Genomic DNA, 72,089 nt, shown 5'->3' on the forward strand with positions numbered 1-72,089 from the left:
TGTTGGCCACCATGACAGCGGAACTCCAAAAGTCCTATGAGGACTTCTACCCTTTTGAAATGCACCAAGATCTGATGGAAAGATACCATCAAAGTGCACGACAAGAGAGGTATGCAATCATATGCTCTATCATAACAACCATGATGAAGGACGGGGAATCCGTCACGAGCCACATGCAGAAAATGCAAAGGTATGTGGATCGGTTGCTGAAGCTTAATGTGAACTTCCCTGAGGAGCTTGCAATAGATATCATTTTGCACTCCTTACCATCGTGCTATGATCAATTCTGCATGACATATCACATGAATAAGGAAGAGGTCACACTCAGCAAACTTCAGGGACTCCTCAAGACCGCAGAAACAGGTCTTAAGGGTAAGTCGGTTGTTAACACTCCTACTCCAAACTCCGCCCCGGTTTTGGCAATCGGGAAAGGTAGAGGGAAGAAGAGGAAGAGCTCTTCGAAGGGTACCAAGGCTAGGACCCTTGATGGCTCTTCTTCAAGTGGAACCAAGAAAAGTTTTGTCACTCCTTCTTCTGACCCTAAAGAGGCTGAATGCTTCTATTGCCATGAAAAGTCACATTGGAAGCGGAACTGCCCAAAGTACCAGCAAGATGTGAAGGATGGGAAAGTTAAACCCAACCATGCAGGTATTTACACTATCTTATCTAATAACTCACCCCATTCTAACTCTTGGGGTCCTTGATACCGGTTGTGGTATTCATATCTGTTCTGATTTGTAGGGACTAAGAAGAAGTGAGAATGTGGAGCATGGAAGAATAAACTTAATCATGGGGAATAGGAAAGCTTTACCTGTCACCAAGATTGGAGTTTATACTTTATTGCTAAGTAGTGGGTTTAGTTTAGATTTGAATAAGTGTTGTTATTCGCCAGAAATGGCAAGAAACATTATTTCCTTTCATGCATTGTATAAACAAGGTTTCACCTTTTCATTTGATAATGAAGTTGGTTCGATTAATGCTTTCTTTAATAATGTTCTTTATTTTAAAGCATTACCTTGTGATGGCGTGTATGAAACTGTATCTGTGGTTGATAACTTAGGAAATAATGTATTGTGTATTGATTCTGTTAATAATAATAACTTGGATAAAGCATCATTATGGCATTGTCGTCTTGGACATATAAGCATGAAACGCATAGGCCAACTCCAAAAGGATGGAGTATTGGAGTCATTTGACCTAAAGTCAGATGATAGTTGCGAATCATGCTTACTTGGAAAAATGACAAAGTCACCCTTCACAGGTTCTTGTGAGAGGGGTGAAGGTTTGTTGGATCTTATACACACAGATGTGTGTGGGCCCTTCAATCATGCCACAAGGGATGCTAATCGTTATTATTTGACTTTTACTGATGATTACAATAGATATGGATATGTCTACTTAATCAAGCATAAGTCAGAGACTTTTGAGAGGTTTAAAGAGTTTAAACAGGAAGTTGAGAATCAATTGGGCAGGAACATTAAGATGCTTCGATCCGATCGAGGTGGTGAGTATCTTAGTTCAGAGTTCCTCGACTATCTTAGGGAATGTGGGATTGTCTCATAATTGACACCTCCCAGGACACCGCAGTTGAATGGTGTAGCTGAGAGGCGTAATCGAACCGTGTTGGATATGGTTCGTTCCATGATGAGTCGAGCTTCGCTACCAATCTCATTTTGGGGGTATGCCTTAGAGACTGCCGCCCATATCCTTAATCTAGTTCCCACAAAGAAAGTTGCCAAAACTCCTCATGAGATGTGGACTGGTAAAGTACCCAAACTAGACCACATTAAGATTTGGGGTTGCGAGGCTTTCGTGAGACGCGAGACTCATGATAAGCTCGAACCTCGAAGTGAGAGGTGTATTTTCATCGGCTACCCACAAAAATCCTTTGGTTACCTCTTCTACAGACCTAGTGAGAGTGTGGTCTTTGTAGCTAGGAGGGCGTTCTTTCGAGAGAGAGAGAGTTCATAAGCCAAGGAGACAGTGGGAGGCAAGTTGACCTTGAAGAAATTCAAGAGTCAAGTGGTGAAGGAACTTCAAACCCTAGCACTTAACTTGAGGAGGAAACTTCTGTTGAGCCAATTGACAAGTGTGTACCTCTGAGGCGTTCCACAACGGTTAGGAATGCACCTGAGCATTACTATGGATTCCATATTACTGCGGAAGGTGATACACTTATCAGTGATGAGACACTGATAGGTCTGGATGAACCTAACAGTTACGCGGAAGCCATGGCAGGCCCTGAGTCAGCCAAGTGGAAAGAGGCAATGGACAGCGAGATACAGTCCATGTATGACAATCAAGTTTGGAACTTGGTTGAGAATGTACCAGGTCGTAAGACTGTAGGGTGCAAATGGATCTTCAAGAAGAAGACCGACATGGATGGTAATGTACACACTTATAAGGCACGACTGGTTGCAAAGGGTTTCTCACAAACTCCAGGAGTTGATTATGATGAGACCTTTTCTCCAATGGCCAAGATTAAGTCTATTAGGGTTCTGTTAGCCATAGCCGCATTTCATGACTATGAAATATGGCAAATGGATGTCAAAACCGCTTTCCTTAATGGAAAGTTGGCTGAGGATGTTTACATGAGTCAGCCAGAGGGTTTTGTCAACACAGAGTACCCTAATAGAGTGTGCAAGCTTGAGAAATCCATTTATGGGTTAAAGCAAGCACCTCGCAGATGGAATCTTTGCTTTGATGAGAAAGTCAAGGAATTTGGCTTTTCTAGGAGTGAAGATGAATCTTGTGTATATGTCAAGGCTAGTGGGAGTATAGTTAGCTTTTTGGTATTGTATGTGGATGTCATACTACTCATAGGAAATGACATCCCAACTCTGCAGGAAGTTAAGTCCTGGCTTGGGAAGTGTTTCTCTATGAAGGACCTAGGAGAAGCTGCCTATATTCTAGGGATAAGGATCTTGAGAGACTGGAGTAAAAGACTAATTGGACTTAGTCAGAGTACCTACTTGGATAAGGTGCTGAAGAGATTCGGCATGCAGGACTCCAAGAAAGGAGAGTTACCCATCCAGAGTAACGCCAGATTGAGTAAGACACAAAGCCCTAGTACTGAGGCTGAGATAGCAGAAATGAGTCGAATACCTTATGCTTCGGCTGTAGGATCGATCATGTATGTTATGACGTGTACTCGACCTGATGTAGCCTTTTCTTTGAGCATGGTTAGTAGGTATCAGGGGAACCCTGGCAAGGCACACTGGACTGCGGTAAAGAATATCCTCAAGTACCTACGGAGGACTAAGGACTGGGTCCTTACCCTCGGTGGGAGTGAAGACTTGAGAGTTGTAGGGTATAGTGATGCTAGCTTTCAGACTGATAGGGATAATTTCCGCTCTCAGTCAGGCTGGGTCTTTACCTTAAATGGAGGAGCAATTTCTTGGAAGAGTTCCAAGCAAGAGACAGTGGCTGATTCAACTTGCGAATCAGAGTATATAGCAGCTAGCGAGGCAGCAAAGGAGGCGATATGGCTGAAGAACTTCATTGGAGACCTTGGAGTTGTACCAGCTATTAAAGAGCCAATGGAAATTTTCTGTGATAGTGAAAGTGCAGTTGCCTTAGCCAAGGAACCAAGGGATCACGGGAGATCCAGACACATCGACAGAAAATACCATTTCATCAGACATCGAATAGAAGAAGGACTCCTCGTGGCAAAGAGGGTATCATCGGATGAGAATCCAGCAGATCCCCTCACGAAGGGACTGACTCGGGTTAAGCATCTCCAGCATGCTCGGAGCATAGGGCTGAAGGATGATATTAGATTTAGTAGTTAGATAACCTTGAAATTTGTAAAGTGTAATTGACATTAGATGATGAATAAAAGGTGTTTTATTTATGAGTAAAGTGTTGCTATCTCTTGTCGATCGTTTACTATATTTCTTTTGCATGTTTTGACTTCCAGAATAATTATGTTTGGTATATCATATTATTTGAACCTCCACAGTCGGTCATATGTCGGAAGTAGGTATGAATCAAGACTGTCATGATTGGTTGCAGAGGTCTAAGTTGTTGGACATGGCTACAACACTCATGAGTGCTCATAAGTTCTGAGCATTGGACTCAACCCACGCTCACTGGAATCACTTCATGGAATTTATCTCGAGTGATCGTGAGACGGTAATATCATATAAGTCTTCAAACCTAGAGATATGATTTGTTACTTATGAGTTGGTTATGCATTGATTGTACGTTAACGCATTGGTAACTCGATGTTATAAAACGTGCTTTTGTGTATAATTCAATGAGTGGTAGAACAAACATATGAGTCGAAGTTTATCTGTTCCTTCTTGGATTAGAAGCTGATATCTGGGCCCCTCGATGATTTTGTTTTGACCTATGTACCGGGCCCTATCAGAACTAAGTTGATGTGTTCAATTAAGTTCTTTGTCAAACAAATCGGAAATCGGGAAACAAACTGCTGGACACAAAGTAAGACACTGTTCCATGTATTTGTCCGGCTGATATCTAGAACATAGGATTATATGATCACTTATCTTAAATGGCGTATCATCATCTTCTCAGTTCCGAGAGACCTTGAAAGAGCTACGATTGCCGATCGGTTCCTGAAGTATTGCAGTTATAGTTATTAGACTTATCCAAGTGGGAGACTGTTGGATAAGGTGTCTAAGTCCATAACTATTTCTGGTATGTACTTGACCCGACCCGGCATGGTCCATTTGGGTTGCATGGCACCATGCAATTGGATAAACTAAAATGAGAGAAATAACACTTATGGTTTATTAATATATTATAAGTTCTAATATATTAATAATATTACTTAATTAGTTTGATCAAGAATTAATTTAGAATTAATTAAGTGATCAAAAGATAACTAATTAAATATATGGGTAGATTATGTAAATCTTCCATATCTTATATAGTGGGCTAAGACGCTCCATGGATTATCAAGTTGGGTTCCACCCATAGGATGCTCCATGGATGCTCCATGGGAGTTACAAACCCATGGGTCATGGAAATGAAGAGTCATGACACATTAGGGTTTACATGGTGTAACCCTAGATGTGTCAACACTATATAAGAAACCCATTCTCCACCAAAATAGGCTACACAATAAGAAACAAGAGGGCTAGAGCCGATTTTGCAAGTGTAAGATTCTCTCAAAGTTTACTCCTTTGCATTTGGTGTTGTGTGAAGCATTTGAGGCATCACACTTGGGGTGCTAGGCTCACAAGGTTTCAAGGATCATAATCAACAACAAGGTAAGTTATTCTATCTTTCATTCAAGTTAAAAATGTTCCCCATGTATGCTAGATAGGAATATAACCTTGGAATTCAACTTTCCATGATTATTAGACAAACATAGATCCAAGGTTATTAGGGTTGCATGTACACTTAGGAAGTGTTAGAATGCTCAAAACCCATCATGTACTAGCTGTATTGTATGTTCTCTCTATCTAGTATGTATGTATGTTCTGTTTGTTTCTCATCATAGTATGTTCTCTTGTATAATGTATAGTATGTACTAGTTGTATTATATGTTCTCTCTGTCTAGTATGTATGTATGTTCTGTTTGTTTCTCATCGTAGTATGTTTTGACTCATGTATGAACTGACTCTTTGTATGCTTCATTGTACTAGAAGTAATGAATAGTATCTTCCTAAACTATACCTATTATAGTTTACTAACGTTTTACTTGAACTGTTATTGAAAAGACTCATTATACTACTAAGTTATGCTTGTACTTTAAAAAAGGAGTCAACTATAAAGTAACGTAACTTTAAAAGAGTTTTTGAAATGTTTTGATCACTTATAAAAGACATAAGCAACATTTTGGAAGATGTTTATAACAAACAATTACACAATTATAATTGTGTTCAACTTGTATTCCCCCCCCCCCCCCCCCCTTAAAAGCATTTAAAACAGTTAAAAGATTCATTACGGGGTATGAAGTCACCTGATGTGGGTGATTCAACGAATATGCATGTAAGGATGAGAAGTTCCACGAATGAAGTCCCGAGACACAATAAGTCCTAAATCACATATATTGGCATGAATATAGTGTTTATAAGCAACTATATGAAAGAAAACACCTTCCGGGACTAGGAAACACTTTGACCAAGTGTTGGAATCACATGTGATTCATCGAAGGAAAGTGGAATGGTAATACCATGAGTTTACTACCATAGGTTTACGGCCAAAGGGAGTTTACGGTCGTAAACTCATGGGCAAACATGCATAAGTGTTTGTTTGAAGGCTAGGGAAGCTTGAGGGACCTTTGCTCTACACAAGGATGAGAAAGACCAACTCAATGGAGGCTTTTGATGAGTTTACGGCCCAAAGGAGTTTACAGCCGTAAACTCATGGTCATTATGCATTTGAGAGTAGTTTAAGGTCCTATTCTCATCAATGAAGGGTTCTAGGTCACAAGCTTTGCATCTAGGAGGGTTTATGGCCAAAATGGCACCCTTAAAGGGGTTTACGGCCATGGGAGATGGCTTGGCCATAAACTCCTTTTGTTCTTGTGTTCTTGATGTTTTCAAGGCTCTAAGCATGAGTCGTAACTGGATATCAAGTGTAGGGAAGAGTACTTACGATATAGAGGCTTGAAATGGTTGATTTTGGCCAAGAACACTAGTGTGTGTTCTTGGTGTTCTTGGTGTTTCTTGAAGATCTAAGAAAAGATGATTTCTATGGATGAAATCAATGGATGAAACTAGATTAAGAGATGTATCAACTAATCAAGGAAGAACACTTACAACTTTTGAAGATCTTTAATGAAAACTAGGATGATAGTTGAGAGAGAAATGCAGTGTTCTTGAGTTGGAAATGAGAGAATGAAGAAAGTTGAAGGATATGAGCCTATATGAGGGGAGTTTACGGCCCACCTTGAGTTTACGGCCGTAAACTCAAGTGTTGTGGCCGTGAACTCTAAATGAAAAGGGTAAGGCTTGATTTGTTGAACAGTGTCTCTAGCAGGTACATTATAACACTCATTCCTTAAGTGTACTAGGCTTAAAGCTCCTTAGAATGACCTTTAACCAGGCTAGAACTCATTATCAATGAGTCTGATACTTAGGTGAGTTGACTGACTGAGCTTTTCAAAACAAAAATTTTTCGGGTTGTCACAGTAAAGTGGGTAGAATAGCCTTTGTCGCAGATTTGAGAGACACTCAATAAACTATGCTTCAGTTCGGGAGCAAAGTTGACGTTCTCAAAGCTTAGCACTCCATTGGTGACAATTCCTCTCTGTGTGATCTTCCCGCCTTTACCTCCGGCGAAGGAAACATAGCCCCCATTAAATGTCTGAATGGCGTGCAGTTGGGAGATGACTCCGGTCATGTGCCTGGAACAACCGTTGTCGACGTACCAAGGTCTGACTACATTCCCCCGCAGCTGTTCCTGCACAATGCGCAGGATTAATGAGATTTAGGAACGCATGTCATAACAACACTGGGTTTTCCCTTGACATTAACAACAAATTTTTCTTTTTTAATTTTTGATTTTAATTCGCTACCAGAAGCACCATTTGAAGATTAAGATGATTGGATATTTTGATTTTTGGGCACCTATTGGTATTTAGGTTTTGAAATATTCACAGGTGATTTTGAAATGTTTTTCTTTTATTTTAAGTGTTTGGATTTCTGTCTAGGATTAGTCGAGGATCCAGATGCTGTCTTTGACGATATCGATCTTGGCTTGGCCGCATTCGATTTCGTCAAAGCACCTGTGGCTGTTTTATTGAAAACCTGTTTATCCTTTTTAAGTTTAGCCTTTTTTCTATCCTTATGAACATTTCAATCATCATCACGAAGACGATATCTCGAGGACTTTCTCGTGAGAGACCTTCCTCGTGACTCATTTTCTCTTCTTCGTGCAGAAAAATGAACAAATTCTCGATTAGGACAATTGCGAGCTATATGACCAGCGGTTCCACAGTTAAAACATGTTTGCTTTTTATCGTAAAAACTGATACCGATCTTTTCTGGTTTATTTTTCTTATCAACTCCCTTACTCTTTCCACATGTGCAAGTGCATGATTCAGGTTGTGTGACAGGTGTAGGTGTAGTGTGTGTGCTAGTAACAGAAACATCAGAATTATTAGACACATCACCACAAGCAACATCTGAAGCATCAGAATTAGACATAGACTCATCACCAATCAAATCATCAGTTTTAGAAACAAGAACAATATTGTCTGAAACCGAAACATCATTTTTCAAAACATAATTATTCTTAGCACTACTCTCTCCAGACTCCTGCTTTTCTTGACTTAGAGATAAATCTGCATGGGAATTTGAAATGTTAGTATCTTTTTCGCTAGCACAACTCTCCAACACGGGTATAGGAGGTTTGCCATACACAAGAAATGGTTCTCTGTCTATCTCCTCATGGGTCAAAGGTAAAGCTATATAATTGTGATTAAAAGGAGGAAGGTCACACTCATCTCCTAGACCTACTTGTTTTTGGTCGTTCCATTTCATTTGTTTTTCTATTATAGTTTCAACCTTTTCACTTGACACATCGAATTTCTTGAAGTTAAAATCAGCATTTTAAAAACAGATCTTCAATGTGTCAAGTTATTCAGTTACAGCAGCAAGTTGTTTCTTAATGTAATTATAGTTCTCACACTTGTTACTGTACTCCTCCTGCAATTTCCTAAAGTCCTTAGTCTTGGCCTCTAGTTGTTCTTTTAATGGTTTCTGGCCTTTCCTAAGGTTGTACCCCTCATATTTAAGGTCCTCGTTCTCCCTTTTTATCAATTTAATTTGCTCATGTAAAAATTTAACAGTCTTAATGCAAGTTTGAGAACAAGAGATTTCACTGACCTCCTTTTCAGACTCTGGGGTAGTCTGTACCATAAAGGCAAATTGCAGCTCCATTTCAGCTTTTTCTTCTGGGACATCATTGATCTGGGCAAGGTGAGCAAGAGATTTCACTTCTTCTGGGTCCACTTCAGCTTTTTCTTCTGGGACATCATTGATCTGGGCAAGGTGAGCATTTTCAGGTCCTGAGATGTTCAGTGCCTGAATCTGATCTTCCCAGTCAAATGACTGAGCCACCACTGCCAGATTCGCTGTTTGGTTGTTGGTGGTAGCTCCCCTGATGCTTCCGACTAGCACCATTGTTCGTTCACTATTTTCCCTCCTGTCTGGCTTTGGGCAGTCTCTGGCAAAGTGACCAGGTTCATGGCAGTTAAAGCATCTTAATTTTCCCTTGTTGAAGCCGACCTTCTTCTCCGCGTTTATTCCCCAGTTTTTTTTGCCGGATTTCTTGGAGAAGTGCTTGGCCCTGAACACAGCCATAGCAAAATGCCATGTGATGTCCATCTCCTCAACATCCTTTGGATGTATTTGATCAAGATCAACAAAAGAAAGCTGAGGAGGTAGCTCGCCAGCCACAAAGGCATTGTAACAGTTCACAAGTCCGGTTGCTTAATCCATGTTCTCATCAGTTTCTTTGGGAGCAAGAGTGGGAATAGGTGCTTTCGAGGAGGATGCTGCTTGTTGATAAGGCAAGGATGGTTGAATGTTATGCATCGGTGGATCAACATGAAATTGTGGTTATGGAGCAACAAAGGTTTGAGGTTGTGGAGTGGTGAATGATGAGAAGACACTGTTGGATGAGATCCCAAGGTTAGCAGTGGAATATGAATTTACATGATTGATCTGTTGGATTAATGTCTAAGTCCATAACTATAATTGGTAAGACTTGACCCGACCCGTCATGGTCCATTTGGGTTGCATGGCATCATGCATTTGGATAAACTATAATGAGAGAAATAACACTTAAGGTTGGTTAATATATTATAAGTTCTAATATATTAATAAGGTTATTTAATTAGTATTGATCAAGAATTAATTTGGAATTAATTAAGTGATCAAAATGAGACTAATTAAATATATGGGTTGATTGTGTAAATCATTCATTCTTATATATGTGGGCTTGTGATCCAAGATTCCTTATGTTGGACTAAGTCCATGGGGTGACCCATGGATACTCCATGGAGGTTAAAATCCATGGAGCATAAGGAATGGGTAAAGTTATGAGTTACATGGTGTAACCCTAATAGCCACCATATAAAAGAATCTCATGGCTCAAGAAATCATGCACTAATGTGTGAATATGAGGGCTAGATGATTTCAAGGAGTGTTCCATTTCTCTCAAGTCATTCCATGTGCATTTGGTGTTGTGTGAACCATTTGAGGTGTCACACTTGGGGCACTAGGCACTCAAGCTTCATGGAGACAAGCTACATCAAACAAAGGTATGTATTCTATCCATTTGATTACCCAAGTATCAAGTATTGTATGCTAGATAGGGTAATACCTTGGAAAGTTCATAATTGCATGTATAATAGAGAAAACATAGATCCAAGGTATATAGGGTTGCATGTACACTTAGGAGTGTTAGAATGCGCAAAACCCATCAGTGGTATCAGAGCCAAGGCTTGTTTTCTTGTTATACTTGCAAAATTAGCTGAAAAATCGAATTGTATTAGTTTAAAAGTTATGCTAATTACTTGGAAAAAAATTTTGATGTGAATTATCTTTGTTCATATGAGTTTATTAGATTAATAGAAAAGTTAATTGATTATGTGTTTTCAATCCATTTTAATCTAAGAGTTGATTCTAAAATGTGTTTTTGTAATTTGTCCTCAAGTTATATGAAAAGTCACATTTAAGTTTCATAAAAGTCATAAAAAGTTGTCCTCATTAAATGGTTTTATGACTCCATAACTTGTCCTCAACTTATGGAGGTTCAAGAGTCACTTCATTAAATGATAAAATGTGTAACCTTAATTAGTTCCATAAGTTACAAAAATAAAGAAAAGTTACATTCTTTTATTAGTTTAAAGTCTTCCATAACTTGTCCTCAAGTTATGGAACTTGAAGAGTTTTTTTTAATTAAAACTACTTTAAACACATAAGTTATGGAATTAATTAGTTTTGAATATTTTCAAAACTTGCCTTTAAGTTTTGGAATTTGTAAAGTTTTCCCCATGAATACTTTAATTCCAAGTTAGCCCTTAGAATTTTAAAAGTTAAAATTCAACCCTTATACTTTATAGTATTATAAGTTAATAATAAATATATGTATAAGAGCAAGTCAGTCTTACCGTTAGTAGGCCTCATTCACGAAGCCGGTCTATAAGGGGGGTATAAGGTTACTGCCTATAAAATGGCAGTTTAATGGGTGTCCACTCTCACCCACCGCTTCCTTCACTGGTGGAGGGTCGTTAGTCGAACGGGTAGGACAAGGACTATAATTCTCCCTTCATTAAAAGTATTAATGATAAATACTAAGTAACTAAACTTTTTATAAATACCCAATCTTAGTTACTTAGGAAAATGTGAATAAGGTGCTAATCCATGAAATTACACTTTGCACTTTGTTTAAACCGTTAGTGGAGCGTGTGTGGTTAACCGGCACACTAACCTGGATTTAACAAAGTAGGCAAAGGGTAACTTAATATTTATCATAGTATCGGTGGAGCTCGTGTGGTTAACCGGCACATCGATTGAGGGGTAAATATTAAGGGTACCAAGTATATTTGCATGGTTACTTCACACCTTGTTTTGTGATCCTCGGCATCCCAGTCACAAAACCTGAAGGGCACACTCGAGATTGAAACATGCCATTGAAAAGTTCAATGAATCTCAAAAGATCTAGGAGTTTCAAATCCAATTAAAAACCTAATTACATTATTTCGTTTTTCATGGTGGAAATTGGTAAATTGTCATTTACCTACCTTCAACTATTTTATAACTCGGATTACGGCATCCCTCTTCCAATTATAAATAGGTTGTTGGATCCTAGCCTTAATATTTCATATTGGGTGTTATATTAAGGACTTTAGATCAACTATCTTGAATATCTCCCAAAAGATGTCTAGTTCAGACATCTATGATCTTCCCAAATCTCTTGGAACTTTACTTCCTCCACCTCCTCCAATTATTCTCCCTAACCCACAAGTTCAAGGTCACTCAAGCCCTAATGGCAAGCAAGGTCTATGTGTGATCACATCTTAGAGATGAAGTCACATATTGACAAGCTGGGAGAGTTGGGTATCAAAGTCTTGAGAAAGTTGGATGTTCAATCACTTTCTAAGTCACATAGTGAGTTCCTTTGGGACTACTATGAAACAGACTATGACATGAACCTTAATGATCATATCTATTTGCTTGGTGCTGCTGAATCAACAATGATTTGGAACGATAGTAAAGCAAATTTGATTAGAAGATCAACTTCCCAAAAACTTTATGGACAGTGATAATGGTGACACTGGAAATCCAGAAAAAGCATTCTCTTCCCAATGGAAAGGGATTGGCCATAGTCAACCCGGTTGACCAAATGGTAAGGAGAAAGGCTAAGTCTGAGATAGTCCCATTACCAAAGGGTCCATATGTTTATTTTGCCAAAGGAAGGGGCGTTGATTGGAAAGCTGCCAAGTTTACCTAAGGATGTTAAAGTCAATAAGTCTGACTCTACTTCAGGTAGAGCCCATTATCTAACTCTGTTAAGTTTCTATTCTAAGATCCTCATTACATGATGTGACTGGGTCACATGTTGATGTTTTAAGAATCAAAGAATAGAGAGAAAGCTTAAAGGAAGTATATGCTGATTCTGATCGCGTAGGTGGATTTCGATCGCATCAGAATTTTGAAGCTGTTACTTAGAAGTTATGATATATTGCTTAGGAATAGATAACAACAAGTTTTTCCGTATGCATTTGCACTATAAGGATAAGTTTTTTCCGCAAAGTTTTGAAATAAGATAAAAGTTTTTAATTTTATATTTATTTTAAATATCCTTACAAGTGGCATTTGTGAAAAATGGTTGTTTATATGATTCCATTGATAGCAATATTTGAAAAAAAAATGGACTTGATTCTTTCGTTTGTGGTAGTGTCATAATTTACCAAATAAGGAAAGATTCTCATTCCCAAGGCTTCAGTTGGATAGAAACTTGGAATCATGCAAGTTGAATAGTATGATGAATGAGAACTTTCAAGCATTGGAAAATTAAGACTTGTTCACATGGATGTGTGAGTCAAGTTAAGGACTAAAGGGATCGAGTACACATTCTTGTGCACTGGTCAAGTCCACCACAAAGCTCGTTAAGACTATTCGTCATGATTTACTAAATTTTAGTAAATATGGTTATACTTACAAGTTTAAGTATAATTCTGAAACATTGGAAAAGTCTCAATGTATGGCAGAACGAATGGGAAGAATCAAATTAGGCAGACAGATAAAAGTTTCTCAAATTTGAAAAGATGGGAGAGTACTTTAGTATCATGTTTTGTGATCATCTTAATGATTAAAGAACCACATCACAATTGGTCTTCTAAGGACATCTTAGTGCATTCTTATGACTAAGAAGAGGAGTCATGAATTGTTGAAATGGTTAAATCAAGAAGATGAGTCATACTTCGTTTCAAAACAAGTCTTAGAGTCATACTCCAAGACTATAAGTTGAGTGACATATCTTAAAGAAAGGTTTATAACACTTGTCAAATGTAAGAGTAAAAGTGTCCTACTCTTGTACATTTGAAGTTGGTAAGTTGTGATGTTTTGGATTAAACAAAGACCAACTAAGGCCAATTGTGTGAAGTGTTTGTCTTGATAAAGAATCCGCACTATCTCTTGAATATTTGGCAAGATAGTCTTATATGTCAAGAGGACAGTGCGAGTCTTAAAGATCCTAAAAAGAATTTCAAGAACTAATCAAGAATAAAACCTGAGGTTCTTCACTAGCACACGACTTGAGGTTTATAACCTATCATGTTGACATATTCTGTGCCCATTCCAGTTAAAGTTGGCTTTGCATAGGAGTTCTGAAAGTTCTCAATTGGTTGCATAACAACTTGGAAGCAATGGCAGGCCCTGTACTGCCAGGTGGCAAGAAGTTAAGATTGCATAAGTTCAGTCCATATGAGTTGGGATTTGTCATTATCCTTGTCTTGTGACTATGGTTTTGACGATTCACATGGATAAGAACACATACACCATAAAATCTAAGGGTCATAAGGTTTCTCTCCGATTCATGAAAATGATGGTGAGGAAACACTTCCACCAAGTAGATTTGAAGTAGATGGCAAAAGGTCTAAACAATTGAGACTATGATTACGGCATCCCTTTTCATAGTTATGAAATTGTTTAGACACACATGCATGCTATCTAAGGAAAGGTGTATGATTTTGATAAAGTTTTATCAAAGCATCTCGTATCAGAAATCTGAACTTTGGTAAGGAAGTCAATAAAGTATTGATTTCTAGAAGTCCATCTGATTTCTGAGTACATGTCAAAGCTAGTGGGAGCATAAGTGTTATGCTAATAATCATCATGTTAGTGGGAGCATGATAATTGTTGTTAGTGTTGCAAGTTAGCAATGTTAATTATAGAAAACAAAAGTTTCAATTCGTGAGGCTGCAGGGATTGAAAAAGTTGTTTTGCTATAATTAAGGGAGATGATAAACTTCATTTCAGTTCTAAAGGCTTAGATTGAGACCTTAATCATCTTTAGTCAAGAATATATATATGAATTTCATGTTGGATTGGTTCAACTTAAGGAAATTCTATATATTGCGTTCTCAAAATTTGATTATGATTACGGCATCCCTCTTCACAGTCAAATTTTGAAAACATCGCAAATAAAAATATTGTAGCAAAAGACTGGTCTAGAATCATGTCTTTATGTGAGACATCATGAATCGTGTACCATTTGCTTTGGGTACAGGATCGATTGCATGTGCTATAATATTTGTCATTTCTAAATATTTCCAAATGCCCAGAGGCATTAAGAAGGGAAAAGGTCTAGAATTGGATATGACTAAAATGATTAAATAATTGTCGAGGACAATCTGAGGTTTACCAAAGATTGGTTGCTCAGGGACAGTTGGAAGTATAGTGCTAATTTTGGAAGGACCATATTGACATATTCTGAAAAGAGGCATCTCTTATTCAGAAGTGATAGTCAAAATGAGAATATGGAGTTGTCTCCATAGGTGGAAGTTATCTGTGTAAGATTAGAAAACTTAATGCAAGAAGCATGTCCAAAGCAATGTACTTTGAATATGAGACTTAGTTTCCATGGAGTTGATCTCCATTGGAATACCTTATAATGACTATTGACAAGTCTTTGTGACTTTGTACATATTCATTACAGGAGGGTCAGTGCATATAAGTTTAAAATCTAAACAGATTTCGATAAATGATAGGAATTTGAAATTCTCACATTTTTCGATAAGGATTTAGGAGTGTGAAATTAGAATCATTGAAATTATGTTCAATTGGTTTATTTTACAAAGTAAGGATCATAGACAAACATAGAGTGCATACTTGGTGTATGTCAAAGCTATTGTTTAAGAAAAACATAGTGTACATGCTTGGAGCATGGGACAACTAGTGTTTTTAATTCAAGTATAAAGTTGATAAAACCGAAATAATGAATAATGAGTAATCAGTATGGTGATAAATAAAAGTGTTTATTTATATTCATAGGGTTTGATACCATATTTGATTCATTTATTCTTGTGTTTCACTTTGCATGTTTTGACTTCCAGAATAACTAAGTCGCTCTTCCTGAATGATTAAGTTATTCAAACCATCCACAGTCGGTCATATGTTGGAAGTAGATATGAATCAAGACTGTCATGGGTTGGTTTGTAGAGGTCCAAGTTGGTGGACAAAGTGGTGCTACAACACTCATGAGTGCTCATAAGTTCTGAGTATTGGATTCAACCCACGCTCATTTGAATCACTTCATGGATTTTATCACGAGTGATCATGAGACGATAATATCTTATATTCTTCAAACCTAGAGATATGAGTTGTTACTATGAGTTGGTTATACATTGATTGCACGAAAACGCATTTGGTAACTCGATGTTATAAAACGTGCCTTTGTGTATGATTCAACAAGTAGTAGAACAAGCCATATGAGTCGAAGTTTATCCATTCCTTTTACCTTCGGTATAAAAGCGATATTTGTGGACCCCTCGATGATTTAGCGATGACACATGTGAGTGCTTGGCCAAGCCAGGACTGATTTGATTTGTTCAATCAGTCAGTCATCATAAATCGAAAATCGGGAAAAAACAAATGGACAGAGAGAATGATTATAATCCATGTCTCAGTCCATATGATATCTAGAATGGAGGAATATATGATCCCTTATCTAATGGACAAGTCATTGACAACGTCAGAGTTCGACAACGGCTTTAAGAGCTACGATTGCCAGTTAGGTTTTGAAGTCATACTCAATAATAGTTTTAGACTTATCCAAGTGGGAGACTGTTGGATTAATGTCTAAGTCCATAACTATATTTGGTATGTACTTGACCCGACCCGGCATGGTCCATTTGGGTTGCACTTCACCGACACAATTTATATGGATAGTCTTCTGAGAATAGTATATTTATGATTTATATTAATATATTATATGTTCTAATATATTAATATGGAATCATATTATTTAATTAGTATTGATCAAGAATTAATTTAGAATTAATTAAGTGATCAAAAAAGAACTAATTAAATATGGACTCTTATATATATGGAATGGGCCAAGTTCATTTAGGTTGGGCTAAGCTTTCATGGATGGTCCATGGAGCTTTTAACCCATGGATCCTATGCAAATGAAAGGTCATGGGTATTAGGGTTTACATGGATGTAACCCTAATCCTCCATAATATATAAAGGGGTTCTTGGCTCACAAAATTGGCACAAGTGTGTGAAAATAAGAGTGGGCCGATTTTAGTGTGCATACATATTCTCTCAAGTTCTTCCAAGGTGTTTTGGTGATTTGTGATTCCATTTGAGGCTTCCACACTATTGGGGCTAAGCTCTTAAAGCTTGAAGACATCAAGCTACATCAAAAGGTATGTCATCTAACTAGAACTTTGTAGTATAGGTGCTTCATAATATGCTAGTTAGGATGAAACCTTGGAATAGTTAATATTTGCATGTATAATAGAGAAAACATAGATCCAAGGTTTATAGGGTTGCATGTACACCATAGGAGTGTTAGAATGCTCAAAACCCAACACTTGCTAGACCGAGATATAAAGGTTCCCAAACCATCATTGAGATTACCAGCCTCGCACATGGTCCAACCACCAAGTTCCCAAGAGTCCAAATAACAAGGCTACCCAGCCTATAAACCCCTCTATATCACACACTGATCACCCACTTAATCCTGTTACTCAAGGAGTGTTCCATTTCTCTCAAGTCATTCCATGTGCATTTGGTGTTGTGTGAACCATTTGAGGTGTCACACTTGGGGCACTAGGCACTCAAGCTTCATGGAGACAAGCTACATCAAACAAAGGTATGTATTCTATCCATTTGATTACCCAAGTATCAAGTATTGTATGCTAGATAGGGTAATACCTTGGAAAGTTCATAATTGCATGTATAATAGAGAAAACATAGATCCAAGGTATATAGGGTTGCATGTACACTTAGGAGTGTTAGAATGCGCAAAACCCATCATGATCTCCCTCTGCTTGTCATCAAGGTCGCAAGCTTTGATAATCTCCATGGTTTCTGCAAGACTCAGACGGTTGAGGTCCTTCGTCTTCTTGATCACTCAGACATTCATGTCCCATGACTTTGGTAGTGAGTTCAGCAGCTTCTTGTTGATCTCAGACCTTGTGACCAAAATACCAGCAGAGCTCATCTCAGTACTGAGAGTGATGAACCTCTAAAGTTGAGCTTCTAAGGATTCTCCCAGAATTTGATCTAACATATTAAAATTTTGCCTAAGCATGTCCTGACGACTCTGCTTCATATCCTCGTTTCCTTCGTATACCTCAATCAGTGCTTCCCACAAAGCTTTTGCAGAAGAGTATTCTCTGAAACCCTGAGAATCTCTGGAGATAGGGCCATGGTGAGTGTGGCGAGTGCTTTCTCTTACTCTTCAATTTTCTCAAAGTCTTCATCGGTGTAGTTTTCAAATTCCTTGTCAATGACTGTTCCATTCTCAAGTGTTGTGGTGATTCGAACCGGTCCTTTCAAGATGCTTCTCCAAATCTTGAAGTCCTTCATCTTTATGTACTTTTCCATGCGGTAATTCCATTCGGGTAAACCCTCAGCAGATAAAAAGCGCGGGATTCTGGTATTGGTACCCATAATCGAGTCCAATTCCTGATAAGCTGTTAAAGTTTGTGATTCCATTTTTTAATTTTCTGTGATTTCTTAATTGAAAATAAAGGTTTGTAAGGAAAAGCAACCGTAAACGATGATGTATTATAACCAAGAGAGTTCACGACCGTACAGAGTTCACGACCGTACACAAAAAATGGTTCACGGTCAGTTTATGGTTCACGGTCAATTCACGGTCAATAACAGTTCACTGTCAAGAATTGATTCATGGTCAAGCAATGGATCACATTCCAACAATGACTCACGGTCAAAAAGATGATCACGGTCAATGTAGATAAATGGCTCACGGCCGTACACAGAGTTCACGACCGTAAACACTTCAACAAGTAAAACTGTAAACGCCCAGAAACAGATGAAAACAAATGATTTTAAGCTGATTTCGATTCCTTTGGGATTTTAAGCTGATTTCGATTCCTTTGGCCTTGAATCTTCACGATCTAGTGCAGAAAACACACAAACCACTTGAATAATGACGAAAACGAAGAATCCTTCAACCGAAAACACAACTTGAATACGTTTTGAGACCGGTATGGCTCTGATACCAATTGTAAGTCCCACAAACGCAAACCAACCAGTGATCAAACACAATCAAGAAGCAAAAACAGTAAGAATTAGAATGACTAGAAGCAAAGAAGTTCCAACAATGCACACGTTGTATTCAGCCGTCAACGTCTAGTACACTTGGAACACACACATACACGTCTGACTCATCTGACACATCTGACATGCTATTTATATGAACCCTACTCAACCGCAAACACGTATTACATGACCCAAAACGCTCTCAGACCTATACAGATAGATGCCTAGCCCAAACCAACAAATTATGACCTGACAAGTTGTCTACCTCATAATAGCGCTATCCATATTGACCATGGGCTCAAATGAGTTAATGCGTTGTGTGAAATGATTCCAAGGACTAAACCATGATAAGGCCTCATGAATTAACAATAGCTACACATACATAGCAAATCACTTTTGATACAATTGAAAATAAGTATAACAAACATAATTGAGTAAACGACATGCTTTTCCACCCGAAATAGGGGGTAACGTGAATACTCACAATGCTTTGAGATAATGAAAGTGGTGCCTTGAACTACACTCTATTCGTAACACTACCGATTCCTACAATGCTGTTACACACTAATGAGTGTCTAATCGAAATCTAATACTAGTATACTTACTACTACAATAGAATTATGCCAATATTGTGTCAAAATTTTGATATTGATAAGTTACAAACATTTTTCTATGAAATTTAGGTTTATATGAATCAATTTGTTATATAAAAAATTCAAGTGGAAATTCCCATTAATGAAATGTTCAAATTTAACATTTTAGAGGTGTTCCAATGATTAAATATTCAATAACTAAATCAATTTTATTCTAAAAACTTTCATACTTTAGATTTCAGTTCTTAATATAATTTAGAACCTCCTTGTAATTTTTCATGATTTTTAAATATGTTTAACTATTTTTCGACTATTTAATTCCTTGAAAATATCATAAAATTGTGAAAAGTACTAAACAATGTCGAAAAATTACCAATTTTCTTGTACAACTGTTATACATTGTATATAATATGGGAAAAATATCAAAAGTTGGTTTTCAACTGATGAAAACTATTTTTGGATTTATGGGTGTTTAATATTAGGAAATTCGAAATAAATGGCAAACAGTTGAAATAAATCTTCAAACATTTTTTTAATGGCTATTTAATATATTTAAACATAGAAAAGTATTGAAACTGGTTTTTAAATAGGTTAACCTGTTTTTTATGATTTTTGTGTATTTAATAGTAAGATGATTAGAAAATTTTTCAAAATTTTTGGTTGTTGTTAAACTGTAATATACAATGTTATTCTATTTTATTATGATTTGTTGAATAGTTTAACTATATCTCCTAGATTTATTCTCACAAATAAGCATTAATTCAAGAAAAATTACTAAACAGTAAGTAAAATTCATTAGTCTTTTTATATAAACTTAATATGTATAATATATTATTCTGATAAAGTTTCATAATTTATGGACAAGTTTAGCTAGTTATTATCAATTTAACACCTTAAACTTTCATTAAATCGGGAAAAATAAGAAATATTCATGGAAAAATCTGTAAACTTTTTCAATAGAGTCCTTATGATGTATAGAAGGTGCTCAAATTATCAAATATGGTTTTTGACTTTCATAACTGTACTTTACTATTTATTTGTTCTCAACAAACATAAAATCGAAATGAATACAAAGTAGCCATATAAATGCATTAAACTTCATAAAATGTTTTTAATTAATGTATAGGTCATATCAAAGTTTTTCCAAAATATATTAACTTTCAAAGGTATTTTATGTGACTTATTGCCTTATTTTCTTGCAAAAATTACAATAACTCGAGAAAAAGGAGTTATTTTCTAAAACTTTCCAGATAATCTTACTTTGTTGTTTGGATTCTGGGAAAAACCAGACTTTATCAGAAAAGGAGATTTAGATATTTATTTGTGAATAAATCCTTTATAAGCATTCTTAACAATGTACTTTGATCATCAAGCCTTTAAGCTTTATGGTCATCACATGCATTATGATTTGAAGACCATGAATGAACTTATTTTGTTCAAAATGATGTTTCTAAATGAAAATTTTGAATGCATGTGGTTTTGGATCTTTAAAACTTGTAAAAACTCAAGTTGATGGATTTGATTTAGGTTTTGTCATTGGATTTCACCTTCTAATAACATGCATGCAAGAAAATTTGAAAATTTTGAAATAAAAGTGAACAAAATGTTATGAAATTGATTTTACCTTGAAGATCAACTTCAAATGATGAAGATTCTTGAGTAAAATGAGGGATATTTTGTGGAAATTTTGTGGGTTTTAGAGCTAATTGATAGTAGGAAAAAATGGAAGTCTTAGAGAGAAGAAAAGAGAGAAAAAAGAGATTCTATCTCTCTGGATACTCAATATCTCTCGTCATCTCTTTGGGGTTTTTCTCCACAAAAGTCGGCCCCCAAAATACATAGATGTATGTGAAATCATGAAGAGTTGAATGTAAAAATCTCTCCCAGTTGTTCTGCTTCTAAGTCCATCATTGTTAGAGAGAAGTAAGAGAGAAGTTTTAGAGAGAGAAAAGTAGGAGGTGGAGTGAATGGGAAGTGAAAATGATTAACTTTGGGAGGAGAAATGAGGAGAGAAAGAGGGATCCGAAATTTGAAGAGGAGAGAGGAGATTTTATTTTCTTTTCTTTTTTAAATTAATTCCTTATTTTTTATAAAATTTCTTTCAATTTATATAAAACGTGTATTTTATATAAATTTTGTTCATAACTCATTTTTAGCTTATAAAATAAGGCTAAATGTTAATGACTTAAATTTTATTTCTCTTGATTATATTTTTTCTAATTTTAATTATTTTAGAATAATATTATAAACTTCATAACCATTTTATATAATTATTGACGCTAAACCTTATAAACTTAAGTTTTTAAGGGTTGTAGGGTTTTAAGGAGTTTGTAAATCTTTGGATATCAAAATTAATTGAATTTTGAGACTTCAAACTATTTTAGAGTTTCATAACTCTTATTCAACATAGAAATAGTGTTTGTAATTTATTTTTATCAGTTTATTGGCATTCTTATGTAGTGGTTTCGAGATTCAAGTGAAATTGAGGAATCAAGTATACTAGTCCTAGTTTCAACTTTGACTTAAGTTCCTATGAGACTCTGGCCTAATTTCTACTTCTAGCTCAAGTGCATGATGTTTCTACATGAATGTACAAAGATGCTGAAGTCAATGAATGACTCGAATTTTGATAGTTTTTACTGTTAAAGTAGTTGTAGAATTCACTTATCCATGTGAAATCTAAGTACACTATCCTTCGATTCTACTTGTTTCCAAGTTTTCTAGTAGGTTATGAATTAGCCTTGAGCTACTAAGTCTGGCATGTGTCGTGCCTATTCATGCAACCGAGCTTAGTCAAATCTAGAACCGACTCGAATTTTGACGGTTGTCACACCCAACATACCTGAAGGATCTTGAAGATGGTAAAGTCAATTTTTATGACTCTACCTGAGGTATATCAATTATATAACTCCATAAGCTCCTATTCTTAGGCTCTTAATACATATTGTGATGCTCATATGTTGATGGTGTTGCAGAATCTAAAGGAAAGAAGGAAGTTTAAGCAGAGCAAGCTAAATCTGAGTATAGGAAGTGGACTTTGGTCACATGGTTCGATGGTCATAATTTAGAGCTACTACTGGGTCGTAAGGACAATTTAATAGATTGCTATAAGTCTTCGGAGATGTCTATAAATATAGTTTTTCATTTCGTCCACTATAAGGACAGGTTCCAATTTTCATTTTCACTTCAATAGAAGCAAAGTTTTGGTTTATGTAGTTGCCTAATCTTATTTCTTTGCAATGGAATTAACAAAGTGTTGTTATGTTTCTAACAGTAACAATATTATTTATGGATTTTATTCTTATGATATCGCTTATGATATAGTCATAATTGACCAAGTGAAAAGAAATCACATCGCCAACTAGACAGATACTTGGAGTCGTACAATCCAAATTCTATAATATATGAGAATCTTGTTCATTAGAAAATTATGAATTAACTCATTGTTCACATGTTTATGCAAGGCAAGTGAAGGACTAATGGATCTAGTAAATGTTGATATGAACTCTTTAGATCCACCACATGGATGGTAACTCTATTTTTTATGATTTACTGATGTTTCAGTAAATATGGTTTTGTTTGTATGATTAGACGGAATTCTAATACTATTGAAAAGTTCATGAGTAGTAGAAATTAGTGTCATGTTTTATGATCATCTTAGTAATTGTGGAATTGTATCACACTAAATCCTCCTAGAACATCAAAGTGCATTTGTACGAATAAAAAGAGGAATCAAGCATTTTCGGAAATGGTTCGATCATAAGATGATTCATACTTTGTTCCCAATCAAGTTTTAGAGCTATGCTCTAGTAACTAGGAATTGTATAGTGAAACTCCTTTTCAATGAAAAAGGTTGATAACACCTCGTAAAATGGGAGTAAGAATTCTTTCCTTACTCTAGCACATTTGGAATTGGAATTGTGATGTTTTCGTTGATCGAAAAACAAAAGACAAACTGAGTACTATTCTATGAAGTGTTTTCTTGTAGGAAATCCGCACAAACTTTTGAATAATTTTTTAGAGGAAACATATATGTCAAGAAGTCAGTGGGAGTCATGTTGATCTTGAGTTGCAAGATTCGACTGATAATGAACCTTTAGTTATGACTAGCATGCGACCTGATGTTGATAACATGTTGTGTTTTAATTGACATATTTAGGTGCACTTCCAGTTGAGATGGTAATTTTTATGAGTTATATGTTCTTCATTTAACTACAAAATCAAAGCACGTTGTTTAGTAAGTGTACATTGATCAATATGGGTGAGCTGCTAACAACATGGAAGCACTGGTGGGCTCTTATGCTGCCAGAAGGCAAGAAATTTAATAGTGAAATTGAAGTCCATGAAGGAAAACTGAATTTGAATTTGGTTTGTCCTATACCCTGTCCTATAACTGTATGTTGGAATTGAAAGGTCCATATGGATAGGAACATATACACCTTCAAATACAGGTGGCAAAAGGTTTCACTCTAATTCATGAAAATGGTTATGAGGAAACACTTTCACTTGTAGATTTTAAAGATATAATAAAGATCAATACGCATATTGGTTGTATTAATTGCATTCTCAAATTCAAAATATGATTCCGACATACCTCTTCATATTTCAAATTGTGCGGAATGGGAAGGGATTGTTTAAACTTTCAGGAGATATGTTTATCACGTCTTGAAAGGGTTTAAACACATACACTATCCGGATAAAGTGCATACTTAAGAAGCCTAATTAGAGGCTGGACCAAGCGTCGTGTAACAGAGATCCGGGCTTCTGTAAGAAATTCAAAGGGTATTGATTTCTAGAAGTCTAGTTGATTTCTAAGTACATGTGAAAGCTATTGGAAGCATAATTGCTATGTTGGCATTTCATGTTGACAATACTATTCATAGGGAACAATGTCTCTAGTTTCAAAGTTGCAAAATTTGGGAACTGTTTCGTTATAGTGGACTTAAGGGAGAGGGCACCCATACTTCGTTACGAATCTAATGGTTTATATCGAATAGTTTAATAGAACTTATTAAAATACATATTTGAATATCATGTTAAAACGTTTCAACATAGGAGATTCGATATATGGAAATATTATAGCGAGAGATTAAACATATATGAAATCCTTATGAAGGAAAGAATGAATAGAGTCTCATATGATTCAGATATAGTGTAACATCTAGTTTTGAGGTATGTTTTATTTTTAATTTAAAATTCGACATTGGGAGTTGCCACGGCGTGGGGAAGGATAGCCATGACGTGGCGATGCATTTTCTGGTTGCGGGTATCTTTTGGATCACCACAATGTGGCAAGGAAGGCTACAAAATGGCCAATGCTGACGTTTTAAATCCTAATTCTCAGGTATTGCACCCTATTTAAAGAAATGAGGAGGCTAGGGTTTGCTCACCCTCAGCCTCCACCACCCTCTTTTATTCAAAATAGACTGTAATTCCTTTTCCTCCACTGTTGAAGCTTTCTTGAGTGCTTTTGAGAGATCTTGAAGGAAGAAGCAAGAAGGAGTAAGCCAAATATCAACAATAACGTCCCTACCTCCCTTCCTAATTCAATTCTAGACCCTTGTATGTGTTCAATGCTCCACTTTTTTCATAATAAGTTGCTAGATCTTGGATTTTGTCCCATTTTCTTTATAATCTTGTTAGATGGGATGGTGAGAAATCATAAAGGTTACAACTTTATGAATCTCTAGATCATTTGGACTAGTTCGTGGTTTGGATCTTAAGTTTGGTTGGTTATTTGAGCCATGCATAAGTTTCTGGCCATAAAACCCATTTTGAGCTAAGTTGAGTCCAAGACATGCATTGGACATGCATGTCTAAAAAGCACCAATCTTTAATTTCGTTTTAGTGTTATAAGCTCTTCTGGAGCAAATAGGTTTGATACGTAAGGGAGTAAGTGCTTCTTGGTTAAGCCCATGCCAAGGTTGTGCTTTATAGACCTAAGACTTGAGATCTAGACCCCTTGGTGAGTCTCAAGGAATAAAGTTCGAAACTTTATCCATTTAGACAATAATAATGATCAAATATGGACTTTAGAAGCCCTAGGGTTGGAGGATCCAACTTTACCTATTAAGACACTTTGAACCCAGTGCTCACAGTGTGGTGACTAGAGAAACGCATATGTTTTGTCGTTTGAGGGCCACAACGTGTCGAGTCAACTTTGACTTTTGACTTGCATTGACGTTTGGTCAAACACCTAGTTTTGGAAGAAAATCTAAGGGTGTACTTTGTATGGCTGTATAGGTGGTTTATAGCATATGTATTTACATTAGTAAGAGCAGTAGCGGTTGATCATTGTTTGTTAGGTGAGTATATTCACTGTACTCGTGGGTAGAAGGCACCAATGCCGTCCCACTGGATTACGTTTGTAAGATGATAATTGTCTTTGTTACACTTGCTACTATGCCTATATGTGCTTGTTGTCTTTGTGAGTCTTGCTTATATGATTGTATGCTTAGCGACAGGGTGAAATATACCCAGTACCGGCTGAAAGATACCATAGGAGGTGAAATAGACCCGGTACCAATCGAAAGATATCGAAGTGGGTGAAATAGACCCAATACCGGTTGAAAGATATCGAAGGGGGTGAATAAACCCAGTACCAGTTGCAAGATATCGGAGGGGTGAAATAGACCCATTGTAGTTTCAACCTGTTATGCATGTTTGGTGTGTGGTATTTTGGGAAACACACTAAGCTTTGTGCTTATAGTTTTATGATTATGGTCTCAGGTACTTCTGGCTCGAAGGGGAAGTGTCCAGCATGATCGCACCGCATCCAACAGTGTTCCTCATTTTATGACATGATTTGTACTCTAATAACTATATTATAAATTATCTCATTTTTATGGATTTTGTAATGAATGAATGATGTTTCTGTTAGTTTAAAAATAAAATTTTTAAATAGAAGTTTTTGGGACGTTACAAGTTGGTATTAGAGCCTTGGTTTGAATGATTCGGGCACACTCTCGGGTGTGTCTGAACTCAAACTGAGGAATTGGTAATATTTTTAGAAGCAAATGGATTTTCTAAATAGATTTTTGAAAAAGAAAATGGGTGCGATGCATGCAATTAGCCGAGCTGAAGTAAGTGTTTCCCAAAATACCCATATATGTTTATTGTTTAGTAAATGTATATATGTATAGCATGCTTGATTATGGCTAAGGATTTTCTCGGACTCGCATTGTAGGATGCTAGGATGGATGACTTGTATGTCAGTTGTATGAACCTTTAGAACTTATGCTAGTATAGATTTCAGATGATCAATGCTCGAATGATGCTTGCTTTGTGCTTCTAGGGACTCCACTGGTATCATCTAATTATTAAGCGAATACGTTAAATTACATGTTGTAGGGATTAGATAATATTCTAAGGTTACGTTCATCCCTATAACACAGCTCTTGTTTGAGTCCAAACGTTGTAGGGTGGGACCTAGCAGTCAAAAATTATCTGGTGTCGGTAACATCTAATTGTATTCGTGAGGTAGTTAATTATAAGGTATTGGAGGGAGTCTCGTTAGCAGCTGATGGAAGGGAGTGGTGGGAGAGGAACCTTAGAAAATCTTAGGAAATATTTTAGCGCATCGGGCACTCTATATCGTGAGTAAGGTAATTAATAGTATGGAAGGTATAGTGTAACGTCTCAAAAATAATGACATAAAATTTTCGTTTTTAGATTAATAAATCATTTATACATATCATCTCCATAAAACGAAGGTAAAAACGATTTAGAAAAACATCATTAAATCGGTGTAATTCACAAAATGCGGAAACATGTGGTGTGTGCTCTGTAATCATCCCGAGCCCTTCCATTTGAAAACTGAAGTACCAGAAACATAAACTGAAAACCATAACCACAAAACTTACTGAGTTCCCCAAGATACCTCATACCACACATACATAAATCACATACTAGGCCCCCACCCTCCATCGGGCCTCACTCGGTCTCGAGTCCCAATCGACCTCGGGCCCCGCTCGACATTAAGCCCCGCACGGATTACAGATCTGTCAATCACAAATCCCCGCCCGATACACACATAATCATCTAGCCATATAATCATATAAATATATACACTTACTAACACATGCAATAATCACAAAGACTATAACATACCATACCATCATCAAGCCCCGCCCAGCATCAGCATTTGATCGGTAAGCATAAAAACAGATAGTAATAACTAGCATACAATATACTTATCAGGCACCGCCTGGCATCGAGCCTTGGCCGATAAGCATACCATCTCATAACGAATGCAAGACTTACACAAACATATAGGACTCTAACATAAAAACCCATCGGCCTACATTGGTACCTTTGACCCGCTAAACCTAGTGAGGAAACTCACTTCGCACTGCCGAATCACACAGACGATCCTTGGCTGCTGGCTAACAGATTCCCCGAACTGTCAATATCAAAACAACACCCAATTAACAATTGGGTTCCAAACCATAACCATAAATCCATACTTGGGGTAAAAATACCATTTTACCCCTAACCTAGCTTGGTCCAAGACTACGGCTCAAACTCACATCCTGAAAGGCCCAAAAGCCAAATAACCAACCAAGGCCCAAATATGGCCCAATTTTCCAAATTGGGCCCAAACTCCTTACATGGGCCTTACCCTAAATCCCAACCAATTTTCCTAGTCCAAAACACTTGTACTCAGATGGCCCATTAAGAACTTAAATACCCAAGCCCAAAAAGGAAGCCTAACACGAAGCCCAAAGGCCAAAACCCTCCTGACTGTGTACACGAGGCGTACTCAGCTGTACGCTAAGCGTATATACAATTCAGCTTGTATGTTGCGTGTACAAACTTGTATGCCAACCGTACTCATCCATTAAGCCAATTTCGACATTCAGCTCTTAATTCTGAAGTCCAAAAGTCCACATCACATATCTGAGCACACACAACTATCTAGAACCATAAAGTCACTGACTTATTGACTTTGCATGCCCCAACAGAACCAATATTAAAGATAAAGCATTATACTTTCACCAAAAGGACACCATCTCATATATGGGGGATTCCAAACCATAAAGGAGGCAATATTATGCATCTAGTACCTCAGAAACAGTAAGAGTGGAAACTCATAGCTCCTGGAGTGGTAACAAACCACTAGATCTGATTCTTAGGGTCAAAAAGGGACCAACACACATACCACATAGATCTAATCCAATAATGAACAAGATTAAAGATTTTTACCTCAAACAAGCTGGAAATGAAGCACATAATCAAGATCTACAATCTCTTCCTTGATCCACAACCTTGCACCAAACTCCATCTTCTTAGAAATGACCCAAAAACACCAAAATGCACACCATGAGCTCAAAATCAAAACCATGGAGGCTTAGAGATGATTTCTAGGGTTTTAGGGAGTTGGAGGCTGATAAAGAGGCTAGCCAGAAGACTTATGTGTTTATATAGGATATAACTTCCAAATTAAGGTTTTCCCTTTACCCCTCATTCGTTCCGCGTACTACTCGTACGCCCAGCGTACGAGGTCTCGCAACCCCAATCTGACCCTCGTAGTACGCTAAGGGTACACAATATTACGCCCATCATAATACCCTTCACATCAGTATGCCCCGTGTACTTCCTAACTACGCCCCACGTACTAGGGTTCCCTATTAAACCCTTAAGCACTCCGAAGGCCATAACTTCTTCGTTATAAATCCAATTCTGACAATCCTTAAATCCATGAAAACGTAACGATTAGCCCTACAATTTAATCAACCTATACCTACCTTACCATTTCCTGAACAAAACTCCATGTTCCATAAAAGCCCGAGCTGACAAATCACGGAAATACCCTTTGACTCCAAAGCACAAATCGAATACCCGAAACATCCAAATTACATTATCCAACCCTAAATGAGTCCAGATCTCAATTATTTTAAGGGTACCAAGCCCGTTAATACCCAATCCCTTATCACTACTCCAAAATTGGAAACAATTCGAAACATGGCGTTTCAAATCTCCCCCACTTAAATTAGATTTCGTCCTCGAAATCTTTCCATACCATCTCCGGCACGCCCAACAACTTGATCAACACACCCACAACCCCGAGCATACCCCAACCTTCCCATTGCAACCAGAAGCAACCCTCATGGGGCTCTACAACCCGAAGATGAACAAATCCCTTGCAACATAATCACATTTACTCAATCTGAAATCTGAAGTCTCGAGATAGTCTGACTCCCTGACATACCGCCCATACGGAATCATTGTTGAATCCATTCCACTTATCTCCCAACAGACTAATAAAATTCTGATAACTTGAGGTTCCCCTTAGAAAATAGAATCACATACGAAATATCCATGTAGAACACTTATACTTGACATAAGGCTCAAACAATCCTTCGAGTAGGAGAGACTTATCCTTGCAATGGTTAGACTCAGACGAGAGCTGTGCAACAACATCAAATCATTTAAGATTATCCAATCCCAACTGCAAGTGACCTGACATCTCCTCCGAAAAACAAGCTACTCCACACACGAGTTCCAAATAAATAATATTTCCTTGATTTATCTGTTGGATTTGGTGCCTAAGCCCATAACTATAACTGAGATGTACTTGACCCGATAGTAGCATGGTCCTTTTGGGTTGCCTTCATCAGTGGAATTTGATAGGATGGACTTTTGAGAATAAGGTTATTTGTGATTTATTAATATATTATAAGTATAATATATTAATTGAGAAATCATATTATTTAATTAGTATTGTTCAAGAATTAGTTTGGAATTAATTTTGTGATCAAAAGAGATTAATTAAATATGTGGGGATTGATTGTGTAAATCAATCATTCTTATAATGTGGGCTAATGATCCATAGTTATTTAGGATGGGCTAAACCATTGAGATAATCCATGGATAGTCTATGGAGGTTAACCCATGGATCCTAAGTATATGAAAGGTCATTAAGGTTTACAAAGTGTAACCCTAGCATTTGCCACATTATAAATACCCACCCCTAGAGCTAAAATCAGCTAACACATACATTCTAAGAGAGTGAAGTTGGTTTTGTGCTAAATAACCTTTTCTCTAAAGCCTCCTCTTTCATTTGGTGTTTGTGAACCATTAGAGGCATCACACTTGGGGTGCTCAAGCTTTCAAAGGTCAAGAACTCTACCCTTCTCAAGAGGTAAGCATCCAAACTAAGGTTTTATTATATAGCTTCAATTGTATGCTAGCTAGGGTGAATGCTTCGGAAAAACAAAATGCATGTATAATTAGAGTAAACATAGATTCAAAGCATTTAGGGTTTCATGTGAACCATAGGAGTGTTATAGTGCTCAAAACCCAACAGTGGTATCAGAGCCAAGGATTGTTTTCTATTATATTTGATGCTTATTAGTTTTTCAAAGCTGACAAAGTCGAAATTTTGGCCTCTGACTGGTGAACTCGCCGAGTCCATGAACAGACCCGACGTGTCCACTTAGTAACAGAGCAACTCGCTGAGTCCAGTTCATGCACTCGACGAGTTGAAGGCTCTATTTGCAGAATTTCGAGTTTCTTGGCCTGGTTTGGATTGGGAACACTACCACAAATTGTTTTGGATCATTGGAAATGTTTTTTATGATATGGTAGTGCTTGTACTCATCCAACCACAAGATAATTGTCAAAGTTTTAAAATAATTGTTGGTTTGATATGATAAACAAAATTGCTTTCGAATTGTTGACTTGAAATTATCTTGATTATGATTTTAGTTAGATCATAGATTATGTGATAATTTTAGTTGTTAGAAAAATGATCTAGATGAATTTCAATGACGTCCATAACTTGTCCTCAAGTTGTGACAGTCGTCAAAATTCGAGTCAGTTTTAGATTTGACTAAACTTAGTTGCACATATAGGCACTACACATACTAGACTTAGTAACTAGAAGCTAAGTTATAACATACTAGAAACTTGGAAACAATTAGAATCAATGGATAGTGTGCATAGATTTCACATTGATATGTGAATTCTATAACTACTTAACTGTAGAGACTATCCATATTCGGGTCATTCTTTGACTCGAACACCATTTCATGAATCATATTCACACATCATGCACTTGACCTAGAAGTAGAAATTAGGTCAAAGTCTCATAGAAACTTAAGTCAAAGTTGAAGAGTAGGACTAGTATACTTGATTCCTCAATTTCGTTTGAATCTCGGAATCACTACATAGAATGCCAATAAACCGCTAAAAATAAATTACAAACAATATTTCTAATTTGAATAAGAGTTATGAAACTCTAAAATAGTTTGAAGTCTCAAAATTCAAGTAATTTTGATATCCAAAGATTTACAAACTCTCAAAAACCCTAAATGCCCTAAAAACTCACATTTATAAACTTTGACCTTAAAAATTCTATAAAAATAATCATGAACCTTATAATATGATCTTATAACAATTAAAATTATGAAAATGCATTCAAGGAAAATGAAATTTAACTCATTAACATTTACCCTTAATTTATAAACCAAAAATCAAGAGTTTCATGCATAAAAACTAGGTTAAGGTGCACATTTTATAAAAAGTTGGATATTTTTTTAAAAGATTTGAATTTTTATAAAAGAAACAAGAGAGAGGGAGCCTCTCCTCCCCTAAAATCGGATCCCTCTCTCCCCATATCTCTCTCTCACACTCTCATTCTCCAACACACACATCTCTCTTCTTTCTCTCTCTAGAAAACTCTCTCTACCTTCTCTCTACTTTTTCTCTCCAAACACCACTCCATTCTCTCTTCCTCCCTCTAAAGAACCAAGAAATATTCCAGAAAACAAACCCAAGAACACTCCTCAAACTCGAAATCTTCATCATCTTGTGGTATTCTTGAAGGTAAAATCGATTTCTACTTCACTTTTCCTTCAAGTTTTGCTCTTTTCTTACACTTTCTCCTTCTTCATCTTCTTCAAACTTGTTTTCTTTTTGTTAAAATGGTTTTTAGAACATGATGGATGTGTTTTAACACCATGCATGTATGATAAACAAGGTTGCATGTTCATGATCTTAGTGCAAAAATCGATTTTAAGGATTAAAACATCAAACTCAAGTTAAGAGTTTTTGAGAAACAAAATTTTCTTCATAAATGCATGTATACATTTTGATAAGTTTTAATCTTTTGATCTCTGGAAACATGACCAAAATATGAGGTTATCATGATATATTTAAAATACTTCAAAAGGTTTACTCAAGGAAATGATGAAAACCCACTTTTCTAACCAATCATCATGCATGCAATCTGCCAGATTTCTTTACCTGACTTTAAACTGTCATATCTCACTCATTTCTTAGCCAAAATTCGTGATTCTTTTTCTGAAATATAATATTTTGAGTTAGCTTTCAAACTCATCTGACCTCACTGAAAAATACCAAAATTTCGATTTTTACCAATTTTTACAAAACTGTTGCTCAAACAGCACTTTCCTTATGAACATTTGTTTTGTGTTGCATGTTCAAAGGACTTATTCATCACTAAAAATCATTCAAAAATTATTTTGAACTCTTAATATCATGTATTAATAGGTACAAAAAGATCTTGATTCAAAAGTCTTTGTAACATGTTGCAAAAATTGTCAAAGTAACATCACTAATCTTTACATAAATCACAAGAACCAAGTTTTCTCTATAATTTATTGAGCCTTTAGGCATGGTGTTCAACATCAAAAATAAGAACACAAATTGTCATTGTTATCAAATTGTATGAAGATGCATTCTGGAAATTTTCAGCTCAATATATATTTTATTTATTTTTATATGAAAATAATAAGAAAATAAAGTGTTAAATCATATAAAATACTTAAGCTAGTAAATAAATTATGGAAAAATTCTTGGATGATCCTTTAAGTTAATAAACATCTCCCATTAAGTTTCATCCATTTTTGTTACTGTTTAATATGGTTTTGAATTTTCTTTTTGTTTAGCTCTAATAAATCATAAAACCACATTAGGGAATATAAAAATGGTATCTAATAATTTTCGCAGCTTATACTCTCTGTGGAACACTTAGAAAAATATTTTCAGAATTTTTCATAGTGTATTCCTATTTTTCTCCGATTTTTGTATTTATAATGGACTAAAAACAGGAAAAATAGTTTTACTCATCCAAACATTATGAAAATTTACCAGAACACCTTTTAGTACATTAGGATGCTACATAAAAATTTTGATGATTTTTCTCTTCTGTATACTATTTTTCTTCTATTTTCCCAAGATTAAATACACTTAAACCTAATTTTTATTAGAATACATACACAAAAATCATAAAATTGGGATAAACAGTTTAGAAATTTATTTTTATATTTTTCCTAGCTTAATAATGACTAATAACAGCGTTATAAAAATTTTGGACAATTTTGGAAACTATTTTCTATTTATTTCAATTTTTATTAGAATAAATGCTCAAAAATCATAAAATTGGGTTAAATTGTCTGGAAATCTATTTTTATATTTTTCCCAGGTTAAGTACGTGTAATGACATTACTATAAAAAGTTTGGGGAATTTTCTTAACCGATTTCTATTTTTCATGAATTTTTATATATTTAGAGAATTAAATATATGAAAAATGGTTATGCATATCCATAATCCATGAAAATTTATCTAGAAGTCTTTTAACATATTTGGAACCAAAATCTGAAGTTTGGTAATTTTTATTAACTGTTTAGTATTTTTCATTATTTTATGGTTATTCAAGAAACTAAAATCATGAAAAATAGTCAGACAAATCAAAAATTCAAGAAAATTTGTCTTAAGGTCTTTGACTTCAATTAAAACTGAAATACAAAGTTTGGGAAAGTTTAGAACTAAATTGATTTCGTTTTGAATATTTAATCATTGGAACACCTCTAAAATGTTAAATATTAACATTTCAATAATGGAAATTTTCCACTTAAATTGTTATATAACAATTGATTCTTTGAAACTTAATTTCCACAAAAAAATGTTTGTAACTTATCAATATTAAATTTTGACACATTATTGGCATAATTCTATTGTAGTAGTAAGTATACTAGTGTTAGATTTCGATTAGAGACTCACTAGCGAATACCATTATTGTAGGAATCGGTAGTGGTACACGTGGAACGTAGTTCAAGGCACCATTTGCATCATCTAAATGCATTGTGAGTATTCACCACTCCCCTTTTTTCGGTTTTTACGTTTTGGGGTGGAAAAGCATGTCCTAAACTATTTATGTTCGTTGTATTTATTTGACTCGTATAAACTTGGTTGCTATATTTTTCATATTGTGAGTATTCATGCACTCCCCTATTTTCGGTTTTTATGTTTTGGGGTGGAAAAGCATGTCCGAAAAACTATTAATTGTTCGTTGTATTTAAATTGATTTGTATCAAACATGATTGCTATTTTATTGCTATATCTCTCTATGTATGTCTATGCAACACGGAACATGAGAACTTATCGTACTAAGGCCCTTCCCTTATCTCTAACCATTAACTCTTTGAGCCAATGGTCATTATGGATAGCTCTATTAGGAATTGACAACTCCTCACTCGCCCTATTGCTGGAGTGCATGATACCATATTCATCTATGGAACGATAAGCATAGATCTTGATAGGGCTTCAGTCATAGGTTTGGTTGAGACTCATTGTTCGCTCATACACATACAAACTCGTTACTTATTATAGCAATAAACTTGTTTATTAATTATAGCAATGAACTTTGTTTCTCATTACAACAACGAACTGTTATTACTGAAAACTTATATACATGTTTTAGCAATGAAATTGTTTGCTCCTTGTAGCAACGAAATTGATTGCTTATTTTAGCAATGAAACTTGTTTACTCGTTTGAGTAACGAACTTTATCTTCCATGAGAATATGAATGTTGCATCTTATTTGGGCAACATACCTTATCTCTCATGATGACAAAGAACTTTGTTTTTACAAACTTATTTACTCATTTTAACAATATACTTTTATTATTGGAAACTTTTATCAAAACTTTGATTTGAATTCATGGAACCAATATTATTTTGTTTATCTGTGAGTACTCACCAACTATTTTTATAGTTGACGCTCGTTTTACATGCTTTTTCAGGATTCATCGAGTAAGTGGCACTTAGGGACACTTCACTTTTAGGAGCATTCGCATGTGTTGTATTTCAATTTACATTGTAATTTCTTTTAAAAGTTGTTCAAACCCATTGTAAATTTGTAATGCTTTTTAATACTATGGTTGGTGTTGTCTTTTAACTTTTGCTATGAAACCCTTTGTACTGCCACGCCCTGTGTTTCCGCTTTAGCGGGGTGTGACACAAGTTATGGAAAATGAAAAGTCTCGTACATTAAAATCCAATTAAACTCTTAAGTTATGAATGTGAAGAGTTTTGAAAAGTTTCAAAACTTGCCCTTAAGTTTTGGAATTTGTAACGTCTCATATATTTATAAGTTTTATAATATTATAAGTTTAATAATATACATATATATATATATATATATATATATATATATATATATATATATATATATATATATATATATATATATATATATATATATATATATGAGACTAGTCATTCTTACCGTTAGTAGGCCTCATTCACGAAGCCGGTCTATAAGGGGGGTATAAGGTTACTACTTATAAAATGGTGGTTTAATGGGTGTCCACTCTCACCCACCGCTTCCTTGACTGGTGGAGGGTCGTTAGTCGAACGGGTAGGATAGGACACTAATTCTCCCTCATTAAAAGTGTAATGATAAAATATAAAGTAACTAAACTTTTATTAAATTCCCAATCTTAGTTACTTTAGGAAAATATGAAAATGGTACTAATCCATGAAATTACGCTTTGCACCTTGTTAAGTCGTTAGTGGAGCGTATGTGGTTAACCGGCACACTAATCTGGGACTGACAATGTGTGGCAGAGGGTAACTTGATGTTAATCATAGATCAATGGAGCTTGTGTGGTTAACCGGAACATTGATTAGGTGATCTGTAACATTAGGTGTACCAAGCTAATTTGCATGGTTATTCACTCCTTGTTTGTGATCCTCGGTATCTTCGTCACAAACTTGAAGGGCACAATCGATATTTAAACATGCCATTGAAAATTTTAATGAATCTCAAAGATCTTGGAATTTCAAACCAATTAAAACTTAATAATCTATTTCGTTTTTCATGGTGGAAATTTGTAAATCGTCATTTACCTACCTTCAAATATTTTATAATTGGATTACAGCATCCCTCTTCGCAATTGTAGAATATTGTGTTGGGTCCTAGCCTTAATATTTCATATTGGGTATAATATTAACGGTTATCATCTAACCAAAACTTTGTTCTTCTTCCTTTTCAGATGTCTACCCCAAACAATGCTTCCAACCCAATCCTTTCAGGCTCTTTCTCCCTCATGAACCTATGTGGGAGGGTCATTTTCGATGGCTCGAACTTCAATGACTGGATTCGTAACATCAGAATGGCTATTCATTATGAGGTCAAAGAATATGTACTGGATAAAGAGCTTAAGGAGATTTGTGTAACCACTGCCACTCGTGAACAAATCGCTAAACACACTACTCATGAGAGGGATGCAAAAAAGGTGTCGTGTCTAATGATTGCTACCATGATTGCTGAGCTACAGATGTCCTATGAGGACTACTATCCTTTTGAAATGTATAAAGATTTGATGGAAAGATAGCGTCAAAGTGCTCGGCAGGAGAGGTATGAGATCATTGCCTCCATGATCACAACCAAAATAAAGGATGGTGAACCCATCACGGCCCACTTGCAAAAGATGCAGAGATATGTGGACCGCTTGCTTAAATTGAATGTCAATTTTGATGAAGAGTTGGCCATAGATATTATTCTACACTCTTTACCTTCTTGTTATGATCAGTTTCGTATGACCTATCATATGAACAAGGAGGAGGTCACTCTTAGCAAGCTTCAAGGCCTTTTAAGGACTGCAGAAAGCAAGCTGAAAGGTAAATCGGTTGTGTCTACTCCTAATACTACTACTTTTTCCCCTGTTCTGGCAATCGGACATGGGAAGGGAAAGAAGAGGAAGCCTCCCTCCAAGAGCCGCAAGGGAAGGTCTCTTGATGGATCCACTTCTAGTGGGACCAAAGCTGGTTCTGCTAATCCCTCTTCCAATCTGAAGGATGCTAACTGCTTCCACTTCAATGAAAAAGGGCACTGGAAACGAAGCTGCCCTAAGTACTTGCAGGACATAAAGGATGGGAAGATCAAACCCTCCTTTGCAGGTATTTACACTATTCAATCTAATAACTCATCACATGCTAATTCTTGGGTCCTTGATACAGGTTGTGGTATTCACATTTGTTCTAATTTGCAGGGACTAAAAAGATGTAGGGATGTGGAGCACGGGAAGATAAACTTAATCATGGGAAATATGAAAATGTCGCATGTGACCAAGATTGGAGTTTATTCTTTATTTCTTAGTAATGGTTTAAATTTAGATTTGAATAATTGTTGTTACTCACCCGATACGGCGAGAAATATTATTTCCTTTCACGGTTTGTATAAACAAGGTGTTACCTTTTCTTTTAATAATGAAGTTGGCACTATTAATGCTTATTATAATGGTGTATTTTATATTTAAGCATTACCTTGCAATGGTGTATATGAAACTGTGAATGTTGTAGATAACCTAGGAAATAATGTGTTACACATTGATTCTTCCAATGATTTGGATAAGCCATGCTTGTGGCATTCTTCCAATGTCAATAAGAAGCGCATAGCCCACTCCAAAAGGATGGAGTTTTGGAGTCATTCGACTTAAAGTCGGATGACACTTACGAATCTTGTTTACTAGGAAATATGACCAAGTCACCCTACACTGGTACTTGTGAAAAGGGTGAAGGTCTGTTGGATCTCATACAAACTGATGTGTGTGGACCATTCAGAACCGCCACAAGGGATGCTAACCGCTTCTATGTGACTTTTACTGATGATTACAGTAGATATGGCTATGTCTACTTAATCAAGCACAAGTCAGAAGCCTTTGAAAAGTTCAAAGAGTTTAAGCAAGAAGTGGAGAATCAATTGAGCAGGAAGATAAAGATGCTATGATCCGATCGTGGAGGAGAGCATCTTAGTATCGATTTCCTTGACTATCTTAAGGAATGTGGAATTGTTTCACAACTAACGCCACCTAAGACACCACAACTTAATGGTGTGGCTGAGAGGCACAATAGAAGCTTGTTTGACATGGTTCGTTCCATGATGAGTCGAGCTTCGTTACCTATCTCATTCTGGGGTATGCCTTAGAGACTACCGCCCATATCCTTAATCTAGTCCCTGCTAAAAAGGTTTCCAAAACACCTCACGAGATGTGGACAGGGAAGGTTCCCTCGTTAGACCACATCAAAGTTTGGGGTTGCGAGGATTTCGTGAGACGCGAGACTCGCGACAAGCTCGAACCTCGGAGTGAGCGATGTATTTTCATCGGCTACCCGCAAAAGTCCTTTGGATGTCTCTTCTATAGACCGAGTGACAATGTTGTCTTCGTCGTGAGGAAAGGAGTCTTGCGTGAGATAGAACTCATATGCCAAGGGGACAGTGGGATGCAAATTAGCCTTAAAGAGCTTCTAGAGTCAAGAGGTGAAGGAACCTCAAACACTAGCAATCAACCCGAGGAGGAAACTCTGGTTGAGCCAATTGACGAGTCCGTACCTCTGATGTGTTCCAGTAGAGTTAGAGTTCCACCAGAGTTTTATGGTTTTCATATAACAGCTGAAGCTGATACATTTATCAGTGATAGCACACTGGTAAATTTGGATGAACCTAATAACTATAGGAAAGCCATGGCAGGCCCCGAGTCTGCAAAATGGAAAGAGGCTATGGACAGTGAGATTCAGTCCATGTATGACAATCAAGTTTGGAACTTGGTTGACAATGTACCGGGCCGTAAGACAATCGCGTGCAAATGGATCTTCAAGAAGAAGACCGACATGGATGGGAGAGTACACACATATAAGGCGCGACTGGTTGCAAAGGGCTTTACTCAAACTCTGGGAGTTTACTATGATGAGACCTTCTCACCAGTAGCGAAGATTAAATCTATAAGGGTTATGTTAGCCATAGTCGCATTTCATGACTATGAAATATGGCAAATGGATGTCAAAACTGCTTTTCTTAATGGAAAGTTGGCTTAAAATGTTTACATGAGTCAGCCAGAGGGTTTTGTCAATGCAAAGTACCTTAATAGAGTGTGTAAGCTTGAGAAATACATTTATGGATTAAAACAAGCATCTCGCAGATCGAATATTTGTTTTGATGAGAAAGTCAAAGAGTTTGGATTTTCGAGAAGCGAGGATGAGTCCTGTGTATATGTCAAAGCTAGTGGGAGTATAGTCAGCTTTCTGGTATTGTATGTAGATGACATACTACTCATAGGAAATGACATCCCAACCTTGCAGGAAGTCAAGTCCTGGCATGGGAAGTGTTTCGCTATGAAGGACCTCGGAGAAGCTGCTTATATTATAGGGATAAGGATTTTGAGAAACAAAAGTAACAGACTAATAGGACATAGTCATAGTACCTACTTAGACAAGGTGTTGAAACGTTTCAGCATGGAGAACTCCAAGAACGGTGACTTACCTATCCAAGGCAATACCAAACTGAGCAAGACTCAGAGTCCGAGTATAGAGTCTGAGACAGCAGAAATGAATTATATATCATATGCTTCCGCAGTTGGTTCGATCATGTATGCTATGACTTGTACTCGTCCTGATGTGGCCTTTGCTTTGAGCATGGTCAGCAGATATCAAGGGAACCATGGCAAAGCTCATTGGACTGCAGTTAAGAACATTCATAAGTACCTGCGGAGGACTAAGGACTGGGTCCTTACTCTCGATGGGAGTGATGACTTGAGAGTAACAGGGTATAGCGACGCGAGCTTTCAAACCGACAGAGATAATTTCCGCTCTCATTCGGGCTGGATATTTACCCTGAATGGAGGAGCAGTGACATGGAAAAGTTCCAAGCAGGAGACTATAGCTGATTCAACGTGCGAATCAGAGTAGATAGCAGCAACGAAGGAGGCGATATGGTTGAAAAACTTCATCGGAGACGTTGGAGTCATTCCATTCCTAAAGGAGCCTCTGGATATTTTCTGCGATAATGAAGGGGCGGTTGCCTTAACCAAGGAACCGAGAGTTTATGGAAGATCCAGGCATATCGACATAAAATACCACTTCATAAGACATCAAGTAGAAGAAGGACACCTCGTGGTGAAGAGGATATCGTCAGAGGACAACCCAGCAGATCCCCTTACAAAGGGACTGACCAGGGTTAAGCACTTGTAGCATGCAAGGGGCAGTGGGCTAGCGGACGATATTAGTTTTAGTGGTTAGATAAATAGAAACTTGTAATAGCTAAATTGTAATTGACATTTAATGATTAAATAAAAGGAGTTTTATTTATAAGTAAAGTTACTGTCTTGTGTCAATCATTTACTATTGTTTCACTTTGCATGTTTTGACTTCCAGAATAATAAGATTTATTCAAACTATCCATAGTCGATCATAAGTTGGAAGTAAGTATGAAAGAAGACTGTCATGAGTTGGCTTGTAGATTGTCTAAGGCGTTAGGCATAGCAACAGTTTGCTACACCATTCATGAGTACTTCTGAAATAAGATTTGAGTATTGGATCAACCCGCGCTTACTTGAATCACTTCATGGAATTTATCACGAGTGATATTGAGACGATAATATCATATAAGTCTTTAAACCTATATATATGAGTTGTTGACTATGAATAAGTTGTGCATTGATGATACAAAAACACATCAGTAACTTGATGTTATAAAACGTATCGTTGTGCATGATTTAATGAGTAATTAGTACAAGCATATAATGTCGAAGTTTATCTATTCCCTTTTATCCTAAGAGGATTAAAAGCGATATATTGGGCCCCTCGATGATTCTATTTTGACTTATGTACCGGGCCCGGTCAGAACTAAATTGATGTGTTCAGTTATGTTCTATGTCAGACGAATCGGAAATCGGGAAACAAACTGTTGGACAATAAGTATGACATTTTTCCATCTATTTCTCCAGCTGATATCTTGAGAACAGAGGATTATATGATCCCTTATCTAAAGGATGCGTCACTGACTGGGTCAGAGTTGACAGCGGCTTTTGAAAGCTTACGATTGCTAAGTCAGATCCTGAAGTTACATTGGCAGCTATAGTTATTAAACTTATCCAAGTGGGAGACTGTTGGATTTGGTGTCTTATCCCATAACTATAACTGGGGTGTACTTGACCCGATACTAGCATGGTCCTTTTGGGTTGCATTCATCAGTGCAATTTGATAGGATTGAATTTTGAGAATAAGGTTATTTGTGATTTATTAATATATTATAAGTATAATATATTAATTGAGAAATCATATTATTTAATTAGTATTGGTCAAGAATTAGTTTGGAATTAATTTTGTGATCAAAAGAGACAAATTAAATATGTGGGGATTGATTGTGTAAATCAATCACTCTTATAATGTGGGCTAATGATCCATAGTTATTTAGGATGAGCTAAACCATTGAGATAATCCATGGATAGTCCATGGAGGTTAACCCATGGAGCCTAAGTATATGAAAGGTCATTAGGGTTTACAAAGTGTAACCCTAGCATTTGCCACATTATAAATACCCACCCCTAGAGCTAAAATCGGCTAACACATACATTATAAGGGAGTGAAGTTGGTTTTGTGTTAAATAACATTTTCTCTAAAGCCTCCTCTTGCATTTGGTGTTTGTGAACCATTATAGGCATCACACGTAGGGTGCTCAAGCTTTCAAAGGTCAAGAACTCTACCCTACTCAAGAGGTAAGCATCCAAACTAAGGTTTTATTATATATCTTCAATTGTATGCTAGCTAGGGTGAATGCTTTGGAAAAACAAAATGCATGGATAATTAGAGAAAACATAGATCCAAAGCATTTAGGGTTGCATGTGCACCATAGGAGTGTTATAGTGCTCAAAACCCAATATTATCTTGATGACCTTCACAAATAGAAACAACCCAAGACACAATCACAAGCGCTTGATTTACCATCATAACTGAACCCATTCATTACCCTTGAACCCTTCGATTGATGCCCTCGACATATAGATACTGTTGGGTTTTAAGTACTATAACACTCCTATGGTGCACATACAACCATAGATGCTTTGGATCTAAGTTTTCTCTAATTATACATGCAATTTCATTTTCCAAATCATATACCCTAACTAGCATGAAATTGGAGATGTACAACATAAAAAAACTAGTTAGAAGAATACCTCTTATTTGTAACTTGTAGTTCTTGGCCTTTCAAAAGCTTAGCACCTCAAATGTGATGCCTCTAATGTGTCACAAACACCAAAAACAAGAGGAGGCTTATGAGAAAGAGGCTTGGAATCGCAAAATTAGTTATGGTTCTCCTTTAGGATGCCTTAGAAGATTTTAGGTGTTAAGGGGTTACTTTTATAGTGTCACATTGCTAGGGTTTCTTCCATGCAAACCCTAATTCACCACGACTCTTCATATTTCTTTTAGGCCCTTTGGATTAAACCTTCATGGACTCTCATATAGGTTTAGACCATACCTAATCAACATGGATCATTAGCCCAAACTATAAGTATTACTGATTTACTTAATTAGTCTCCGCAAATTTAATCAGTCTCTTTTGATCACTAAATTAATTCCAAATTAATTCTTGATCAATACTAATTAAATAATATGATTTCTCAACTAATATATTATTCATATAATATATTAATAAATAACAAATAACCTCTTTCTCAAATATCCACCATGTGAAGTTGCTCCGGTGAATGCAACCCAAAAGGACCATGCTACTATCGAGTCAAGTACATACCAATTATAGTTATGGGTTTAGACACCTAATCCAACAGATACCCCGATCCTTATCCCATGAAAACGAAAATCCTTAACAAAACACTCGCGATACCCGACTCGAGATTTTACCCAAAAACCAACCCAATACTCAACTCATCACTCGAGATCCACGGATCTGCACTTGCATTTCACCCAAGTCCTTCTGATAATGACAACCCCTTGCTGTTGGATTAATGTCTATGTCCATAACTATATTTGGTATGTACTTGACCCGACCCGGCATGGTCCATTTGGGTTGCACTTCACCGGCACAATTTATATGGATAGTCTTCTGAGAATAGTATATTTATGATTTATATTAATATATTATAAGTTCTAATATATTAATATGGAATCATATTATTTAATTAGTATTGATCAAGAATTAATTTAGAATTAATTAAGTGATCAAAAAAGAACTAATTAAATATGGACTCTTATATATATGGAATGGGCCAAGTTTATTTAGGTTGGGCTAAGCTTTCATGGATGGTCCATGGAGCTTTTAACCCATGGATCCTATGTAAATGAAAGGTCATGGGTATTAGGGTTTACATGGATGTAACCCTAATCCTCCATAATATATAAAGGGATCCTTGGCTCACAAAATTGGCACAAGTGTGTGAAAATAAGAGTGGGCCGATTTTAGTGTGCATACATATTCTCTCAAGTTCTTCCAAGGTGTTTTGGTGATTTGTGATTCCATTTGAGGCTTCCACACTATTGGGGCTAAGCTCTTAAAGCTTGAAGACATCAAGCTACATCAAAAGGTATGTCATCTAACTGGAACTTTGTAGTATAGGTGCTTCATAATATGCTAGTTAGGATGAAACCTTGGAATAGTTAATATTTGCATGTATAATAGAGAAAACATAGACCCAAGGTTTATAGGGTTGCATGTACACCATAGGAGTGTTAGAATGCTCAAAACCCAACAGTGGTATCAGAGCCATGGGTTGTTTTCTTTTATATTCATGCAAATGTTTGATTTTCAAAGTTGAAAAAAAATGGAAAAAAAACATGAAGTTTGTCAAATTTTAAAATAATTACTTGTTTTGTGAAAAACTAATTATTTGTAAAATTTGAATCATTTGCTATATGAGTTGAATTAGGTCAAATTTAGTAAAAGATAAAATGATATGATTATTTTATTAGTCTTAAAAGTTTGATCTAAATGTTTTAAGGAGTTACAAATTTTGTCATAAAATTTTGGAGCTCAAAAGTTTTTTTTAAAGTTGTGATCTTAAGTGTTTTGAAACCTCCATAAGTTATGGATTACCAAAAGTTTTATGTTTCCTTGATTTATGAGTTAGTTTAGATTAATGGAAAAAAAATTGTGTTTTAGTTGTTTTCAATCCTAATTAATCTAGAGGTAGTTCATAAAATGTGTTTTTGTAACTTGTCCTCAAGTTACATAAAAGGTCAAATTTATGAATCTTAAAACTCATAAAAGTGTCATAGGTTACATAAAAAAATGAAGAGTCTTTTTGATTAAATAGTATTATGACTCCATAACTTGTCCTCAAGTTATGGATGTTTAAGAGTCACTTCTTTAAAAGTGTTATTAAAGAATAAGAGGTTACATAAAAAATGAAGAGTCTTCATTTTAATGAACCATTAAACTCATAAGTTATGAAATGAAAAGTTTTGAATAGTTTCAAAAACTTGCCCTCAAGTTTTGGAATTTGTAAAGTTTTCACTTCTGAATACTTTAATTCCAAGTTAAGCCCTTAGAATTTTAAAAGTTAAAATTCAACCCTTATACTTTATAATATTATAAGTTAATAATATTTATATATATATGTATAAGAGTAAAGTCGTCTTACCATTAGTAGGCCTCATTCACGAAGCCGGTCTATAAGGGGGTATAAGGTTACTGCCTATAAAATGGCAGTTTAATGGGTGTCCACTCTCACTCACCGCTTCCTTGACCGGTGGAGGGTCGTTAGCCGAACAGGTAGGACAAGGACTATAATTCTCCCTTCATTAAAAGTATTAATGATAAATACTAAGTAACTAAACATTTATAAATTCCCAATCTTAGTTACTTAGGAAAATGTGAATAAGGTGTTAATCCATGAAATTACACTTTGCACTCTGTTTAAGCCGTTAGTGGAGCGTGTGTGGTTAACCGGCACACTAACCTGGATTTAACAAGGTAGGCAAAGGGTAACTTAATATTTATCATAGTATCGGTGGAGCGTGTGTGGTTAACCGGCACATCGATTGAGGGGTAAATATTAAGGGTACCAAGTATATTTGCATGGTTACTTCACACCTTGTTTTGTGATCCTCGGCATCCCAGTCACAAAACCTGAAGGGCACACTCGAGATTGAAACATGCCATTGAAAAGTTCAATGAATCTCAAAAGAATCTAGGAGTTTCAAAACCAATTAAAACCTAATAATACATTTCGTTTATCTTGGTGGAAATTGGTGAATCGTCATTCACCTACCTTCAAATATTTTATAGCTTGGATTACGACATCCCTCTTCCAAGTTATAAAATAGTTTGTTGGGTCCTAGCCTTAATATATCATATTGGGTGTTATATTAAGGACTTAAATCAACTTTACGTGAATTTCTCCCATTGTTGATGTCTGGTTTAGACAACAATGATCTTCCCAAAACCAAGCTTTCCTAATGAATATGACTTCCCGAGTTTGGCTCATGGAAGTCATACTTCTCTTCCTCCACCTCCTCCAATTATTCTCCTTAGCCCACAAGTTCAAGGTCACTCAAGCCCTAATGGCAAGCAAGGTCTATGTGTGATCACATCTTAGAGATGAAGTCACATATTGACAAGCCGGGAGAGTTGGGTGTCAAAGTCTTGAGAAAGTTGGATGTTCAATCACTTTCTAAGTCACATAGTGAGTTCCTTTGGGACTACTATGAAACAGACTATGACATGAACCTTAATGATCATATCTATTTGCTTGGTGCTGCTGAATCAGCAATGATTTGGAACAATAGTAAAGCAAATTTGATTAGAAGATCAACTTCCCAAAAACTTTATGGACAGTGACAATGGTGACACTGGAAATCCAGAAAAAGCATTCTCTTCCCAATGGAAAGGGATTGGCCATAATCAACCTGGTTGACCAAATGGTAAAGAGAAAGGCTAAGTCTGAGATAGTCCCATTACCAAAGGGTCCACATGTTTATTTTGCCAAAGGAAGGGGCGTTGATTGCAAAGCTGCGAAATTTACCTAAGGATGTTAAAGTCAATAAGTTTGACTCTACATCAGGTAGAGCCCATTATCTAACTCTATTAAGTTCTATTATGAGATCCTCATTACATGATGTGACTGGGTCACATGTTGATGTTTTAAGAATCAAAGAATAGAGAGAAATCTTAAAGGAAGTATATGCTGATTCTGATCGCGAAGGTGGATTTCGATCGCATCAGAATTTTGAGCAGTTGCTTAAGAAGTTATGATATATTGCTAAGGAATAGATAACAACAATTTTCCATGTGGATTGTAAGGATAAGTTTTTTCGCAAAGTTTTAAAATAAAAGAAAAATTTTTAATTTTATTTATTTGAAGTATCCTTACAATGGCATTTGTGGAAAATTGTTGCTTATATGATTCCACTGATAGCAATATTGGAAAATGGATTTGATTCTTTCATTTGTGGTAGTGTCTAAATTTACGAAATCAGGAAAGTTCCTCATCACCCAAGTTTCAATTGGACCGAAACTTGGAATCATGCAAGTTGAACAGTATGATGAATGAGAACTTTCAAGCATTGGAAAATCAAGACTAATTACTTGTTCACATGGATGTGTGAGTCAAGTGAAGGACTAAAGGGATCGAGTACACATTCTTGTGCACTGGTCATGTCCACCACAAACCTCGTTAAGACTATTTGATTTACTAAAGTTTAGTAAATATGGTTATACTTACAAGTTTAAGTATAATTCTGAAACATTGGAAAAGTCTCAATGTATGGCAGAACAAATGGGAAGAATCAAATTAGGCAGAAAGATAAAAGTTTCTCAAATCTGAAAAGATGGGAGAGTACTTTAGTATCATGTTTGTGATCATCTTAATGAGTTAGAAATCATATCACAATTAGTCCTCTAAAGGTCATCTTAGTGCATTCTTATGACTAAGAAGAGGAGTCATGAATTGTTGAAATGGTTAGATCAGGAAGATGAGTCATACTTCGTTCCAAAACAATTCTTAGAGTCAATCTCCAAGATTGTAACTTGAGTGACATATCTTAAAGAAAGGTTTAAAACACTTGTCAAATGTAAGAGTAAAAGTGTCCTACTCTTGTACATTTGAAATTGGTAAGTTGTGATGTTTTGGATAAAACAAAGACCAACTAAGGCCAATTGTGTGAAGTGTTTGTCTTGATAAAGAATCCGCACTATCTCTTGAATATTTGGCAAGATAGTCTTATATGTCAAGAGGATAGTGGGAGTCTTAAATATCCTAAAAAGAATTTCAAGAACTAATCAAGAATAAAACCTGAGGTTCTTCACTAGCACACGACTTGAGGTTTATAACCTATCGTGTAGACATATTCTGTGCCCATTCCAGTTAAAGTTGGCTTTGCATAGGAGTTCTAAAAGTTCACAATTGGTTGCATAACAACTTGGAAGCAATGGCAGGCCCTGTACTGCCAGGTGGCAAGAAGTTAAGATTGCATAAGTTCAGTCCGTATGAGTTTGGATTTGTCATTATCCTTGTCTTGTGACTATGGTTTTGACGATTCACATGGATAAGAACACATACACCATAAAATCTAAGGGTCATAAGGTTTCTCTCCGATTCATGAAAATGATGGTGAGGAAACACTTCCACCAAGTAGATTTGAAGCAGATGGCAAAAGGTCTAAACAATTGAGACTATGATTACGGCATCCCTTTTCATAGTTCTGAAATTGTTTAGACACACACGCATGCTATCTAAGGAAAGGTGTATGATTTTGATAAAGTTTTATCAAAGCATCTCGTATCAGAAATCTGAACTTTGGTAAGAAAGTCAATAAAGTATTGATTTCTAGAAGTCCAGCTGATTTCTGAGTACATGTCAAAGCTAGTGGGAGCATAAGTGTTATGCTAATAATCATCATGTTAGTAGGAGCATGATAATTATTGTTAGTGTTGCAAGTTAGCAATGTTAATTATAGAAAACAAAAGTTTCAATTCGTGAGGCTGCAGGGATTGAAAAAGTTGTTTTGCTATAATTAAGGGAGAGGATATACTTCATTTCAGTTCTAAAGGCTTAGATTGAGACCTTAATCATCTTTAGTCAAGAATATATATATATATATATATATATATATATATATATATATATATATATATATATATATATATGAATTTAATGTTGGATTGGTTCAACTTAAGGAAATTCTATATATTGCGTTCTCAAAATTCGATTATAATTACGACATCCCTCTTCATAGTCAAATTTTGAAAACATGGCAAATAAAAATATTGTAGCAAAAGACTGGTCTAGAATCATGTCTTTATGTGAGACATCATGAATCGTGTACCATTTGCTTTGGGTACAGGATCGATTGCATGTGCTATAATATTTGTCATTTCTAAATTTTTCCAAATGCCCAGAAGCATTAAGAAGGACAATCTGAGGTTTACCAAAGATTGGTTGCTCAAGGACAGTTGGAAGTATAGTGCTAATTTTGGAAGGACCATATTGACATATTCTGAAGAGAGGCATCTCTTATTCTGAAGTGATAGTCAAAATGAGAATATGGAGTTGTCTCCATAGGTGGAAGTTATCTCTGTAAGATTAGAAAACTTAATGCAAGAAGCATGTCCAAAGCAATGTACTTTGAATATGAGACTTAGTTTCCATGGAGTTGATCTCTATTGGAATACCTTATAATGACTGTTGACAAGTCTTTGTGACTTTGTACATATTCATTACAGGAGGGTCAGTGCATATAAGTTTAAAATCTAAACAGATTTCAATAAATGATAGGAATTTGAAATTCTCACATTTTTTGATAAGGATTTCGGAGTGTGAAATTAGAATCATTGAAATTATGTTCAATTGGTTTATTTCACAAAGTAAGGATCATAGACAAACATAGAGTGCATACTTGGTGTATGGCAAAGCTATTGTTTAAGAAAAACATAGTGTACATGCTTGGAGCATGGGACAACTAGTGTTTTTAATTCAAGTATAAAGTTGATAAAACCGAAACAATGAATAATGAGTAATCAGTATGGTGATAAATAAAAGTGTTTATTTATATTCATAGGGTTTGATACCATATTTGATTCATTTACTCTTGTGTTTCACTTTGCATGTTTTGACTTCCAGAATAACTAAGTCGCTCTTCCTGAATGATTAAGTTATTCAAACCATCCACCGTTGGTCATATGTTGGAAGTAGATATGAATCAAGACTGTCATGGGTTGGTTTGTAGAGGTCCAAGTTGGTGGACAAAGTGGTGCTACAACACTCATGAGTGCTCATAAGTTCTGAGTATTGGATTCAACCCGCGCTCATTTGAATCACTTCATGGATTTTATCACGAGTGATCATGAGACGATAATATCTTATATTCTTCAAACCTAGAGATATGAGTTGTTACTATGAGTTGGTTATACATTGATTGCACGAAAACACATTTGGTAACTCGATGTTATAAAACGTGCCTTTGTGTATGATTCAACAAGTAGTAGAACAAGCCATATGAGTCGAAGTTTATCCATTCCTTTTACCTTCGGTATAAAAGCGATATCTGTGGACCCCTCGATGATTTAGCGATGACACATGTGAGTGCTTGGCCAAACCAGGACTGATTTGATTTGTTCAATCAGTCAGTCATCATAAATCGAAAATCGGGAAAAAACAAATGGACAGAGAGAATGATTATAATCCATGTCTCAGTCCATATGATATCTAGAATGGAGGAATATATGATCCCTTATCTAATGGACAAGTCATTGACAACGTCAGAGTTCGACAACGGCTTTAAGAGCTACGATTGCCAGTTAGGTTTTGAAGTCATACTCAATAATAGTTTTAGACTTATCCAAGTGGGAGACTGTTGGATTAATGTCTAAGTCCATAACTATATTTGGTATGTACTTGACCCGACCCAGCATGGTCCATTTGGGTTGCACTTCACCGGCACAATTTATATGGATAGTCTTCTGAGAATAGTATATTTATGATTTATATTAATATATTATAAGTTCTAATATATTAATATGGAATCATATTATTTAATTAGTATTGATCAAGAATTAATTTAGAATTAATTAAGTGATCAAAAAAGAACTAATTAAATATGGACTCTTATATATATGGAATGGGCCAAGTTCATTTAGGTTGGGCTAAGCTTTCATGGATGGTCCATGGAGCTTTTAACCCATGGATCCTATGCAAATGAAAGGTCATGGGTATCAGGGTTTACATGGATGTAACCCTAATCCTCCATAATATATAAAGGGGTCCTTGGCTCACAAAATTGGCACAAGTGTGTGAAAATAAGAGTGGGCCGATTTTAGTGTGCATACATATTCTCTCAAGTTCTTCCAAAGTGTTTTGGTGATTTGTGATTCCATTTGAGGCTTCCACACTATTGGGGCTAAGCTCTTAAAGCTTGAAGACATCAAGCTACATCAAAAGGTATGTCATCTAACTAGAACTTTGTAGTATAGGTGCTTCATAATATGCTAGTTAGGATGAAACCTTGGAATAGTTAATATTTGCATGTATAATAGAGAAAACATAGATCCAAGGTTTATAAGGTTGCATGTACACCATAGGAGTGTTAGAATGCTCAAAACCCAACACTTGCTAGACCGAGATATAAAGGTTCCCAAACCATCATTGAGATTACCAGCCTCGCACATGGTCCAACCACCAGGTTCCCAAGAGTCCAAATAACAAGGCTACCCAGCCTATAAACCCCTCTGTATCACACACTGATCACCCACTTAATCCTGTTACTCAAGATCCAATCCATGACCCAACGGTCTCTACTAGGTCCCACCTAAATTGCCATAATCACACGGGCCTCGCCCACGGGTCCCAGCCAACTATATCACGGAGCAGCCTTACCCACGGACCCCCACCTATCAAAAGCTACCCAGGCCCGACTCCGTCTCGAAACCCAATGGTCCTCAACCTAAAATTAAGAATACTCCTCGACAATCCTCATCAGCGTGCCCAAGTCATGAACTGATTCCCCCGATACGCTCATGACCACCTCCAATGGTAATATACCTCAAACTGGTGAATGCTACGATCCCATCACAGTTTTACAACACCCCAAGCCGACCATGAATACCACCTATCGCCCTTCCACGCCTCAACCATCACATCCCCACTCATCCTAAGTCGAAACCTGCATCCCACTGCATCCAATCAGGTGTTCGTGTCATACTTCGAATTCCGAAGCCCCCAACCTAGACTCAACCACAAGCCTGTTGTGCATAATAAAGAGGACGCCGACCAGCGGTTGGACTTTTCCTGAACTCCCACTTACACAACCTCAATATAAACGACCACTTGAGCCGTCTCTCCTCCTGGCCAGGATGTGAAACTTGCCCTAGTTCACACCCTTCCTATCTTTTGGAAAACCTGATCGATTCTCCCCCACTTGGATTTGACGAAGATCTCTCATCCCTTAGACCCGATGGGTTCCCAACCCATCAACCTCATATAGCATGAACTGCCTACGACATGCACTAATCAATAGTAACATTCCATTGTTAGCCAAACTCATTGATCGCCCAATTCCTGAAATCCTGAAGAATAATGTTGAACCTTTAACCAGACTGATAATCCAAATCAATTCCAATGATACCATACCAATTCCTTAATTTCTTATGTTGGTAACTAAAAACCACAACCCTTGCCGTGAACTGACGAATCTTCACACCCAACTTCCATTCTCAAAGAATCACTAGACTCTAACCGTCTACAACCCATGCGGATATAAAACTCCCCCGACACTTCCAATGACCAAACAACTCATGCAACTGACACCACCATCTTCCTGCTACCACTCCTCTCCTAACAACGGTAGTGCTTGAACTCAAAATTTCTTCCATAGGCAACTGTCGATCATACCCAAACAAATGATAAAACCACTGAACCCTGACTTCATTGGAGAACTAACCCGCTAACCCTGACAAAAGATCCTCAAATCAATACTCCTGAATCGATCCCGACAAAGACCCAGAACAACAACGGAACACGCTGAATCCACTCAACAAGATATGATACTCTAAAGATTTATTGAAGACTCCCAGCATGTAGAATGACATATCACAATCCTTGAGAATATAATCCAGACACTAGCAGAGAACCAACCTGCGATATAACTTACCGAAACCCAACAAAATTCCAACGCAATACAAATTCCCGATAACAACCCGGAAGAAGAATGAAGATGACATACCCGCAAAAGCATCCAAAGAAATCCTGACCTCCGCCTCCTGAGTTACCCTGACCAACCTGAGTACATAGTGCAAAACTCCCTTTTGATCCCAGATGACAAGAACTAACAATAGGATCCTCCTTCTTGAAGAATTATAGTGATCCACAAGCTTTGGGCTCCAAACGAGCCCCCAACTGCCCTAATACAACCTCGGCCCAAAAGGCCCTGAGATGACCATCCAAGAGCTCCAAAATCCCTTCCTTAGTTGAACCAAAGACCACCAAGGTCCAATACGAAACACCACGAGTAATCTCTGATGAGATGAACTCCCGCGACCACACATCGATCGGCTCAGTACCTGCTACTGAGTTGGAACCAGAATATGAACCCCATTCTTGAGTGCTCAACACCATACCTAAACAACATGCAAAATATCCGAATATACCTAAGAATCCTCACCCCACAGGCTTCTTAGATTCTCTAGAACTCTCCCCGATTCGAGTGTGGATCTTGTGCTTTCAGTAGTACGCGCCCAATACTACCTTCTACACATATCCATACTTTCCTCAAGAATCCTCCCGAATCGTCTAAGTCACTATCTCAAATCCATACACCAAACACTCGTGACCCAGCGCAACAAAACCCACCGAAGCAATCCCTAGGCTTTCCTAGGTATCCGACCTCACCCTGCCATCAGCTGCTGAAGAACTCTTCATATTGCCAGTCACGAACCTCATGAATACCATCACGTGCAACAAAGATTACATAATCCTTCGAGTAACAGACTCATCCCTACAACGGTTGCACTCAGATAAGAGTTGTGCAATAGGGTCAAATCCATCACTCTGAGATTATTCAACCCTTGTCACATTGACTTGACATATTCACTTAGCAGTTAACTCCCATCACCTAAGAGTTCCACAAAGCACAAAGAAAGCATCATTCTAGTAGTAGCACTCCAATCCCACACACTACAACTCACACTAGGAGCTCCCACTCCCCCTACTCATTGCCTTACACATCCAAATCATACCCAAACCAACATCCCATGCTTCCTATGCTACCAAGCAACACATATTAGGCCAACCTATCACTGGCTAATTAGAACTAGGATGCAAGTCTACAAGCTTATACAATAGGCATACAAAGGCATCTCGCCTAGCATTCTAGCATGCAAAAACTGAGCAGATACTTAGCTCTAACTAGCATGCGATTCACAGACTCACAGATCAAAGCATAATAGATAACATGTATGGGTATTTTTGGAAAACTTACTTGAGCTCGTTCGATTGAATGAACCACATCCATTCTTGTATTAGAAGACTTGTTTTTCCCTTTTTAAAATCATTTTTATTTCATTTTTGAAAACCTTTACCAAATCCTTAGTTTGAGTTCAGACACACTAGAGAGTATGTCTGAATCCCTTAAACCAAGGCTTTGATGCCAACTTGTAACGTCTCAAAAATAATGACATAAAGTTTTCATTTTTAGATTAATAAATTGTTAATACATGTCATCTCCATAAAAAAGGTAATCAAGATTTAGCAAAACATCATTAAATTAGAGTAATTCACAGAATATAGAAACATGTGGTGTGTGCTCTGAAATCATACAGAGCCCTTCCATTTGAAAACCAAAGTACCAGAAACATAAACTGAAAATCGTAAGCACAAAGCTTAGTTAGTTCCCCAATGTACCTCATAACACATATACATAAACCACATACTGGGCCCCAACCCTCGATCAGGCCTCACCCCCTCTCTAGTCCCACTCGACCTCGGGCCCCGCCTGGTATCGAGCCCTGCTCCGCCTTGAGCCTCGCACAGCATCGAGCCCAGCTTGGATTACAGATCTGTTAATCACCAGGCCCAACCTAACATTGGGCCCCACCCGATACACACATAATCATATAACCATATAATCGTATAAACATATACCCTTCCTAACACATGCAATAATCACAAAAACTATAGCATACCATACCATCATCGAGCCCCGCCCGGCATCGGGATTTTCCTGGTAAGCATAAAAACAAATAGTAATAACTAGCATACAATATACTCATCAAGCCCTACCTGGCATCGGTCCTTTCCCGGTAAGCATACAATCTCATAACGCATGTAAGAGTTATGAAGACATCTAGCACTCTAACATAAAAACCATGGGCCGACATTGGTGCCTTCGACCCGCAAAACCCAGTGAGCAAACTCACCTCGCACTACCAAATCACACAGACGATCCTTGGTTGTTGGCTAACAGATTACCCGAACTGTCAATATCAAAACAACGCCCAACTAACAATTGAGTTCCAAACCATAACCATAAATCCATACTCAGGGTAAAAAGACCATTTACCCCTAACCTAGCTTGGTCAAAGATTAAGGCTCAAACTCACAACCTGATAGGCCCAAAAGCCAAATTACCAACCAAGGCCCAAATATGGCCTAATTTTCCAAATTTGGCCCAAACCCCTTACATGGGCCTTACCCTAAAGCCCAACCAAATTTCCTAGTCCAAAACACTTGTACTCAGATGGACCATTAAGAACATAAACACCTAAGCCCAAAAAGGAAGCCCAACATAAAGCCCAAAGGCCAAAACCCTCCTTAATGAGCACGCGGCGCGTACTCAGCTGTACGCTAAGCGTACATGTAATTTGTCTTGTACTATGCCCGTACAGACTTGTACGTCTAGCGTACTCATCCATTAAGCCAATTTCGACATTAAACTCTTAATGCTTAAGTCCAGATGTCCAAATCATATATCTGAGCCCACACAACTATCTAGAACCATACAATCACTGACTTGGTGACTTTGCATGCCCCAAAAGAACTAATCTTCAAGATAAAGCATTATACGTTCACCAAAAGACACCATCTCATGTATGTGGGATTCCAAACCCTAAAAGAGGCAACTTTATGTATCTATAACCTCAGAAACACCAAGAGTGGCAACTCATAGCTCCTGGAGTCGTACCAAACCAGTAGATCTGATTCTTGGGGCCAAAAAGGGACCAAAACTCATAGAACATAGATCTAAGCCAATAGAACATGATCATTTCTTTTTACAAACAAGCTGGAAATGAAGAACATAATCAAGATCTACAAGCTCTTGCTTGATCCACAACCTTGCACCAAACTTTATCTTCTTATAAATGACCCAAAAAGACCAAAATGCACACCATGAGATCAAAATCAAAACCATGGAGAATTAGAGACGATTTCTAGGGTTTTAGGGACTTGGAGGCTGATAAAGAGGCCAGCCAAAAAGACTTAATGTGTTTATATAGGATACAACTTCCAAATTAGGGCTTTTCCTTTACCACTCGTACGCCCCGCGTACTCCTCGTACGCCCAGCGTACGAGGTCTCGCAACCCCGATCTGACCCTCATAGTATGCTAAACGTACACAAAATTATGCCCATCATAATACCATTCGCTTCAGTACGCCCCGCGTACTCCCTAAGTACGCCCCGCGTACTAGGGTTCCCTCTTAAACCCTTAAGCACTCTGAAGGCCATACCTTATTCGTTATAAATCTGATTCTGACGATCCTTATATCCATAAAAAGGTACCGAGAAGCCCTACACTTTAATCAACCCATACCTGCCTTATAATTCTCGAAACAAACCTCCAATTTCCATAAAATCCCGAGCTGACAAATTATCGAAATACCCTTTGACTCCAAAACACAAACCGAATACCCGAATCATCCAAATTACATTATCTAACCCCAAATGCATCCAATTTTCAATTATTCAAATGTCCCAAGCCCGCTAATACCCAATCCTTGATCACTACTCTAAAATGAAAAATGATTCGAAATAGGGCGTTACATATAGATAAGTGTGGAAGGTAGTATTAGGCGAGTACTATGGAAAGAACATGATCTATACCCGAGACAAGGAAGGCCTTGATGATTTTGAAAAAATTTGGGAGTGTGAACCTCTTCGTTTGTGTACTTATTGTTTATGTATTGTGTTTCAGCTTGGTGATGACACATGGTGGAGCAGGAGGTTTGGGATTTGGATTTGGTTCAGGCACAGGCACTAAACCGATCGATAAGGGACTACGAGAGTTCATCGGGTCCGATATTATGAGAGGCCTCCTTGATGCAACCCCAATGATGTTTAGGTCGATCAAAAAAGGGTATCATGGAGTTTATGGAGGAGTTCTTTCGGACCTTTAGAGATGAGGTGTTGTCGGGCAGTACGGAGCACGCACACTCTCCTTCAAGGATTTCAAGCGATGCGGGGCGACGTAGTTCTTTGCGGGAAAGGACCCCATTGCCGCCAGGAGGTGGATAGCAGACATGGAGAGCGCCTGGGACTGGTGGGAGGAGGTTGGCTATGCTCTGGTCGGATTTTGTGACCCAGTGTCGAGTGGAGTTTGCATTTCCCGTTGAGGTACAATAGTTGGCAAGGGAGTTCAAGGATATGCGCCAGACGACTGAGACTGTGGCGGAGATCACCGCCAAGTTCCGAGAGAGAGCTTTATTGGTACCCGAGTATGTTATAGAAGAGGAGATGAAAAAGACTCGGTACCACGACATGCTGAGATTAGATATCAGGGAGTTCATTAGTTATTGAACATGTATGATATTCGAGGATGTGATATCCAGGGCCTAGGAGTAGGAAATAGATTTAGAGCACATCAGAAAGAAGAAGGCAGGGCTGGTGCAAACATCTGGGGGTTCAACAAGAAACCCGAGGTTTTTGATTCTACATCGAGGGGCCAGCAGGGTTGGGGCTGTTGTGGCAAGTGCAACAGGATGCATCATGGGGTTTGCAGGCGAGTGGTCCGGGCTGGTATAAATGCGGAACGACAGGGCATTTCGGTAGGGATTACACGGCCACCACCACCAATACCCATGCTTTAGGTCTGATCTGCTTTCATTGCAATCAGAGGGGCCATAAGAAGACTGATTGCCCAAGTTTGACAACAGGAGCGGTTGTAGCACCCGCTCCGGAAACATTGAGGATCACAGATGGCCGAGAGGGCATGAAAACGAACCTTGTAGTGAAGGGCAGGGCTTTTCAGTTGACGACAGAGGAGGCATGTATGACTCCTGACATGGCTATAACTATGTTCTTCTTTTCATTTATGCACTTTCATTATTGCTTATGCTTATGTTTTATGTTGTATTGTTCCGGAACGTTCTTTGTGAACAGATTGCCTGCTCTGGTTCTTTTTTATTCGGGCGCTACCCGATCATTTGTATCTCTTGCAGGCAACAAGAAATTTGATGATGCTAATAGGGAGCTTGGTTACCCGTTGGGGGTGGAGATCACCGATCATCGTTCATTTAGGTTATTAAGATTTCATCGGGGTTGTACTCTTGAGTTGTTCCAAGAGAGATATCTGATTAATTTGGTTCCTATTCCTTTACATGAGAGCAAGGTCATTATGGGGATGGACTGGTTGAACCCTAATGGGGCGATGATCAATTGTAGGCACCGGTTGTTGGGTTTTGAGCATTCTAACACTCCTATGGTGTACATGCAACCCTAGAAACCTTGGATCTATTTTTTCTCTAAAATACATGAAAAATTGATTTCCAACGTTTACAACCTAACTAGCATGTTATGGGGTACTTGTAATACAAAACTTTAAGTAGAATAACATACCTTTCTTTTGTGGTTGATTGCTTGGAGTTTTAGAGCCTAGCACCAATAGTGTGGATGCCTCAAGTGGTGTCACAAATCACCCAAAACAACTTGGAAATACTTGAGAGAATATGATGCTCTCTAAAATTGGCTCACTCTTGTTTCTCACACACACTAGTGCCAATTCTAGAACCAAGGCCCTCTTTATATAGTATGGAGGATTAGGGTTACACTCTAATACCTATGACTCTTCATTTACCTAGGATCCATGGGTTAAAAGCTCCGTGGACTATCCATGGACTTCCATATACTCTTAGCTCATCCTAAATAAATCTTAGCCCAATCCATATATATGAAAATTTCCATATTTAATTAGCCTCTTTTGATCTTTAAATTAATTCCAAAATCAATTCTTTATCAACACTAATTAAATAATATGATTTCATATTAATATATTATAACTTATAATATATTAATAGATCATAAACATCTTATTCTCAAAAGTATATCCATACAAATTGTTAGGTGAAGTGCAACCCAAATGGACCATGCCGGGTTGGGTCAAGTTCATACCAAATATAGTTACGGACTTAGACACCTTATGCAACAGTCTCCCACTTGTATAAGTCTAATAACTATAGTTACAAGTATAACTTCAGGAACCAACCAGCAATCGTAGCTCTTTAAAACTCTGTTGAACTATGAAGCGCCATTTGAGATAAGTGATCATATAACCCTCTGTTCTCAAGACATCAGCCGGACAAACACATGGAACAATGTCATACTTATTGTCCAGCAGTTGTTTCTCGATCTCTGATTTGTTTGAAATAGAACTAAATTGAACACATCAATCAGGTTCTGACCGGGCCCGACAAATAAGCCAAAACCAAATCATCGAGGGGCCCATATATCGTTTCTTTTGCTAGAAGGAACAGATAAACTTCGACTCATATGCTTGTACTAACTACTAGTTGAATTATACACAAAAGCACGTTTTATGACATCATGATACTGATGCTTTTTCGTTGAATCAATGAACGACCAACTGATAGTCAACAACTCACATCTCTAGGTTTGAAGATATATATGATATTACCGTCTCACGATCACTCGAGATAAATTCCATGAAGTGATACAAGTGAGTGTGGGTTTAATCCAATACTCAGACCTTATGAGTACCCATGAATGTTGTAGCAACCATTGCAATGTCTAATGCACCTTAGACAAATCATACAAGCCAAATTCATGACAGTCTTAATTCAATACCTACTTCCAGTTTATGACCGACTGTGGGGTTCGAATAAAATAATTATCCTGGAAGTCAAAACATGCAAAATTGAAACAATAGTAAACGATTAACATAAGATAGTAACACTTTACTCATAAATAAATAACAACATTTATTTAATCATCAAATGTCAATTACATTTTACAAGTTTTAAAACTATCTAATTATTAAAACTAGTATCGTCCCTCAGCCCGATGCTTCTTGCATGCTGCAAATGCCTAACCCTAGTCAGTCCCTTCGTGAGGGGATCTGCAGGATTCTCTTCTAACGATACCCTCTTTGCCACGAGGAGTCCTTCTTCTAGCTTGTGTCTTATGAAGTGATATTTTCCGTCAATGTGTCTGGATCTGCCATGATCTCTTGGTTCCTTGGCTAAGGCAACCACACTATTACTGTCACAGAAAATCTCCATAGGCTCCTGTATAGCTGGTACAACTCCAATGTCTCCAATGAAGTTCTTCAGCAATATCGCCTCCTTTTCCGCTTCACTTGCTGATATGGACTCTGATTCACAAGTAGAATCAGTTACTGTCTCCTGCTTGGAACTTTTCCAAGTAATTGCTCCTCCATTTAGGGTAAAGACCCAGCCATACTGAGAGCGGAAATTATCCCTGTCAGTCTGAAAACTAGCATCACTATACCCAACCAGTCTCAAGTCATCACTCCCACCAAGGGTAAGAACCCAGTCCTTAGTCCTCCAAAGGTACTTGAGAATATTCTTTACCGCAGTCCAGTGAGCCTTGTCAGGGTTTCCCTGATATTTGATGTCCATGCTCAAAGCAAAGGCCACATCAGGACGAGTACAAGTGATAGCATACATGATCGAGCCAAAAGCGGAAGCATATGGTAATCGACTCATCTCAGCTATCTCAGCCTCTGTACTCGGACTCTGTGTTTTACTCAGTCTGGCATTGTGCTAGATCGGTAACTCTCCTTTCTTGGAATTCTCCATGTTGAACCTCTTCAACACTTTATCCAAGTAGTCTTTTACTCCTGTCTCTCAGTATCCTTATCCCTAGGATATAGGCAGCTTCTCCAAGGTCCTTCATAGCGAAACACTTCCCAAGCCAGGACTTAACCTCCTGCAAAGTTGGGATGTCATTTCCTATGAGTAGTATGTCATCCACATACAGTACCAAAAACTAACTATACTCCCACTAGTTCTTACATATACACAGGACTCATCCTCACTCCTTGAAAAGCCAAACTCTTTGACTTTCTCATCGAAGCAAAGATTCCATCTGCGAGGTGCTTGTTTCAATCCATAAATGGATTTCTCAAGCTTACACACCCTATTAGGGTATTTAGCATCGACAAAACCCTCTGGCTGATTCATGTAAACATCCTCAGCCAGCTTTCCATTAAAGAAAGCAGTTTTGACATCCATTTTCCATATTTTATAATCATGAAATGCAGCAATGGCTAGCATAACCCTAATAGAATTAATCTTTGCTACTAGTGAAAAGGTCTCGTCATAATCAACTCCCAGAGTTTGAGAAAAGCCCTTTGCAACCAGTTGTGTGTACATTACCATCCATGTCGGTCTTCTTCTTGAAGATTCATTTGCACCCAACTGTCTTACGACATGGTACATTGTCAACCAAGTTCCAAACTTGATTGTCATACATGGACTGTATCTTGATGTCCATAGCCTCTTTCCATTTAGCAGCCTCAGGGCCTACCATTGCTTCCGTGTAGCTGTTAGGTTCATCCAAACTTACCAGTGTACTATCACAGATAAGCGTATCACCTTCCAAAGTAATATGGAAACCATAGTAATGCTCAGGTGCATTCCTAACTCTCGTGGAACGCCTCAGAGGTATGGGCTCGTCAGTCGGATCAACAGGGGTTTCCTCCTCAGATTGATTACTAGGGTTTGAGGTTCCTTCGCCACTTGACTCTTGAGGTGCGCCATGATAAGCTCTCGATAAATTTGCAACTAAATTACTGTTGTCAATGACATTAATCGTTGGTTCTTTTAAGGTTATGCAGATTTGATAAAAGTGGTTTTTTGATGAATTGGGGAATATACATGTTATAACAATTTAGATGGTTAAACATTTGTTGACAAGATGTAATATTTTCAATATCATTTGTTTTTTATGAAAAAAATATTTTGATTACCAAGTTAACTTTTTCAAATGTCAGAATTATTTATCCTTTTTCATTACGTCTTTGATATTTGACTCAAATCTCTCAGACCTTTGAATGAAAGGAATTTTTTGTCAAATATGAATTGTCTCAGCAAAAAAAGTATACATCAAGCTTAAGAGTTGGATTGTTAAATTCATAATAAGGTACATTTTAATTTTATAATTATTCACAATGTGAATCATAATAGTATTCACTATGTGAATTTTAAATTTTAGATGATATAGATTATCAATCCATAAATCACTATATAAATATTAAATTCATAAACATTCCACATTTGCAATTATATCTACTTTTTAACTTACCATGGTTGATTTCTGAAACAAATATCGCCTCATTGTAGAGTTTGAGTTATTCTTTTCTTCATAGTTTAAAACAGCAGTCCAAGCATCAATGACATGTGCATGTAGGCATAATTTGCCTTCATGGTTTCAATCGTTCCTTTTCGAAGCATATAGCCTCTCTCAGTTAGAAATAAATTTCCACTTATTTTTTTAGTCAAATAAAATAAAAATCAGTTAATAGAAAATTAATTTATATGTGAATTTATACTATTGTATTTAAAGAAAATCTAATATGAATTATTACCTGCAATTACCCAGCCTTGAAATTTTTGATCTGATGTCGTTACTTCATCCGTTTCTACAAATTTATATGTACTAACCTCATTTTGATTATAAGGAGAACATATATACAGTGATGGTTTTATCACTCTTTTTTCTACATTTCTTCTTCCGTGTTGATCATCTTTAATTCCCAAGATATTATTGTCATCTTTTGTTACTTCTAAATCATAATCACCTTCTTCATCAGGTTTTTCATCTTTACCTTCCTTCTTTCCTTTTTCATCTTCACCGCTTTCAGGACCTTCATGAAACTCTTGTGTTATACCATGACAAAGTCTAAGTGAATAATTAGGCATGAGTGATTGTTTTTTAGTATTTTCTTTCTTTTTTTCATTATCTATGGTTGTTTTGTTACTTTTTGTTCTCCAACCATTTCTACATTAACAAAATCATCATCATCATCATCATCATCATCATCATCAAAATTTAAAAAAAAACATTGTAGAGAATCAACAAACTCATGAAGTTTTGGATTGTTGTACAAATTTTCTATAGTCACCAATAATATTTATGGTGCATGCCTTATTTCTTTGCTTGTGTATTAGTTTCATTCTCATCTTTAAATATATCAGACTCATCCCCGTCCTTTTTTCATCTTTATATCTTTTAGTTTCATCCATCTCTTTATCTTTTTTTGATTCTTACGCATCCCTTTTTCCTTCTTCACTTCTTTTAAGTTCACTCTCATATTTATCTTTTTCATATTCATTGTCATCCCTTTTTTCATCATTTTCATTCTTCCCATTTTTTTCATCTTCAACTTCTTTTTGTCTTTTATTACAGAATTCTTTTTCAAAGACTTTCTTAATACTTTTGAACTCATCACTCTCTCTGAATTTTGTGGTTGCAAACTCAATTAACATTGAGAACTTCATATTATCATTTAGTAGATTCTTATAATTCTTTTTTGCTTTGAATACCAATTCTTGCAAAACGAAATAAAAACTATTAATCACAATTTAGAATATATTCGCAATGTGAATGTAGTTTAATAAGAACTTTTTAAAGTCTTATATGTCATACATTACATATCCACAATGTGAATATAGTTATCAAAAGTTAATATTCAAAATGTACATGTAATTCAAATCATATTCACAATATGAATGACATTGTGAATTTATTTTAATAAGAATTGTTTTTTAAGATTTATCAATAATACATTATAGATTCACAATGTGAATGCATTTTAATAAGAAGTTTTTCTCATTTCAATTTCACAATGTGAATGTAGATATTAGTAATACTCAAATATACCTTTAATTATAAACATATTCACACTACGAATGTCATTATGAGTGCATTTTAATAAATACTTTTTAACTTTTATCTTTAATACATTACAGATTCACAATGTGAATATTATTAAATATATGAATTATAAACTTACATCAAGTTTCATATCTTTATTTTCATCAGTTTTAGATTCTTCATCACTCTCTATAAGATCGTCATTCCATTCCAAGGTTCCAAAGTCACCACTCTTTAACTCATCTTTTTCCCTTTTCACCATCATGTCATAATCCCAAAAATGTATTGTATGTACTTGACGTTGTTCTTTCTTATGATTTCTCATAAACTCCAAATAAGCTTGATGTTATGTAAAAAAAGTTTATGATTAATTAGTTTTCTTATAATAATATAAATAAAAGTGTTAATTACAAAAAAAAAAATTCTTACCAATAATACAAGAATTGGTGCACACTAGTAGTTTCCTTTGTCTACTTCAGCTTACATCATATTGGACATTTTCAAGAAATTGATTGTATAACCACACCAATTAATTACTCTAATAGGGGTTTTCCTTACAAATATGGAAATACTATTGTTTTGCAAGTTCTAGACTTATTTTGTTCACACATTGTATTTGTAAATAGTATAGCAAAGTTTGTACTAAATATTATCCCTGAATATGGTGATTTTGTACTCCTCTCTTCAACATCTGATGGTCTCATAGGCTTGAAGTTGTATTATTCCTTCCATTCCATTATCTCGTCAAGGTTTCCTTTACATAGATCAGTGTTGTACATATCTTTTACGTCTAGAGGAATTCCAAGCAGATCATGAACAAGATCTGGTATTACATCAATGTTTCGATTAGGTAGATGCATATTTATATATGTTGGATTGAGCGAGTTAACAACAAAACATGTCATTTCCCACTTATTTCGTTAGTTGCAATTCTCAGCAAAGATCCCAAACTCATTTCACTAATATCTTTTCCATGTTCTTTTTTTAAAAGATTTCACCACATCATAAAATTTCGTTGGGTTCATTCTAGTTCGCATATATACTTTGTCATTTCGGTTTATTAGTATTTTTTGTCCCTTTTACTTTGAGAATCCTTCTTTGCTCTATTACTTTCTTTGTGTACTTTCTTTTCACAATCTCCTTTTGTATCTTTTTATCATCGTTTGTTCTTTTTCTTTTCCATGTTTGACATTAATTGACATAAGATTCTACCACTATAACATAATATAAATAATTACTAATTTCACATGTCACCGTGTTTTTTAAAAAGTTTGTAATTATAAAACAGATTTGTATATTTGATTCATTCTATAAATATTAAACTAAACAAAATTACAAATGAAATATGATTCACCATGTTTTTTTCAAAATATAAGATATTACAAACTTAAACATGTTAATTTGTTAATAAAATTATATATTTTATAAACATTCACATCTTAATGCTTTGACAGACAATTGTATACTTAGTAAATAATTACTAGTGAAAAAAATTTTAAACATGAACTTTTGTAAACAAAATAAATAGTAATAAACAAACCCGTTGCTTTTTCTATGAATCTTTTGTTTACAAAGCCTTCATCTGATTAAATAGGAGTCACACTTTTTGAGTATTCAATAATTTCAAGTCTTGGAAACTGTCTTACTTCTTTATGTCTTGGACTCTTTCTCACTTCCGATCACGTTTTACTAAAAAATCTAATGAGAATTGATTTTGTAAAATTAAATTCACTTATAGTTTTTATGAAAACTAACCTTGTTTTCTTTTCTTTTCAGGCGTATTCAAAATAAATTCATCTTTTTACTCAGCATTTTTGTTTGTTTTTTCTTAATATTCTCAAGTTTTGAAGTTTCTTCTTCTTGAATTTTTTCAACGGTAGTCTTCTCTTTTGCTTGTTTTTTTTTATTACATCAACAAGTTTCTCCAAGGATCTTTTAGTAAGTTTTGGTGAACTTTCAACTACACAATATTATACAAAAAAATAATCAATATGATATATAATACAAATTCACTCTGAATTTTTACAAACACCTTTCAATTCATAGTGTGAATCAATATTATAGTGAGAAGTATTATAGTATTATAATGTATATAATGTTGATTCACTTTGTGAATTAACAAACTTTTCACATTGCGAATTTTCATTTCATAATATAATAAACGTAAATTAGATCACATTATGAAATTACAATGTGAATCAAGGTTTATAGTAATATGATCTATAATGTTGATTAACTTTGTGAATCGACAAAACAATTTATTTTCATACTATAAAATTTTACAAACACTTTTGAATTGATAATGTGAATCAATATTATAGTAATAAATATTATAATATTTTGGTCAATATAATGTTGAATATGTAACACCCAATCCTTGCAGGTAAATTCATTCCCCTTGTTCTTAAGTATTAGTGTTAGGTGTGTATCTATGTAGGGCGTAGCCTTCTACACGTTGCGTAGAAGGGTAACTTGGAGGCGAGGATTTAATGACCTACATAGGGCGTAGATCTTAGTACGCAGCGCACACTTGCCCAAACCCTAAACCCTAATTCCAGGGTTTTGAGCCCTATTTAAGGAGTCTAACTTTCATGAAGCCTTTCCATTCTCAGCCTGCATTCCCTCAAATGCCTCCCTTGAAACCCTAATTCTATTTTGGTGAAATGTGAGCTTAAAGAGTTTTTTTGGGTGCGTTTGAACAAAGAAGAATGTGGTGGATTTGCTTAGAAACTCGAATTATCCTTGGATATGGAAGTTCTTTTCCCTCATCTATCTTTAGGAGGTATAAAGTCTCCACCTTTATGTGTTTTTATGATAGATCTAGTGCATGATTAAGAATTTCAATGTTTGTCCCCTCAACCTTGGTTATGTTGGATTTTGAGCATTCTAACACTCCTAAGGTGTTCATGCAACACTAAATACCTTGGATCTATGTTTTCACTAATTATACATGCAATGATGTTTCCAAGGTATTAAACCTATAACTAGCATAGAATTATCATATACCACACAAGAATCTAGTTAAGATAACATACCTTATGGTCATGATTGAAGTCTTGATGTACCTAGCCTTAAGAGCTTAGCCCCAATAGTGTGGAAGCCTCAAGTGGAATCACAACACATCATGGACAAAGGAGGCACTTGAGAGAGAATCTCCATGCACCCAAAACCACCATGAATTCCAAGAATACACTTGTATCGATTTTGGGCAATGAAGTATGTATTTATATGTGGGATTTCTAGGGTCATGGATAAAACCCAAATCCATACCCATGGGTCTTATGATCCATGGTTCATGTGGCCCAATTCTTTATGTATCCATACATAAACTTGGTCCAACATGGATCATAAGCCCAACACACATAAATATAACTAATTAACATAATTAGTCCCCATAGATTTAATTAGTCTCCTTTTGATCACTAAATCAATTCTAAATTAATTCTTGATCAATACTAATTAAAACCATATGATTTCCTATTAATATATTAGTACTTATAATATATTAATAAATCATATATAACCTTCTCTCAAGAGTCCATCCCAACAAATTGTCCTGATGATATGCAACCTAAATGAACCATGCTACTCTCGGGTCAAGTGCATACCAATAATAGTTATGGGCTTAGACATCTAATCCAACAGTCTCCCACTTGGATAAGTCTAAAACTATTATTGCAAGTACGACTTCATAACCCGACTAGCAATCGTAGCTCTTAAAGCCGCTGTCGAACTCTGAACAAATCAATGACGCGTCCATTAGATAAGTGATCATATATTCCTCCATTCTAGATATCATATGGACTGAGACATGGATTATAATCATTATTTTCGTCCATTTGTTGTTTCCCGATTTTTGATTTACGACAACTGACTAATTGAACAAATCAAATCAGTCCAGGCTTGGCCAAGCACTTAGGGGTGTCATCACTAAACCATCGAGGGGCCCACATATATCGCTTTTATCCTTATGAGGTAAAAAGAATGGATACACTTCGACTCATATGCTTGTACTAACTACTTGTTGAATCATACACAAAGGCAGATTTATAACATCAAGTTAGTGATGCGTTTCGTACAATCAATGTATAATCAACTCATAGTCAACAACTCATATCTGTAGGTTTGAAGAATATCAGATATTATCGTCTCATGATTCACTCGTGATAAAATCCATGAAGTGATTCAAATGAGCGTGGGTTTAATCTAATACTCGAATCTTATTACAGGAGCACTCATGAATAATGCAGCTAAGTCTAGCCACCTAGACAAACTACAGACCCATTCATGACAGTCTTGCCTCAATACCTACTTCCAAAGTATGATTACCCCAATACTTACATGCAAAGTGAAACACAAGAATAATACTAATCCTATATGGCCCCAACACTTTGAGTGTAAATAAAAACCCTTTTATCTAAGCACCATATTGATTACTCATTATTCATTGTATAATGTTTCTATTTATCAACTTAATACTTGAATTAAAACAATAGTCATGCCATGCTCCAAGCATGCACACTATGTTTACCTATGGTCCTTTCTTTTGTCAAATAGATCAATTGAATACGACTCCAATGATGCTCATTTCACAATCCCAAACCCTTTTGTAAATGTAAGAATACCAAACTCTTGCCATTTACTATAATCTATTAGATCCTAAACTAATATGCAATGATTTTGTTGTAATGACTATGCATAAAAGTCACAAAGACTTGGCAACAGACATTACAAAGTATTCCAATGGAGATTAATCCCATGGAAACGAAGTCTCATATTCAAAGTACAGTCCTTTGAACATCCTTCTTTGCATTAAGTTTTCTAATCTTACACAGATTCCGAGAATAACTTCCACCTATGGAAACAATTCCATATTACCATTTTGACTATCACTTCTGAACAAGATTTGCCTCTTTTCAGAATATGTCAATATGGTCCTTTCCAAAGTTTACACTATGCTTCCAATTGTCCACGAGCAACCAATCTTTGGTAAACCTCAGATTGTCCTCGACAATTGCTTAATCATTTTAGTCATATCTGGTTCTATTCCTTTTTCCCTCTTAATGCCCTAAGCATTTGGAAAATTTAGAATGGATGTAATCGATCCTATACCCAAAGCATATGGGACAAGATTCATGCTATAAAAAAAATTATTTGCCATGTTCTCACAATTCGAACTATGAAGAGGGATGCCGTAATCATAATCGAATTTTGAGAATGCCACATAACAGAATTTCCTTATGTTGAACCATTCCAAAATAGCATTCATATCTATCTTTGACTAAATTAGATTAAAATCTCAATCTAAGCTTGTAGAATTGGAATAAAGTATAAAATCCTCTCCCTTCATTATAGCAAAACAACTTTTCAAAGCGAATTGAAACTTTTGTTTTCTATAATTAACATTGCTAACCTGCAACACGGAACATAATAATCATGCTCCCACTAACATGATAATTATAATTTAACCATCATAACACTTTATGCTCCCACTAGATTTGACATGTATCCAGAAATCAGCTGGACTTCTAGAAATCAATACTTTATTGACTTTCTTACAAAAGTTCAGTTTTCTGATACGCGATGCTTTGATAAGACTTTATCAAAATCATACACCTTTCCTTAGATAGCTTACATGTGTGTCTAAACAATTTCAGAACTATGAAAAGGGATGTCGTAAGCATAGTCTCAAGTGTTTATACCTTCCTCACAAGTCCATGTTAGTGTGCCGGTTAACCACACACGATCCACTAACGACTTTGAGAATGCAAATATCACACTTACTATCTACCTAAAATCTACTTAGTGAAAGCGTTTCCTCACCATCATTTTCATGAATCAGAGAGAAACCTTATGACACTTAGATTTTATTTTTATGGTGTAAGTGTTCCTATCCATGCGAATTTGTCAAAACCATAATCGTAAGACAAGGTTAGTGACAAATCCAAACTCATATGGATTGAACTTGTGCAGTCTTAACTTCTTGCCACCTGGCAGCACAAGGGCCTGCCATTGCTTCCAAGTTGTTATGCAACCAATTGAGAACTTTCAGAACTCTTATACAAAGCTAACTTTAACTGGAATGGGCACAGAAATAGGAATATGTCAACATGATAGGTTATAAACCTCACGTCGTGTGCTAGTGATAAACTAAAAGTTTTTTATTCTTGATTAGTTCTTGAAATTATCTCAAGATCTTTTAAGACTCCCACTGACCTCTTGACATATAAGATTCTCTTGTCAAGAACCATTCCTTGACAAAACAAATATTCAATAGTTAGTGTGGATTCTTATCAAGATAAACACTTCTCACAATTGGTCTTAGTTGGTCTCTGTTTTATCCAAAACATCACAACTTACCAATTTCAGATGTACAAGAGTAAGAAACATGTTACTCCACATTTGATAAGTGTTATAAACCTTTCTTAGAATTATGTCACTCAAGTTACAATCTTAGAGTATCACTCTCAGACTTGATTTTTTTTTTTGAAACGAAGTATGATTTATCTTTTGATTTAACCATTTCAACAGTTCATGATTCCTCTCCTTATCCATACAAATGCACTAAGGTGTCCTTAGAGGATCAATTGTGATATGGTTTTATAATTACTAAGATAATCATAAAACAAGATACTCAAGTACTCTCCCAACTCTTCAGATTGGAGAAACTTTTATCTTTCTGCCTTATTTGATTCTTCTTATCCGTCCTGCCATATATTGAAACTTTTCCAATATTTCATAATTACACTTAAACTTGTAAGTGTAACCATATTTACTAAACTTTAGTAAATCATAACGAATAACCTTATCGATTTTTGTGGTAGACCTGACCAGCGCACAACCAAGTGTACCCAATCCTTTAGTCCCTCACTTGACTCACACATGCATGTGAGCAAGGAGTTAGTCTTAATTTCCCAAAGATGAAAAATTCTTATTCATCATACAATACAAGTTGCATGAATCCAAGTTTCTATCCAACTGAAACTTGGGTGATGAGAATCTTTCCTTATTTGGAAAATTGTGACACTACCACAAACGAAAGAATTAAATCCGTTTTCCAATATTGATATCAATGAAATCATATAAACAACAATTTTTTCACAAATGCCATCGTGAGGATACTTAAAATAAATAAAATCAAAACTTTTCCTTTTATTTTAAAAATTGCGGAAAAACTTATCCTTACAATGCAAATGCATATGAAAACATGTTTTTATCTATTCCTAAGCAATATATCATAACTCTTAAGCAGTAGCTCAAAATTCTGATCATCGAACCATGCGATCGAAATCCATCTATTCGCGATCAGAATCAGGTTACTCTTTCTTTAAGCTTCCTTACTTTTCTTTGATTCTACAAAACATCAAAATGTAATTACATTACATCATGTATTAAGAATCTCCAAATAAGAATTTAGTAGAGTTAGATAGTGGACTTTACCTGAAGTAGAGTCAAACCCTTTTTGACTTTGCCATCCTTATGATTTTTCCAGGTAAAATGGGCAGCTTCGCAACCAATGTCCCTGCTCTTGGCAATAGAAACATATGGACTCTTTGGAAATGGTGCACGATACTATCTCAGAATTAGCCTTTCTCTTTACCATTAGGTCAAATGACTTGACCATGGCCGATCCTTTTCCATTGGGAAGAGAAAGTTTTTCTGGACTTTTGATGTTACCATCACCAATGTCCATGGAAGCACGGGCAGTAGATCTTCCAATCAAATTTGCTTTACCATTTGTGACATCCCCATTTTCACGGCCAGAAAAGACCGATTTTGTTTATGCTTTATAAAAATCAGAGTACCTCTTTTAATAAAAATGTTGCGGAATTTGTTCCCAGAAAAACATGATAAATACGTTATCAAAGCATTTCCGAAGAAATGTATTTTTATTCATTTTAAAACATTGGGATGTCATCGTCAATACAGAAACATAAGCATAAACAAAACTTACATTCATTATCACTAGTGATTTATATCTCCTTAATCTCTCAGTGTAATGTGACTTCATATCGACACCTATGATAGAAATAAGCTAGAGTGGGTCAGGTTGGGAAACCTGGTGAGTACATAGGGTTTTCAACCCACCATAATATAATTATTATGTTTAAACATCAAACAATCAACCCAATTACCCGTCCCCATTATCTTCTTTACTCTTAAGGATCTACCCTAAAAAATCAACTATTCCTCGTTCATTCATTCCTAAGGATCATCCTAAGGAATCGGCACGAAGTCCATCGTCACCGGGGTTTAGGCACTAAGTCTGCATAGTCGCCAAGATTTATACAACAGACACTAAGTCCGCATAGTCGCCAGGGTTTTGGCACCAAGTCTGCATGATCACCAAGGTTTAGGCACCAAGTCTGCATGATCACCAAGGTTTATACAACGGGCACTAAGTCCGCATAGTCGCCAGGGTTTTGGCACCAAGTCTGCATGATCGCCAAGGTTTAGAGTACACCGGGTGAAAACATCGTTCACAACACCTACAGGTTGCGAGCCTGCTAGTGTTCCACTGGACTGTCTAGAATAGTCTGTGGTTGTCATCCATATTATGCTAGATGACGGGGACATCATTTGGGAAAAAGGCGTCTCACATCGTC

Source organism: Lactuca virosa, chromosome 4 (assembly GCF_052849685.1).
Source record: "Lactuca virosa cultivar CGN04683 chromosome 4, Lactuca_virosa_CGN04683_v6, whole genome shotgun sequence".
Taxonomy (NCBI): Eukaryota; Viridiplantae; Streptophyta; class Magnoliopsida; order Asterales; family Asteraceae; genus Lactuca; species Lactuca virosa.